This window comes from Miscanthus floridulus, chromosome 13 (genome assembly GCF_019320115.1).
Source record: "Miscanthus floridulus cultivar M001 chromosome 13, ASM1932011v1, whole genome shotgun sequence".
In the NCBI taxonomy this organism is placed as follows: Eukaryota; Viridiplantae; Streptophyta; class Magnoliopsida; order Poales; family Poaceae; genus Miscanthus; species Miscanthus floridulus.
The window spans coordinates 58,789,387-58,861,475 of NC_089592.1; the positions used below are offsets into that span (position 1 = coordinate 58,789,387).

General features: G+C 47.1%; 1 pseudogene; it reads left to right on the top strand.

Moving 5' to 3' along the window:
* The first annotated feature begins 17,683 nt into the window (after positions 1-17,683).
* LOC136501199 (dicarboxylate transporter 1, chloroplastic-like) lies at positions 17,684-44,238 on the top strand (annotated as a pseudogene).
* Positions 44,239-72,089: the final 27,851 nt, after the last annotated feature.

The window sequence follows — 72,089 nt, forward strand, 5'->3', positions numbered from 1 at the left end:
ACCGTCAATCTTTGCCGAGGGCATCACCGTTAGGCCCTCGGCAAAGACTTTTTAACCGTTTTTGCAAATTTTTTTTTAAAAATCCTTTGTCGAGCGCCCTGTGACCTGGCGCTCGGCAAAGACAGTCTTTGCCGAGTGTCAAGGTTGGCACTCGGCAAATTAAAAAAAAATGTTTTTTCTCTCCCCATTTTTTCCTGGGCCTTGCTACAGTAATTGAAACTCCATTTCAAAATTTAGGATGATTTTGAGTTTTTTTTACTATATTCCCTTAATTATTTTTGTTTCGTTGAATTTTTTTTTGACTATTTCAAATTTGAACTGCATGTACATGAAATAATGGAATTTGGTCATTCAAAAAATGGTATTCATGATGTTTGGCGTATGTTGAGGCCGTATCCAGGAACTCGCATGAAATTACGAGCATCTTGTTGTCGTAACATGGCGATGTACTTGCGGTAAAAGTGTATTTAAATTATATAAAATCCAAACGAAGTCCGAAAATCACGAAACTTGTCGAGGTATCTTGTTATCGCATGTGGAGGCCGTGGTAAAAAATTGAGAAAGTTTGAAGCAAGTTGTGACGTCGGATGCCTAAAAGCCAAACATCTCCACATGTGATCTCCACATGTAAAAAACTTTCTCAATTTTTTACCACGGCCTCCACATGCGATAACAAGACACATCGACAAGTTTCGTGATTTTTGGACTTCGTTTGGATTTTAAATAATTTAAATACACTTTTACCGCAAGTACATCGCCATGTTACGACAACAAGATGCTCGTAATTTCATGCGAGTTCCTGGATACGGCCTCAACATATGCCAAACATCATGAATACCATTTTTTGAATGACCAAATTCCATTATTTCATGTATATGCAGTTCAAATTTGAAATAGTCGAAAAAATTCAACGAAACAAAAATAATTAAGGAAATATAGTAAAAAACTCAAAATTGTCCCAAATTTTGAAATGGAGTTTCAATTACTGTAGCAAGGCCCAGGAAAAAATGGGGAGAAAAAAAACAATTTTTTTTTTAATTTGCCGAGTGCCAACCTTGACACTCGGCAAAGACTGTCTTTACCGAGCGCCAGGTCACAAGGCGCTCGGCAAAGGATTTTTAAAAAAAATTGTAAAAAACTTTGCCGAGTGCCGCTAGGCCCGGCACTCACCAAAGCTTCTAACCTAAAGGCCCACAACGGGCCGGCCCAACCGACCCCCTCCTCTCTCCCACTGCGCCCCCGCGTCCCTATCGTGCCGCCGCCACCCCCGGCCGCCCGCGCCTCCCCCACCGTCGTCCCCCTCTGGCCGGCGAGCTCCTGTCGGGCCCGCCCCGGTGCCCCCGTCCCCGCCCCGGCGCCCCCGTCCAGCCCCGGCGGCCCTGCGCCCCGAGCTCGCCGGCGCCCGGCCGGCGCTCTCGCCCGGCCCCGGCGGCCCAACGGCCCCACGCCCGCGCCCTAGCGTTCCCGCGCCCCGCGCCCCTTGCCCGCGCCCCTGCGGCCGGCCAGCAGAGGGAGAAGGAGAGGAGCAAGAGGAAGAAAGAGAAGGGGAGGAGGGAAGAAAGAGAAGGGGGAGGAGGAAGAGGAAGAAAGAGAAAGGGGAGCAGGAAGAAGAGGAAGGTGCCAACCCGACCGCTCGTCGATCCTCGCTTCGTTCCGGCCGCCTGTTGATCCTCGCGCTTGCTGTGGTCATCCTCGCCGTTGTCGTCGGCCCTCGCTCTTGTCGTTCTTGCCGCCAAGGTAAGCCCTACCCTTGTAGGGTTAGTAGTAGTAGTAGTTAGTAGTTAGTAGTAGTTAGTTTGTAGTGTTAGTAGTAGTAGTTAGTAGTGTTAGTTGTAGGGTTAGTAGTAGTAGTAGTTAGTAAATAGTAGTAGTTAGTAAGTAGTAGTGGTTAGTAGTATTAGTTAGTAGTGTTAGTTGTTAGGGTTAGTAGTAGTAGTAGTTAGTAAATAGTAGTAGTTAGTAAGTAGTAGTGGTTAGTAGTATTAGTTAGTAGTGTTAGTTGTAGGGTTAGTAGTAGTAGTAGTTAGTAAATAGTAGTAGTTAGTAAGTAGTAGTGGTTAGTAGTAGTAGTTGTTAATAGTTAAGTAGTTCTTAGTATTAGTACTGTTAGTAGTTAAGTAGTTGTTAGTAGTAGTTGTAGGGTTAGTAGTAATTGTTGTTGTACTACTTCAATACTTTCATCTGAATGGAAAGAGAGCTAAAATACATGGCTCCTCTTGATATATTGGTGGTTGTTGGCCTTCGTGCCCATGTTTGGTATATATGTGGTTGTTGGCCTTTGTGCCATGTTTTTTGCAGGTTTTGGGAACCTCCCCGTGCAGGGGAGGTGCTACCGAAATTTTGAGTCGACACTAACCATTTTGCCCTTTTTTGCAGGAGGACCTGTGGGAGGGACTCGGTGACCCCGATCGTCTTCGTCGGTGCTACGGGTCTTCTTGCACCGCGTCGACTCGCCACTGCACCGACTCTCCACCACCCCGCTACCCTGACCTCACTGGCACCCTAGGTATAACCCCTCTATCCGTATGTGGTCTTTGGTCACGTAACCTAGTTAGGTGTCTCCCGTCCGAAAGAGATACGGTTGGAGGTATACAGATCTTTGTATATCTACGACCATATCTATTTCAGATTGTCCACGTTTTTTGGACAGCCCGCGGATGTGTAGATAAGTTAGTTTCCATGGTCCGCTCTGGTCCGAGATGGTGTTTCGACATCACCCCTGTTGTTCTCCGGATACACACTCTCCCTTGCAGGACGTGCATCGGGAGAACAACGGGGAGGTGCTGCCGAAATTCTATCTCGGATAGGGAGCGGAGCATGGAAACTAACCTCATCTACGCATCCGCGGGTGGGATTAGGACCTATCCTCACCTATTAGAGAGTAGGAGCACTGCGTAGATGCAATTGATGGTTACATTACTATGTTCTATATATGTGGAAGGATGGAAGGCCGTTAGTGGATGTACACGGGCCTGGAGAAGCAGGAGTGACTTTGACATTGAGTGGGTGAATGGGACAGATGCTTTCTTGGAACATGCATGGAGCTCGGGTGTAGCTAAAGGACATTCTAAACTTTGGTGTCCCTGTAGCAAATGTGACAACAACAGAAGGGTAGACAAGGTGACCATGGGTAAACATCTTGTGTACAATGGTTATACGGCTGGCTACCACCGGTGGATCCACCATGGTGAAGCAGATCGTATAAGAGCGGAGGTGGTGAGACCACGCCTCGAGGCTTTTGATGATGATGCCGGAGTAGCAGACATGCTAGATGACACTCACCAAGCTCACTTCACAGAAGGACGTGAGAAGGAGGAGATGGAGGAAGCCGCTAAGGCCTTCTATGAAATGTTGGACTCGGCACAGAAACCCCTTCATGAGAGTACAACGGTTTCTTAGCTGGATGCCATTGGACGTGTTATGGGGTTGAAGGCCGAGTTAAATCTGAATTCGCGAAGGCTTTGATAAGATGTTGGCCGTGTTTGGCAGCATGCTACCGGAGAAGCACATTCTACCAAAGAACTTGCACGAGTCACAGAAACTACTTCGTATGCTTAAGATGCCATATGACAAGATACATGTTTCGTCCGAAGGGGTGCGTCTTATTTAGGAAAGATCACAAGGATGCAAAGTACTGTCTGAAGTGTAAATCCTCAAGGTACCTGGAGGTAGACTCTAGAGATGGCCAGAAGAGGCAGCTTATGATCCCCGCGAAAGTCCTACGGCACCTTCCGTTTGTGCCGAGGATCCAACAACTTTTCATGACCGAGGAATCTGCGAAACAGATGACATGGCATAAAGAAGGTGTATGGTACAAGCCATGGACGATGGTGCATCCGTCCGATGCCGAAGCATGGACGTACTTTAATGAGAAACATCCTGACAAAGCTGCTGAGGCTCATAATGTACGTGTCGCGCTGGCAACAGATGGGTTCAATCCTTATGGACAGTTGTCTGCCCCATACACATGTTGGCCCGTGTTTGTTATCCCCCTGAATCTCCCCCCCCCTCGGCATCTCCTTTCAACGGCATAACGTCTTCTTGTCATTGATAATTCCTAGACACCCAGGGAGTAATATGGGTGTGTACATGGAGCCTATGATTGATGAATTGATCGATGCTTGGGAGAAGGGGGTATGGACATACGACCGAGCTACAAAATCATCCTTCAAGATGCATGTTTGGTACCACTACTCCCTGCATGACTTCCTGGCGTATGAGATATTCACCACCTGGTGTGTCCACGGGAAATTCCCGTGCCTAATATGCAAGGAAGCTGTGAGGTTCATTTGATTGAAGAAGGGTGGCAAGTATTCGTCGTTCGACAGGCATCGTCGATTCCTCCCTTCTAACCATCCATTCAGACAAGACATCAAGAACTTTACGAAAGGTGGTGTAGTGATAGACCCTAAACCGCGCATGAAGAGTGGTGCTGAGGTGCGTGCTTAGATAGATGCTCTCGTGCCTAATGAAGGAGGTGGTTTTGTGGGATATGGTGAGGAACATATGTGGACTCATAAGTCCGGCTTGATGAGGCTCCTCTATTTCGATGACCTTCTTCTGCCACATAATATTGGTGTAATGCACACCGAAAAGAATATCGCTAAGGCACTTTGGGGAACTCTCATGAACACTGACAAGTCTAAGGAAAACGTTAAGGCTAGAGTGGACCTAGCGACGTTGTGTGATAGACTGAAGCAAGAGATGCGGCCTCCTAGTGGCCGAAACAAACAATGGAAAAGACCTAAGGTTGATTTCGTCTTGGAACCCGATCAAAGGAGGGAAGTACTAAAATGGATCAAGACGTTAATGTTCCTAGATGGATATACAACGAATCTGAGTAGGGGAGTGAACTTAGGCACTTTACGAGTGAACGGGATAAAGAGTCATGACTACCACATATGGATTGAGCAGCTTCTTCCGGCGATGGTCCGAGGCTATGTCCTTGACCATGTCTAGCAAGTGCTGACAGAGTTGAGCTTTTTCTTCCATCAGCTTTGTGCCAAGGAGATATCTCGGACCGTCGCTCAGGACTTAGAAAAAGTGGCACCTATGTTGCTCTATAAGCTAGAGAAGATCTTTCCACCCGGCTTCTTCTTGCCCATGCAGCATCTGATTGTGCACCTCCTGTCCGAGGCACGTTTGGGGGGCCCGTGCAAGCCTGGTGGTGCTATCCAATCGAGAGATGTCTAAAGACTCTTCGCAAGAAATGTACAAATAAAGCCAGAATTGAGGCTTCCATTGTAGAGGCAAGTCTAAGGGAGGAGGTGGCAAACTTCACAACACTATACTACAAGCCGAAACTTCCTAGCAATCATAATCCACTCCCTCGTTACAATGTTGGCAAAAATGAATGGACCCACAGCCTATTCTAAGGCCAACTCGGCAGCGCAAGTGGATCGACCAATAAGATATTGGGAAATGAAGAGTGGCGAAGTGTCATGCTATATGTGTTGACCAACCTTCCTGAGGTGCAGCCGTTCGTCGAGTAAGTTCTCAACGAACTTGTTTCAATACGCCCTGAATATTCTTCATGCAACCCCACTGATTCTCGTTCGGACAGGGAATTTGTTCATGAGTCCTGGCATCAATCAAGGGATCCTACCTCGCAGGAACATGACACCCTTCTTTCTCGGGGTGCGGGTGCGGGGAGGCCTAATTTCATTTCATTGGTTCAAACAAAAGGTAATGTCCAATTTAGCTCCCACGTTCCATATTCCAAGTTTCTCGTTCGTTCGATTAATATAACGACCTATCATGCTTGAGCTTGCAGGCCCAGACTGACTCGTCCATGAGTGAGGAGTTGAGACAGGTTGCAGGCGGCTATGACGTTAGGGTGCAGTCATTTACTGGTTATGACGTGAACGGATATCGCTTCCACACAACAAGATATGAGCAGACTCAGCCCAAACGGAAAACCACAAATAGCGGAGTTTGCACGCCCGGCACTGATGGCCTCGACTATCATGGTAGAGTTGAGGAAATATATGAACTCTCATTTTATGGTCACAAACATAAACCTGTCGTGTTCAAATGCCACTTGGTTTAATCCTCGAGAAATGAGACGGACCCCTCATCTTGGGCTAGTCGAGATTCGAGAAGATTCCGTCTATCTAGGAAAAGATGTCTACATTATGGCTCAACAGGCCGTGCAGGTGTATTATACGCGATATGCCAACCAAGACAAAGCGGATCTTAAGGGTTGGGCTATTGTGCACCAGGTGTCTCCACACGGTAAACTACCTGCCCCAAACGATGACGATTACAACTTCAACGCAAACACATATGATGGACAGTTCTTTCAAGAAGATGGGCTACCAGGCACGTTTGAGATAGTCTTACCTGAAGCGATCGAAATGGAAGTAGACAACGAAACGGAGGATGACGAGGTTGATGGAGATGTGGTGCAAAATGCCAAGGACATAGAAATGCTTGACCGATTAAGGCTAGGCAATGACAACGAAGACAACATAGAACCTTCAGATAGTGTTGCCCATTTGGACAATTTTGATAGTGATGACAACACCTATGATCCTAATCATGAAGATTATTCCTAATACATGTAATACTACGTTTGTTTTAGTTTGTGTTTTCTTTATTTATTTTGAATCTATTTCTAATATATATACTAATAAGTCTTGTTCATTCTTTGTGATTGCAGGTGATGGCGAGCAGCCGTCCATGACGTGAGACGGCCTCCCTTTACGGGAGACCACGCCCTCCCGTTTCAGACGAGGGGTCGAGGTTAGGGGTAGCGTCCACAGGAGGTCAGAGGAGGAGGACCAGGGTCAGCAGGAGGCAGCGGACTCCTTCCCCGCCACCTTCAGACGAGGTGATGGAGGAGGAGCACGTGACGGCCACGCCCGAGGATGAGGTCGAGGACGAGGACGTCCGACAGACCCAGGACAAGGCAGCCGAGGACGAGGCCGCCGAGGGCGATAGTTCCACTACCCTGACTGTCTACCAGCGAGGTCCCACGAGCCTCCCTCAGCCTCCGCTTCCTCACAACTGGGCACTGATTCGCCCTATGGCGAAGAGGTAAGTAACTATAGATGTTATCACAACTACTTCATATGGTAATGTTGGAAATCAAAAGAGGAACTGATAAATTTTCTTAATCACTTGTGCAGGGCCTGGTTGGTTTTGTCGGGTACTTCTGCACGCTCCCCCGCAAGCATCCTTGGTGTTTTGTGCAGGAAATGGTACCCCGGCCTTGTGAACGTGTCTGAGGATGTGCGGGAGCCGACCTACACGTGGGACAGGTACCAGTTGGCCCCTGATGACATGTATCGCAACAAGCAGGAGCGGGTAATGGCGGAGTTTTGGGTAAGTCTCTCTCGCACAACATTTTCATTGGGCAAGTCTTTTATTGAAATAATGAATGGATATATCGGTTTTGTATGCAGATGTATTTCAAGCTGGAAGAAGGACTTGAGGCCCGGGCGGATCAGGTGGTCGCCGCCGCCTGTAGGAAGTACGTCACCGACATGCACCACAAGGCGCGCGTGCAGGCCCACAGAGACTACTACGCCGTGGTGTTGAAGCAGTCCATCAGCAAGCCTGATGCAAGACAGGTGGAGCTGTCCCGGGCCCAGTACCTTGAGGTAGACGAAAAACATTAATAATGATTCGTTTTGAGATTAAGTCGGTTTAATTTTATCTTTTTCTATGTCAAATAATCGATGACTTGTAGGTGGTTCCCTGGTGGTGCCGATCCCACTCCTTGTGCTGGGAGATGATCGTGGACAGGTGGTTGTCCAACGACTTTGCTGAGAACCACGCGAGGCAGCGGGACCAGCGTCTGCTGAGGCGAGGTGCTACTCACCATCAAGGCAGCCGCAGCCTCCCGGCCTACAAACAAGCATATGTAAGTGATTTCTTTTATCTTATTTGACGCTGAGTTCTGCCTTATTTCTCACCATCTTGCCGTCTTACTCGCAGGAGGCTGCACACCCGGGCATGGAGGTCTCGGAGTTCTCTGCGTGGGCTATGTCCCACATGGGTAGGGCGTCTTCCTCTGTCTCCTTCGACCCGTCTACCCCGCGCGAGGTGTACTCTGACCCGACCGTGCACACTAAGGTCCAAGAGTACACCTCAAAGGTGAGGGAGGTCCATGGGGAAGATTACGATGTGCGCACTGAGCCCATTGATGCAGAGACCATCATGAGGCTAGGAGGAGGCAAGAAGCATGGGCGGCTGTGGATTGCAGACGGCGCCATCGACTCCACCACTGTTCCCTCTCTCGACGTGCTCCGAGCACGGAGCACGAGCTCCAGCCAGCCCATACGCCCACGGCCTAGTCCGTCACTGCAGCGGGTCGACGCTCTCGAGGTACGTCCTGTTTTACTCGTCGTACGTTCATCTTTGCACACCTAAGTTACATTTGCATTACTGAAACATTGAAGTTTGTATTGCAGGCCGAGCTGCAGGCCCAGAAGCTCGTGGTCGAGGCTCAGAGCGCGCAACTGCATGCCCAGAGGGAAGCGTTCGCGGCCCAGGAGAGGAGGATGCAAGAAATGGAGGCCTTCATGCGGAGTGTCCAGCAAGGGAGTGTACCTTTGCCGTTGGCAGCACCTCCACCACCTACTCCTACGGCCACTCCTGTAAGTATGAAAATTCACTCTTACTAGATGCTTCCTTGACATACAACCATGGTTGACATACAAACTTACTAGATGCTTGACATAGAAACTTACTAGATGCTTGACATAGAAACTTACTACATACTTGCACTAGCTATGACATACACCAATGCTTCACATAGAAACTTACTAGATGAATCTCACATATGCAACCTCTTATCCTTTTTGCAGCTTTCGTCGGTGGGTTCGAATAACCCCGCTAATGCGTCACCGAATGAACCATCGTGTCATAGGCCGCTTTTTTGAGGAGTTGTGCTTCGTCATGTGCTTGGACTTGAGCTTCACTTGTGGTTGTGACTTGTGCTTTGACTTGATGGACTGTGTTTGTGAATTTATGACTTGTGGTTGTGATATTTGACTTGTGGTTGCGATATGTTGTTATTTGAGTTGTGGTTGTGATATAATGTGTGAAAATGGTTTCGTTGTGATATATATGTGATTATTGTGATGTTTGTGATATATATGTGACATGTGATATATATTTGAACTGTTTGTGTCAGTGGAATGCAAAAAACAAAAAAAAATTGCAGTTTCGGTTGATTTGCCGAGTGCTATGGTCATGATACTCGGCAAAGCTGGGAAACTTTGCCGAGTGCCAGGAGATTGCACTCGGCAAAGATTTTTTTTTAAAAAAAGCAAAAAATCTTTGCCGAGTGCCAAGCTGGGGAGGCACTCGGCAAAGAGTTTTTTTAAAAAAAATAAAAAATGTCTTTGCCGAGTGCCTTGCCGCCGGGGCACTCGGCAAAGAGTTTTTGAAAAAAAATAAAAATGTCTTTGCCGAGTGCCCAAACTGTCGGCACTCGGCAAAGACGCCGTCAACGGAGCAGCGCCGTTGACGGCTGCTTTTCTTTGCCGAGCGCCGCCGTTGGCCCTCGGAAAATGATTTGCCGAGTGTCCGACAACTGGCCCTCGGCAAAGAGCCTCTTTGCCGTTAAATTTTTTTCCGAGGGCTCTTTGCCGAGGGCGGCGCTCGGCAAAGCCTTTGCCGAGTTGCCCTAGGCCCCTCGGCAAAGATGCTCTGTCCCGTAGTGTTATGAGCCGGTCATCATGTTCTGGAGCTTCAAACGGCTGGCTGACACTGTCAAGGCATGTCGTCCCTGGCCGTCGGCCACATCACTCACACTCACACTCACAGCTGAGCCCTGACCTGCATTCTCTCATGTCCATGAGCAAGTGAAGCCAGAGCAAGCAACTGGAACACTACTACTGCTGCATCGTTACTTCGTTAGTCAGCTGATTGACGAGCCGAGATAAACGACATTGATGGTATCTGAATGCACGGCCAAGTGAGAAATAGAGCATCTGAAATCTGAATACAATCGCACGCACGTCCATCGCCCAGCAAACTGTCCCCATTGCTCCACGTTTCAGATGCCACATGCATGCGTCCTCCTTTCACCTGAGAAAAGCCAACGCTACCCTACCTGGCTACCTACTACACATCTTTGCAAGATTTTGTGAGATACTCCTGCAGCGGTAAACAGCCCGCCAACAGTGCGATGGAAAAGGTACTCTCTGCTCCACCCAGCATATTCTTAAATCTTAATCCGATCAACTCAAAGTGGCCTGGGTGCTACAAGATCCGGTGTGATCTTATTCGTTTCAGATCGCAGCTCAGAGTTCAGAGTCTGATGCCATATGATCTCTAGCATGCATGATTACACCACAAATCTACCCATCAACGATGATTCAGTCCATCCTGCATGACACCGAATTATATATATGTTTAAATCATCCCACACCACTCGATAAGTGGTCCTTGATTTGTGTTGGATATATCATGGGCTTGACCCGTATAATATTTAATAAATTAAATAAAACTCTAAGGTACGCAACATTAAACGTTGTATGGTTTAATGCCGTATGAGATTTTGACTGAACGTTTACTCAGCTTATTTGGTTGGAAATTATCCATCTTAATTGAGAAGCTGAAAAAAGGACAAAGGAGTGCCACACGCGCGCGCGCCGCCGCTGCCGCCGGCCGGGCCGTGGGCGTGGGCGTGGCAGGCGGCGAGCGAGCGGACGGACGGGCGTGGCCAGGTTTTGTCACTTAATCCACATAATTATGGGAGTTTCTCTCCTTGATGGTGGAGGCGAGTTGATTGCGCCAGTTACCGTCTCTCCGTATCTCCGACTCCTGAATTCCTCCGCTGGCTCTCTCCCTCCCGGCCGCAGGCATAAAACAGAAAGTCCTCCGTCAGCCTTCTTTACCTTCCTTTGCTTCCGAGAGACCACATCTCAGCCGCCCTTTGACTTTCCCCATCCCGTACCTCTACGCGCACGGAATAGTGGGAGAGCAGGTGCCTCCGGAACCCTCGTCCGCCTGCGAACCTTGCATGGGGTGTGCGGCAATTAGGTTTTTGGGGAGCGATTCCATGACTGCTCGTCCGACGTTTTCTTCCTGGTGACTGTTCATGGGATTGCACTGCGAACATCTTCCTGCATCGACTGTGGTCCACGACTTTGAGCAACACACTATGTCTGGTGCGAATGGAGGCTCCAATGCTCTCGGCATGGGACCCTCCGCTAGGTACACTCTTATCTCTGTGGTTACAGTACTTTGCGTACTTACTGTATCGATCAGTATATCATATTTGCATGTTGTAGCGTTTGTTAGAGATATACACATGCACATATATGTCATCACGAACCTGCTGATGTTTTATTTCTGAATTAAATTGACCATGAAAATGCCTAATTATCTAACAATCCAAAAACCTAATATTAGGCAATTTTCTGTCAGTGGTTTTGCTGCTGCTTTGAAGCCGAATAATTTTGATTGGAAGAATTTCATGATATGGCATGCCAAGATGGTATTGTGGTTGACTGCTATGAACTACTATCACGCCGCACAGGGGAAGCCTGAACAATTTACTCCTGAGAAGGAGCAAAAGTTCTTGGCTGCCAATAACCTATTTCGAGGCGCCGTGATTAGTGCACTTCATAGTAAGTATGAGAAAAACTACATATCTTGCACATCAGGCAAAGAGTTATGGGATGCTCTTGAGGCAAAGTTTGGAGTTTCTGATGCTGGTAGTGAACTGTACCTTATGGAGCAGCTGTATCACTATAAAATGGTTGAAAACCATTCTGTAGTCTGTAGTGGAACAAGCTAATGAGATACAGGCACTAGCAAAGGAACTAGAATATTTTCTATGTCTGTTACCCGACAAGTTTGTGGCCGGTGGTATAATCGCTAAGCTGCCACCTTCTTGGAGGGATTTTGCTACTTCTCTAAAACACAAGAGATAAGAGTTTAGCGTGGCTGAGCTTATTGGATCTCTTGATGTTGAGAAGAGGGCGAGAGCAAAAGACAACCGTGGAAAAGGAGATGAGTCTTCCGCTGCCAATATGGTGCAGAAGAAAACTCATTTGCATCCCGTAATAAAAAGAAAAAGAACATGCAAGAGAACAACAATACAAAGCCTAAGCAAACTGCACAGTTTAAGAAGAAAAACAACAAGAAAGGTGGATGTTGCTTTGTTTGCGGGAGTGATGAGCATTGGGCAAGTGCGTGCCTAGACCGCAAATATAAGTAAGAAAAAAAATCAACAAACGTGGTGATTAGCGAGACTGGAGGAGGAACATCTGGGTATTGTAATTCTTTACCTTTTGTTCTTTCATTTTGTCTTTCACCTGAGTGGTGGATGGACAGCGGTGCTAATATTCATGTGTATGCTGATGTTTATTTGTTTACTTCCTATCAGGCTGGTAGGACTGGAGCCTTGCTGATGGGAAACGGTTCGCATGCGCGTGTTCTTGGTGCTGGTACGGTCGTTCTGAAGTTTACTTCAGGAAAGACAATGCTATTAAAGAACGTGCAGCATGTCCCCTCCATCAAGAAGAATCTTGTTAGCGTTTCTCAAATATGTCGTGATAGCTTTAAAATTGTGCTTGATCCAATAAGTATGTTGTGTCGAGACATGGAACATTTGTGTCGAGTTTTGCTTTCTCTGGCAGCCTCCTATGGTCTTATCGTTCATCAAATGGACGTTAAGACAACTTTCCTAAACAGAGAGTTAGAGGAGGAGATCTATATGGATCAGCCGGATGGGTTTGTAGCAAATGGTCAAGAAGGCAAGGTGTGTAAATTATTAAAGTCATTATATGGCCTAAAACAAGCTCCTAAGCAGTGGCATGAGAAGTTCGACAGAACTCTAACATCTGCTGGCTTTGTTGTGAATGAAGCTGACAAATATGTATACTATCGGTATGGTGGGGGTGAAGGAGTTATTTTGTGCTTATATGATGATGACATACTGATCTTTGGATCCAGCCTCAAAGTGATTGAGGAGGTGAAGGAATTTTTATCTAATAATTTTGAAATGAAAGATTTGGGAGAGGCTGATGTTATTCTTAATATCAAGCTTCTGAGAGAAGGTGATAGTGGGGTAACTCTGTTACAATCCCACTATGTGGAAAAGGTGCTGAGTCGCTTTGTGTTTAGTGACTGTGAACCTGCTCCTACACCTTATGACCCGAGTGTGCTATTGAGGAAAAATCGGAGAATAACAAGGGATTAATTGAGATATTCCCAGATCATTGGTTCGCTCATGTATCTTGCTAGTGCAACAAGGCCTAACATCTCATTTGCTGTGTGCAAGCTGAGACGGTTTGTGTCAAACCCGGAAGATGATAACTGACCGTGCTCTTGAGAGAGTGATGCACTATCTAAATGGCACTATGAGCTATGGTATTCGTTATACCGGACATCCGAAGGTGCTGAAATGCTATTGTGATGCCAACTAGATCTCTAACGTTGATGAGCTTTGTGCCACAAGTGGATATGTGTTTTCGCTTGGAGGTTGTGCTGTTTCTTGAAAGTCTTGCAAGCAGACTATCTTAACGAAGTCTACAATGGAAGCAGAACTCACAACATTAGACACCGCTGGCTCTTAGGCCGAGTGGCTTCGTGATCTCCTTATGGAATTATCTATTGTTGAAAAACCCATACCGGCTATTTTTATAAACTGTGATAACCAGATTGTGATTACTAAGGTTAACAGTTCTAAGGATAACATTAAGTCTACAAGGCATGTTAAGAGAAGACTAAATTCTGTCAGAAAATTGAGAAACTCCGGAGTAATAGCGTTGGGCTATGTTCACACGTCTAACAATCTGGCAGATCAGTTCACTAAGGGTCTGTCATGTAGTGTGATAGAAAGTGCATCGAGAGAAATGGGTTTGAGACCCACATGAAATTTACTATAGTGGTAACATGTTCTATCTGATCGAAGATCTCGTGAAGTAGGATGGTGAAACAAGCTAGTAGTAAATTGTAATGAAAGATCCTTGGTAAGACTCATTTCTGATGCATATCTTTTCTTTCTATAAGGAAGATTATTTTTTACCTTAATGTGTTCCAAGTGCCTTGCTAAAGCAAAGATATTGTCCTACAGAACATCTTTTGAGGAATACACCTATATGAGTCAGACTGCTGATCACACTCTATGAGATTTGGGTAATCTCTAAATACTCCTGAAAGGCACTGGAGTATAACTTATATGCTTCAAATAAAGGGGATGCCTTTTGCAGCCTAGTATTAGCTAAGGACTTTAGTGACATTCACCTCACATAAAACTGTCAATTCAAGGCTTAGTCCATTGTTCAGTTGTGACTGAGTGAAACTATTGCTCTAGACGGATGTTCAACTTAACAGTCTCTATCGAAACACTGGTATATAAAAGAAATGTGGTTCTTAGACTACTTTGTTACAAACCCTAGAGTTCGGTGGGGATTGTTGATATATTATGGGCTTGGCCCGTATAATATTTAATAAATCAAATAAAACTCTATGGTACGTAACATTAAGCGTTGTATGATTTAATACTGTATGAGATTTTGACTGAACATTTACTCAGCTTATTTGGTTAAAAATTATCCATCTTAATTGAGAAGCTGAGAAAGGACAAAGGAGTGCCACACGCCCACGCGCCGCCGTTGCCAGCGGCGGCGGGGCCGGGCCATGGCCGTGGCCGTGGCCGTGGCCATGGGCGTGGGCGCGGGCTGGGCCGAGGCCATGAGCCGTGGGCGTGGCGAGGCAGGAGGACGGGCGGGTGTGGCCAGGTTTTGTCACTTAATCCACATAATTATGGGAGTTTCTCTCCTTGATGGTGGAGGCGAGTTGATTGCGCTAATTACCGTCTCTCCGTGTCTTTGACTCCTGAATTCCTCGCCTGGCTCTCTCCCTCCCGGCCGCAGGCATAAAACAGAAAGTCCTCTGTCAGTCTTCTTTCCCTTCCTTCGCTACCGAGAGATCACATCTCAGCCGCCCTTTGGCTTTCCCCGTCCTGTACCTCTACGCGCACGGAGCAGCGGGAGAGCAGGTGCCTCCGAAACCCCCGTCCGTCTATGAACCTTGCACGGGGTGTGTGGCGATTAGGTTTTTGTGGAGCGATTCCACGACTGCTCGTCCGACGTCTTCTTCCTGGTGATCGCTCGCGGAACCCGTCTTATTCCTGGTGACTGCTCGTGGGATTGCACTGGGAACATCTTCCTGCATCGACTGTGGTCCACGACTTCGAGCAACGCACTATGTCTGGTGCGAATGGAGCCTCCGATGCCCTTGGCATGTGACCCTCCGCTGGGTACACTCTTATCTATGTGATTACAGTACTTTGCGTACTTACTGTATCGATCAGTATATCATATTTGCATGATGTAGCGTTTGTTAGAGATATACACATGCACATATATGTCGTCACGAACCTACTGATGTTTTATTTCTGGATTAAATTGACCATGAAAATACCTAATTATCTAACAATTTGAACATGGCAGCATCGATCATATCGGGCGTGATCCCATCCTATCCTAGAAGAAAAAGGAGCTGAAAAAGTGATCAGACAAAAGCAGCAAGCTTTCCCAGATACTCCAGCCTAGACAGCAGGATCCATCCATGCCCAACAATGTGCTTGGATGGAAAGTTTCAGAGCATGGTGCGCGCAAGGTCAATAAGAAACTAGGAAACAGGCCCACCTTCAGATCAACTCTCTGCAACAGACCAGATCACCTCCAACTCCAAGGAAGAAGGAGCCTGCGCCAGCAAAAAAAAGGCACACAGTCCATCTGTCTGAGGAGCACAAATTGCACATGGCCGGGCTGCCATTGCAAATCAGCCAGGCCACTCAGGCAACCACAAGGTGGTCTCCACTTCTCAAAGCAGCTGAAACATGCAAAAGCATAACCCAAAAAAAAAGCACAAATTAAAGGCGCGCACTGAAAGTAGTATGTCCTGGCTGTGCCCTAAGTTCTGATAGTGGAATGAGCTGAAGCCTTATCAAGTTACAGCATTATCCCATACACAACCTTACCGGTACCCAAGCTGTTAGAAATTTTAGGCATCACTCGCTATATTTGATTAAAAAATAGTAATATATTTGTGACAATCATGTGCAAGTGTCATCTTTTTTTTTGCGAAACAAACTTTATTACCAATCAAATAGTATCATTACAGACTAGAGACAAAACAAAATCAGGAAAAGAAGAAAAAAAAAGACTTCACTACGACCCGACCTAATAGCAAAATGAGCAAGTTCATGCGCTACATTATTTTGGCTCCTACCGATCTTAGCAATCTCCAAACCGCACAAGTCCTCCGTAGCCATCCGTGCTTCTCGACTAAGAGACCAGCTACTTGTAGCCTTCGGCTCCCCACAAGAGCACATTGTTTTCTTTTCTAATCAGACTGCAAACTGGCGTGGCAGTAGTGCACAAGAGAGTCCATGTATTGTATCAGACAGATAACGGAACCCTCCACGGAGACCTTCTGCCCGGCACGCAAAACACTATTATGCACACTCCAAACCTGTCAAAAGAGCATAAGCAAATTTGCATTCACCTCTGCCGAAAACCGACTCAAGAGAACTAGCAACCATTCAGGCCAAGTAAATTTCATATCCTCCTCAGCCGGTAGAACCCACTACTACTGGAACGTCAAGTAAATTTCATATCCTCCTCAGCCGGTAGAACCCACTACTACTGGAACGTTTTTTAGGTATAGGGAGGGTTCTGCCGGCCACCCATACCAAGGGATGGCTATACAAATCAGGTGTTTAAGGACAGGTGACGATTCAATTTCCTAGAATTCACGAAATCGGGAAAAAAAAACAGCAATTTTTTTTTAACCCGGCAAGACCCTCACTGGTCAGCCACCCGCTTCATTTTTCACGCAAAAATAGCAAGTCGCGACATTTTTCGTCGCCGACGAGATTCGAACCCGCGACCTCCCCTCTCGTGAACCCTCCTCTACCACTGCAGCTCACACTCACTTGTGTTCATATTGTATTTTGGTTCTCCACATCTCCTACAACTAAGGCTCCGTTTGACAGGGCTTCACTTCACTAGTGAAGCCATTTTGTTGGCTTCAGCTCCACGAATAGTTCCACCGGTGGAGCTGAAGCGGTTTTGGTAAACCGTTTGGCAAAATGGCTTCCCTGTGAGAGCATGTTTTTAGGGGCCTGGAGGAGGAGCCGGGAGAAGCCTTTTTTTTGGCTCCATCCCACCCCAAATCACTCTAAGAGCATGTTTTTAGGGGCTTCACAAGTGAAACTATTTTACTTTACTCCGTTTGGTAGAAAACGGCTCCAAACGGCTCCTGAAGCCGGTGAAGAAGCCCTACCAAACAGGACCTAAAAAGAACAAAGCGTAGACACTTTTTAGTGCGACATTTCACCGTGGGTCTATCGTCTTGCCTCTGGGATCCCAAGCCCCACACTCTGCCAAGCCTGCGGTGCCACGTCCGTGCCCTGCACCACGCTCTCGGGCAGCCGGGGGTGGATCCCCATGCCCCGCGCCCTATTTTCTTTTCTTGCGAAAAAAATACGTCGCTCTACATGCCGACCGCATCTCCGCCCGTGGGGGAGGACACGGCCGCTGCCGCCCGCCCTGCCCGGCCTCACGCTGGAGGAGCTCGCAACGGCGTTGTGGCCATGGAGGACGAGGAGCCCGTAGACTCGCCGGCCTCCGCCATCATGGACTGAACGTTCCACCTGCAGCCTGCCCGACCTCCGCCATCATGGACTGAACGTTCCACCTGCAGCCTGCCCTGCCTTCCTCCTTCGGATCTGCATCGGAGGGGAAGTTGCAGTCCCACTCCCATCTCTATGCACGGGACTCGACGTAGGGGTTAGCGCAGCCGCTGCGGCCTCAGCGCGCGGGCGGCCCAGGGGCGTGCCGTTCATCAAGACCGGCCTCGGCTCCCGCGTCGCCTTCGCCTTCGTCGCCGCCTTCGGCTCCTCCTCCCTCGGCCTCGGCTACTCGCTCGTCTTCGCCGAGGCGCTCCTCGCCCCCGCCGCCATGGCGTCCTCCACCGCGGCCTCGCCGCTCACCTGCCACCACCTCGGCAGCGTTGGCGCCCGCCCCAGCCTCCCGTCCCTCTCCTTCTCCCTCCGCCGCCGCTCCTCCTCCTCCTCCTCCTCTAAGCCCATCTCCCTCTCCCACTCCCACTCCCTCCCCTCCAAGCCCTCGCTGGCCCCACCCCCCGCCGCATCTGGAGCCTCCCACCGCGGCCTCACCCTCGTCTCCGCCTCCGCCTCCGCCGCGGCGGCCCCAGCCCCGGACCCGGTCCCAGCACCGGCCCCGGCGCCGGCCGCCCCACCGAAGAAGCATGCGCTGCAGGGCGCGTCCATCAAGCCGCTCCTCGCCTCCCTCGCGATCGGCGTCCTCATCTGGTTCGTCCCGGCCCCCGTCGGCGTGCCCTGCAACGCGTGGCAGTTGCTCGCCATCTTCCTCTCCACCATCGTCGGCATCATCACCCAGCCGCTGCCCCTCGGCGCGGTGGCCCTGCTCGGCCTCGGCGCCGCCGTGCTCACCAAGACGCTCACCTTTGCCGCGGCCTTCTCGGCCTTCGGCGACCCGATCCCCTGGCTCATCGCGCGCGGGTTCATCAAGACCGGCCTCGACTCCCGCGTCGCCTACGCCTTCGTCACCGCCTTCGGCTCCTCCTCGCTCGGCCTCGGCTACTCGCTCGTCTTCGTCGAGGCGCTCCTCGCCCCCGCCATCCCCTCCGTCTCGACGCGTGTGGGCGGCATCTTCCTGTAGCTCGTCAAGTCGCTCTACGAGGCATGCGGCTCGCGCGCCGACGACGGCACGGAGCGGAAGCTCGGGGCCTGGCTCATGCTCACCTGCTTCCAGACCTCCGTCGTCTCATCGGCCATGTTCCTCACCGCCATGGCGGCCAACCCGCTCTCGGCCAACCTCACGGCTGCCACCATCGGCCAGGGGATCGGATGGACGCTCTGGGCCAAGGCCGCCATCGTGCCGGGGCTGCTGTCGCTCGTGCTCGTGCCGCTCATTCTCTATGTGATCTACCCGCCGGAGGTGAAGGCCAGCCCCGATGCGCCACGCCTGGCCAAGGAGCGTCTCGCCAAGATGGGACCCATGAGCACGGAGGAGAAGATCATGGCCGGCACGCTGCTGCTTACGGTATATAATTAATGATATATATACATATACTTGCCATTTTCTCGCAACATTTAACTCTTTGGCATTACTATAGCTTTTACTAGCATTCTTTGAACTTTTCTTGTGCTATTAGTGTTCTTTATTTATGCCTTGAATCCTGATGGTTAAAATTATTATCAGCTATCTTTCATAAGTAGTTTATAGTGTTCTATTATGAGTGGATGCACCATTTGATGTCTTTGGAGTCTTAGGATTCTTGTTATCAATGGTTTAGTAATCGACTGAACTCTGACCTGTGACTTTGTAATGTTCATATCCTTGACAGTCATTGCCACTGAATGCAGTTTTTTTCATTGCCCTGTCACATCTAACTTGAATAGGAATTGGATCCACTTTTCTTCACTGAAAATTATGCCCTTGCTCTGCATGCCAGGTTGGTCTTTGGATCTTTGGAGGAATGCTGAGTGTGGATGCAGTGTCTGCAGCAATTCTTGGCCTAGGGGTCCTCCTAATCACAGGGGTTGTCACATGGAAAGAGTGTTTGGCAGAGTCTGTGGCGTGGGATACGCTTACATGGTTTGCAGCACTTACAGCAATGGCTGGCTACCTCAACAAATATGGGTTCATCTCTTGGTTCAGTGAGACTGTTGTGAAGGTACACTCTCTTTTCTTCACACAACTCTCATCTCTCATGAGCGTTGGCTCTTGGCATTTATAAGGTTAAGGTTTTTCCTTTATTCATGAGAAAATTCCTTATTTGACAATGGAAGTTAACATGCTTTATTCTTTTTCCCACAACGAGAAACCTGAATTTTATTACTTGAAGCAATGAAATTACAAACACAACAAGTTCAAAGACATAACGTCACAGATTGACAGATCCCACCCAACTAAAATCCATACTTCTGATCACAGAGGGACCAGAACATATGGAACCACCTCAGGCCCCTGACATGCTTCCTTTATGGCCCTAAAAATCTTTTTCTCCCTTATATGACACTGGGTCTATCTTTTATGCCTTAATTTGACACTTCCATCAGTTTTGGCTGTTAACCCATTAAAAGATTAGATGAAAAGACCTTTTGACCCTAAGCCCTCTTTGCGCCAGTATTGGAGTCCCAGCACCAGGATTTGTGCATAACATATGTGAGGCAACAAGCAATTTCAAAAAACCATGCGTAGTTTTAGTTACTGATCAAATCAAAGCTTATCATGAAAGTATGAAGCATCTCTTTCTCAGTATCCATCAACATATTAACTTCATAGATGAATTATTCATCCTATTTCTTTCCCAATATCATTCAGCATGTTAATTTCATACATGAATTTTTTTATACTATTAATTGGTGAAGAAAAAATGTGCTTAATGTAATCATCTCGTGAGAAAATAGTATGCTTCTTTTTTCTTAAAGAATGAAACAGTAAGTTTTGTGAGGAAGCCGGCCTTCTTTTACTTTTTACTTTTTGGATGTCCTCTTTTTGTGAGGCTAGACTTCAAGCTCTCAGAATGTGTGAAGATAAACGAGTTGCTTTTCTTCTTTGTATAGATTCTCTTGCTTAGCTCTTTGGTTCTCTAGCCGTCCTCAGGCTTGAGGCTCCCTCTGGGAGCTTTGTTCATAGTTGTAGCCCCTTTTATTGTACAGTTTCTTCTTTTTATTAATACAAAAAGCTCTAACAGTGGGGGCCTGCGCTGCTGTATTTTCTGTTAAAAAAACAGTAAGTTTTTCATTGTATCGTTCAACCACATTTTCAGTAGCTGGTGTGCAGCTTCTTATTTACATTCACTTTAATTAGCAGTTCACTTCTTTTAAATAGCGCAAGTTTTAATTATATTTCATAATAAGTATGTTTATACTGTATTTCAGCATTTCGCAGAGTCATCCTTTCATCCCACCTTTCAGTTCTAGACTCTTGACATGTCACATAAACCATCATAAACAAAAAAAATCCAAAAACGACCTTCTGTCTGAACAAGAAAACAGAGCCCATCCCCTTAAAAAAAAAGAAAACAGAGCCCATCACATGACCTTCCAAAGCTGCAGAGCACAGAAACAGGGGAGCAGGATTAAGGCCCTGTTTGTTTTGTCTTATCCTATCTGTGGCGGAAAAAAGCTCAGAATCACACCAGACGTCTTGTGTTTGATGCACTTCTGCTGGCCGCCCTTCAGCATCACGTAGGGTTTTCAACAGGAAACATGAGACGCTGTGACGCGAGGGAATCAGTGCTTCCCCACAACATAGCTGGTGCAGTATATGCGCTACTCCCGTCCATGGAAACAAACAGGCCCTAAGAAAACCAAGTTATTTGTGCTTGTTTCACTGAGAGGATTGGGGCAGATGAACTCCAAGCCTTAGGCACAGTAAATCAGGAGCCCAGGCTGCTTGGCCGTTGCGCTCTGGCTGCAGGATCTCTGGTCAGTCGGGCTGCCACCCCCAATGACGCTTGGGGCACAGCTGCTCGGGGCGGTGCCGCCCTGGCCGTTTGGGCCGGTGCCACCCATGCCACTCGGGCCGCCACTGTCAACGTGATCCATTGTGCATGTTTCCCTGCCGACCTCAACTGGATATGAACCCACCTGCTGACTAGGGTTTTGAGACGGAGGAGGGGCACGGGAGAGAGAACAACAGAGAGGATAGAAGGCGTTTGAGCTTGTGATGGGAGAAGGCTGAGGGCCGTGTGGCTTTGAGGAAAGGGGCATTGTCGGTGCAGAAAGTGACCAACTAGTGAATATTTGTAGTTTTGCCGTACGTTGTGATCGGAGGTGGCATAGCAGTCAATGACACAGGGTTTATACTGGTTCAGGCAACGTGCCCTACGTCCAGTTTGGGTCGGTTGATGACTTTATTCCTGAGCCCAGGTGCTCGAAGTTTGCAGTGGGGTTACAAACGAGAAGGAGAAAGAAGGGGTGTACAAGAGGTCCGGTCGGCTCCGGTCGGAAGGGCCGAGAGCGACAGGAGCTACGCTATGAGTTAAGTGTTCAAACGTGTGCTTGAGGTCCGAATCCGGTGGTTCTATGGTTGTGAGCTAGTGAACTTGATCGGTGCTTGTTAACTTAAAGAAGGGCTCTCCTTTCTTGGAGGGAGCGCATCCCCTTTTATAGATAAAGGGGATGACTTTATAAGTGAGAGGGTGAGGGTACGTATGCTATTGAGCCTTGTTGCCCACGCCGATGCGTATAAGATAATGGTAGGCGCCCACAACACTGTTGATGTTACTGTAGAATGTCAGATGCATGTGGGAGGTCGTGTTGCTTTCTTCAGGAATGGTAGACATCGGTACCTACAAATACTGTTCGATGCCTAGAGACATGTGAGGAGTTTCACCACGTTCACCTGGTACGGTAAATCCCGGCGCCCACAACACTATCGATGCCCAGAGGCATGGGGGCCCTTACCATATGGGAGTTTAGCAACGCCCACAATACTGTAGAGGGAGATGTCGGCGCCTACAGTACTGTTTGTGTCAGGGCGGTTACGGAGCACTATTCTGTGCAGGGTATGGTCCCTGGTACAGTGGTTTTGACTTGTGAGCCTTGCCTTGCCTTTCTCCACACGTCTTCTGGTCCCTACCGAGCGGGCGTCCCCGGTCGGATGGCTCCAGTCGGCTCTGAGTGCGCCGGTCGGAGAAGAGCGGTGAGCAGGGTTTCTGCGAACCCCTGGTCGGAGACGTGGGGTCGAAGTCGGAGGTAGCGTTTGGGCTAGGCCTCCCGATCAGAGAGGCCGTCCAAAGGTGGCTGGAGTCTGAAGTGAGCACTCCGGTCGGAGAGGTGGGCCGAAGTAGTTGACGAGCAGGCGTTGTTCCTCTTTGGCCAGACTTCCCGGTTGGTGACTGGACCGCCCTTTTGGCCTGTTGTTTTAGATTCTTGGGCCGGCCCATGAGTTGCATGTTGTCTGCTTGGGCCGAGCCTTGGCGTGGAAGCCGGTCCCCGAGAGACCCCGGGTTCATGATCCCGACAGGCATTTTAGACCATCTCCAACTAATCTGACACGAACTTGAAGGTTATCATTGTGAGAATGGACGGAAATATCAAAGTAGACTTGGTGCATTATAAGGGAGAAATTTAGGGCCTTAGAAGGAACCATGGGCGGCCCAAGGGCGTGCCATTGCCTGGAGACACGGTGGCCAAGGGGGCGGGTGCCGACATGGCCTCAACACGTGACAGACGATGGCTGGCACCGTCGCTGCCTGGAGTCCGAGATTTGGAACGGCTTACATTGATCCAGTGGTTGTGACTCTCGACTCTAGGTATGATTTGATTTGACTGTCTCTTCCCCATTCTCATTGGTTTTTGGTTTTGATGCGTGTTGATTGCGGTTTTGATGGTGATTTGTTTGTGTTGTTCCGAGAACCATTTGTTGCCGAGCTTCATGGACATGTTGGCTAGAAGTGGCAGCGACAGTGATCGGAATGGCAAAAAAGTGGACAAGAGCATTCAACGCTGGCCAAGAAAGGCATGTTTAGGTACGTGGACCGCCTCCTCCTCGAATCCACCCGAGCCTTGCGTTACTTTGGCAAATCTAACAACACCACATGCCTAGGTCAGTGCTTGCATCTTCCGATCCATCTATAGTAGCCAACTAGTATGGGAGTTAACTTGCCCTTCCAAATCAAGAAGGCCTTTTCATATGTCACGTCTTTTGGGATGAATTGCTTGATATGCTTTGCCCTGCTATAGGTTGCCAGGTTTTCCTTGCAATAGATAAAAGAGCTATTCTCTGCACATAATTAGTGGATGAATCCTACCTATATATATTAAATGGGAACTTTGCAGATGCGAAGGACGGGCCTGGTGGAAGCGGTAGAGTCTTACCGCCTGTGACCGAAAGGTCCCAGGTTCGAGTCACGGTCTCCTCGTATTGCACAGGCGAGGGTAAGGCTTGCCACTAACACCCTTCCCCAGACCCCACACAGAGCAGGAGCTCTCTGCACTGGTGTCGGGTACTATAAAAAGGGGTCCCCTAAGCAAAAACCAAAAAAAACCGCTTAGACCCCGTCAAAATCAAAGCCAAGAGACAACTATTGGCTAAACCCCGGCCTTGTCCGAGGCCACCTACTCTCCGCCTCGCTAGAGGCCTCGCACGAGAGGCCTCGGATGGCCTACCGATTCTCCGCCTCGCTCAAGGCCTCGCACGTAAGGCCTCGGACGGGGAATCGATTCTCCGTCTCGCTCGAGGCCGGCTCGTAAGGCCTCGGACGGGGAACCGATTCTCCGACTCGCCCGAGGCCCCGCCCGAAAGGCCTCGAACGAGTTACCAATTCTCCGCCTCGCTCAAGGCCGGCTCGGCAAACAACCCCGTCGCCTCCGCCTCGACCAACTTCTCGGACAAGATGTCACGTCCGCCCAACGTGTTCAACCGCTCCCGCGATATCAGCCGAACGACGGCTCGACATAGTGGAGTGGCCGACGAGACATAAGTCACATCGAAGCCATGTCGTCTGAGACAGGATAGAGCAGGGGTTACCGGCCGCTGTGCTTAGCACTGTGCCCACGACTAACACCCATACCGTACTATGCTGCCTAACTCCAACTGCTCCGAGGACAACGCGATGTGGGGAGTTAAGTTCGGGTCCCTGTAGCCTCGGAATCAGTGTACAGGACCAACTACTCCCTCCAAGCCTCGGCAATCCACTTCAAGGTCTTGGTAGCCTCAGGATTTGCGCCCGCCGAGCCCCCACGATGGCTCGGCCTCGGCACCAACTGAGCCTCGGCTCTTTACGCGGTCAACACAGGAACCGGCACATCGCCCGCCATGCCCTGTGTCAAGCTATCACTGGAGCTCCCACGTCGCACAGGATCGGGTGTGACCAGCGCATCGCTCCAGTACATAAGGACAAAGGCCGCTCCATCGACCATGTCGCCACAGTCCTCTGCTTACAGGATGCCGCGTAGCGAACACATGTATCACCCCTGTCCCCCTTCAACTATGAAAGGGAGAGACTGGGGCCGTTTCTAGGGGATGAGTTCAGGTCTACGAACACGCTCACATGGGGGCTGATGAGATAGACGAACACACGCTCGACACTCTATAACGCGCACGCCTCCTCGCTGCTTGAGATAAACATCTCAAGCAATCCACACCGCTTCACGTAGAGACCTGGGACTAGCTCCCTCTCTCGCCCTGCTTGTAACCCCCTACTACAAGCATTCCGATGTAAGGAATACAAGATCGATTTCTCAGACTGGACGTAGGGCACCTATTGCCTGAACCAATATAAACCTTGTCTCTTTGCATCACCATATAGAATTAGGAGCACGCAGTACATTTTCACTAGTTGGTTGAGGGCCCGCCAGTCTAAAACACCGACAGTTGGCGCGTGAGGTAGGGGCCTCTGCGTGTTAGCTTCATCATCCCAACAAGTTCCGGATGGCAGACCTCGTACAACCACTGCGTCTCGGCACGGTGATCTAGTTCGGGAGCCTAGAGTTCATGTCTCTAGGATGTGAGTACGATATGGTGCTCCTCACACCCCGAGCCCCACCGACCAACCACAACATCACACACCAGCAGCCTAGGCATAGACGGCGCCCGGACGGCCGCTCTCGTCACGCTCTCCAAGCACGACGCGAGCGGGGCCACCCCGACACCGCACGAGTTCAGGGCGACGCACCGCATTCCGCCGGTCTCCCATGCCCAGCTATTGGCACAAGGTCCCTGGTTGGGGACCCGTCTAGCCTGAGCCTGGACATGGGAAAGGCGTCGGTGGCACACAGCGGCGCCCCGTCATCAAGCTCTGCCCCGCCACCTCCTGAGGAGTCGACTCTAGCGGAGCAAAGCCCGGTGATGGCACCATCCCTGTACCCCTTCGGGCTGAGGAATGCCGCTGCCGCCTATGCTTCCACCTACATTTCCGCACACACGGAGCCCTCAGGACGCCACCAACGCTTCACCCTCGACCTCGACTCTACAACCTCGACTCACACCCGCACCGACTCCTCGGACGAGGACGAGGCATGGGCCGGAGCAGACTTTTTTGGGCTTCGTGACCCTGAAGCCATGCGTCGCTTCTTGGCCACAAGTGACTACTACTTCGGCTACTCTGACTCCGACGATGAAGGCACTTACGACCCCACTCGCGAGTGTTTCCACATCAGGCTTGGGATGCTGAGAGCGAGTGATGAGGACGAGGGGACAGACAACCGTTCCCCGCTTCACTAGGGAGCAGGCAACGCCACACCTTCACGCGTTGTCCCACCGGTAGCGCAAAATGAGAACCTTGCCCCCAGACAACTTCAACGCCCGGACCTGGAGCAGCTCCGTGAGCTTCAGGCCAAGGTCAAACAAGACCGACTCCTTCTACAGCAGCTTCGAGACACTCTCGAGCAGGAGCAGCGAGGTCGCGGTGATGGCGGAGGAGCCCGGCGGAGGGCCTGCGACGTCCACCACTGCATCAACGACGACGAAGGGGGTGAGCAACCCCCAATCTTTAATTGTGCTAGCCAGAACATTGCGGCAGCGGCGATGCTAGTTCGAGCGATGCCTGAGCCCTCTAACACAGAGGGGCGACGGGTCCGCGGCGAGCTCCGGGATCTCCTCGAGACCGCCACGGTACAGCAGGTCGAAAGCTCCGCCTCTAGACGGTGCGGGGGTGCTTCAGAACTTCCCACGGCACCGCCCCGGTAGGATAGGGGGGGGGCCTCAGTTCATCCTAAGCCCGCTCAGGCATCGATAGCCAATAGGGTCCCCTCGGTGCGCGACCGCCTTGGCAACTGACGCGAGGCGCTAGGCGACCACGATGTGGTCGGTGGGCGACGGCACCACGACAACGAGGGGCATGCCTGAGGCTACCATCCACACCGGGGTGGACGCTACGATAGTGGGGAGGACCACAGTCCTTCTCCTGAGCCGCCTGGCCCTCGAGTTTTTAGCAGAGCTATCCGCGTTGCTTATTTCCTGGCTTGATTTCGGTAACTGGCCAATCTCACGAAGTACAGCGGCGAGACCAATCCTGAACTTTGGTTGGCCGATTACCGCCTGGCTTGTCAGCTTGGCAGCGCAGACGATGACCTGCTCATCATCCGCAACCTCCCGTTGTTCTTGTTAGACTCGGCGCGAGCCTAGCTCGAACACCTCCCTCCCTCGTAGATCCACGACTGGCGCGACTTGGTAAGGGTCTTTGTCGAGAACTTTCAGGGCACATACGTGCGCCCTGGGAACTTCCTGGGACCTCAAGAGTTGTCGCTAGGGGCCGGACGAGTCTCTCCGAGACTTCATTCGGCGCTTCTCCAAGAAATGCACCGAGTTGCCAAGCGTCGGCGACTCGGAAATTGTCCAAGCTTTCCTCTCCGAGCACCACCTGCCGAGACCTGGTCCGAGAGTTGGGCAGAACGTGCCAACCTCAGCGGCCATGCTCCTCGACATTGCCACCAACTTCGCCTCAGGTGAAGAGGCCGTTGGGGCCATCTTCCCCGACAACGACGCCAAAGGGAAGTGGAGGGACAAGGCCCCCGAGGCCTCGGCTCCCCACCTCCCTAAGAAAAAGAAGAAGGGTCAGCTAGGGGAAGCAAGAAGTCCTCGAGGCCGGCCTAGTCGCGGCCGTAGAGCGCAAGAATCCCTCGAGGCCCAGAGGCCCTGGGCTCTTCGATGATATGCTTAAGAAACCCTTGCCCTTACCACCAGGGCCTCGGTGAAGCATGCCCTCGAGGAGTGCACCATGCTCCGGCATTACTACGCCAAGCTCGGGCTCCCCGACGACAATGCCAAGAGGAGGGGCACCAGTGACAGGGATGACGACAAGGACGATGGGTTCCCTGAGGTGCACAACGCCTTCATGATCTTCGGCGGGCCTTTAGCGTGCCTCACGGCATGACAGCGAAAGAGGGAGCGCCAGGAGGTCTTCTCGGTGAAGGTGGCCGCTCCCCGGTACCTCAACTGGTCTCGAGAGGCGATCACCTTTGATTAGGATGACCACCCCGATTATGTCTCAAACCCCGGGCAGTACCCAGCTTGTCGTCGACCCCATCATCAGCAACACCCGGCTCACTAAGGTGTTGATGGACGGAGGCAGCGGCCTCAACATCCTCTACGCCAACACACTGGAGCTCCTTAAGCTCGACTAGGTCATAGCTCCGAGGCGACTGCCGCACCTTTCCATGGCATTGTGCCAGGGAAAAGCATGCGGCCCCTCGGGCGCATCGACCTGCCCGTCTGCTTTGGTACTCCCTCCAACTACCGCAAGGAGGTCCTCACCTTCGAGGTAGTTGGGTTCAAGGGAACCTACCACGCCATCCTGGGGCAGCCATGCTACGCCAAGTTCATGGTGATTTCCCAACTACACCTACCTCAAGCTGAAGATGCCGGGTCCCAACAACGCCATCACCATCGAGTCCACGTACAAGCATGCATACGACTGCGACGTCGAATGCATCGAGTACGCCGAGGCTATCGTAGAGGTTGAGACCCTCATCGTCAACCTCGATCGGCTTGGTAGCGAGGCGCCTGACTCCAAGTGTTGAGCCAGGACTTTCGAGCCCACGGAGGCCATCAAGCTAGTCCCGGTCGACCCCGCCTGCCCCGACGACCAGGTGCCTGAGGATCAGCGCCACCCTTGACATCAAATAGGAAGCCGTGCTTGTTGACTTTCTTCGCGTGAATGCCGATGTATTCATGTGGAGTCCCTCGGACATGCCAGGCATACCAAGGGAGGTCGCCGAGCATGCCTTGGACATTCGGGCTAGCTCTAGACCGGTGAAGCAGTGCCTGCGCCGATTTGACGAGGAAAAGCGTAGGACCATCGGCGAGGAGGTGCAGAAGCTTTTGGCGGCCGGATTCATCAAGTATCCCATCTAGAGTGGTTGGCTAATCTAGTATTAGTCAAGAAGAAAAATAGGAAGTGGAGGATGTGTGTAGACTACACCGGTTTGAATAAAGCCTGTCCAAAAGTCCCTTTCCCATTACCTCGAATCAACCAAATCGCTGACTCCACTGTGGGGTGCAAAACCCTGTCTTTCCTTGATGCTTATTCCAGTTACCATCAGATCAAGATGAAAGAGTCCGACCAGCTCGCGACTTCTTTCATCACACCATTCGGCATGTACTGCTATGTGACTATGCCATTCGGCCTCAGAAACGTAGGGGCCACATACCAGTGGTGCATGACCCACGTCTTTGGCGAGCACTTCGGGCGAACCGTCGAGGCCTACGTGGACGACATCGTGGTCAAGTCCAGGAAGGCCAGTGATCTCGTCAGCGACTTGGAAATAGCCTTCAGATGCCTCAGAGAGAAGGGCATCAAGCTCAACCCCGAGAAGTGTGTCTTCGGGGTCCCCCGAGGCATGCTCTTAGGATTCATAGTCTCGGAACGTGGCATCGAGGCCAACCCAGAGAAGGTCTCAGCCATAACCAACATGGGACCAATCCAAGATCTCAAAGGAGTGCAGAAGGTTATGGGATGCCTTGCGGCCCTGAGCCACTTCATCTCGTGCCTTGGCGAAAAAGGCCTGCCTCTGTACCGCCTCTTGAGAAAATCCGAATGCTTTTCTTGGACCCCCGAAGCCGAAGAAGCCCTCACCAAGCTCAAGGCACTGCTCACCAATCCTCCTGTCCTGGTGCCACCAACCAAGGGCGAGGCCCTCTTACTCTACGTCGCCGCAATGACCCAGGTGGTCAGCACAGCCGTGGTGGTTGAGAGGCAGGAAGAAGGGCATGCCCTACCCATCCAACAACATGTTTACTTCATCAGCGAAGTGCTCTCCGAGACTAAGACACGCTACCCCCACATCCAGAAACTGATCTACGCCATAGTCTTGGCTCGACACAAGCTGCGTCACTACTTCGAGTCCCACCTGGTGACCGTGGTGTCGTCTTTCCCCTAGGAGAGATAATCCATAACTGGGAGGCCTCGGGTAGGATAGCCAAGTGGGCCGTCGAACTCATGGGGGAAGCCTTGTCTTTTGTGCCTTGGAAAGCAATCAAATCTCAGGTCTTGGTTGATTTTGTGGCTTAGTGGACTGACACCCAACTACCACCTACTCAAGTCCAGGCGGAGTGCTGGACCATGTACTTCGATAGGTCCTTGATGAAGACCGGGACAGGCATAGGTCTGCTCTTCATCTCACCCCTCGGAGTACACATGCGCTATATGATTCAGCTCCACTTCGCCGCCTCCAACATCGCAGCCGAGTACGAAGCCCTCGTCAACGGCTTGCAGATCGCCATCGAACTTAGAGTACGGCGTCTCGACGTGCGGGGCGATTCGCAACTCATTGTCGATCAAGTGATGAAGGAGTCAAACTGCCATGACCCCAAAATGGAGGCGTACTGCAAGTTGGTACGTCGCCTAGAAGACAAGTTCGACGGTCTTGAACTCAACCACATCGCGCGTAAATTCAATGAGGCCATGGATGAACTGGCAAAGATGGTGTCGGCTCGGGCCTCGGTCTCCCCGAACGTCTTCGCTAGAGACCTCCACAAGCCTTCCATTGACTATGCCTCGGTGGCGGAAGAGGGTCCACTGGTCGAGCCCCCTGCAGGGCTCGAGGCCCCCTCTGTCGCCAAAACCCCTTCGGCCGAGCCCAAGGTCATGGAAGTCAACGCGGAACCTCCTGAGGCCAACCAGGGCACGGACAGGCGAGTCCTGTTCCTTGACTGCCTCGTCCAAGGAGAGCTTCCCGTAGACAGGACCGAAGCCCGATGGATTGCTCAGTGAGCCAAGACTTACGTTCTCAGCAACGGCGAATTATACAGGCGAAGCCCATCCGGTGTCCTCCAACGATGCATCACCAGCGAGGCAGGTCAAGCCCTACTTTGGGACTTGCACGCGGGAGCCTATGGGCACCATGTGGTGCCTCGGACGCTCGTCAGAAATGCTTTCCGCCAAGGGTTCTACTGGCCAACGGCTGTTGCTGACGCCACCAAGCTCGTATGCTCCTGTGAGGGATGCCAGTACTACGCACGACAGACGCATCTCCTGGCCCAAGCCCTCCAAACCATCCCCATTACATGGCCGTTCGCCGTGTGGGGGCTCGACATGGTTGGGCCTCTTCAGAAAGCCCCTGGGGGCTATACCCATTTGTTAGTAGCGATCGATAAGTTCTCCAAGTGGATCGAGGCTCATCCGATCAATCGAATCAAATCTGAGCAAGTGGTGCTGTTCTTCACTGACATCATCCACAGGTTCAGGGTTCGAACACCATCATCACCGACAATGGGACACAATTCACCTGGCCAAAAATTCCTGACGTTCTGAGATGACCACCACATCCGTGTGGCCTGGTCGGCCAGTAGGACACCCTAGGACAAACGGCCAAGTAGAACGTGCCAATGGCATGATCCTACAAGGCCTCAAGCCAAGAATTTACGACCGGTTGAAGAAGTTTGGCAAGAAATGGCTTGCTGAACTCCCGTCGGTCATCTGGAGCCTGAGGAACACCTCGAGCCGAGCCACGGGGTTCACACCGTTCTTCCTAGTCTATGGAGCCGAGGTCGTCCTCCCCACTGACTTGGAATACGGTTCCCCGAGGCTACAGGCCTACAACGAGCAAAGCAACCGCACCACCCGCGAAGACGCCCTCGACCAACTAGAGGAAGCCTGAGACATTGTGCTGCTACATTCGGCCTAAGTACCAGCAAGCCCTACGACTGCTATCAAGCCCGGCGCATTCGAAGCCAAGACCTGAAGGTGGGTGACCTGGTGCTGAGGCTGAGGCAGAGCAACAAGGGCCGCCACAAGCTGACCCCACCATGGGAAGGACCATACAGTCGTCGCCCAAGTGCTGAAGCCCAGGAACCTACAAGCTAGCCAACGAGAGGGGCAAAATCCTCACCAACGCTTGGAACATAGAACAACTACGTCGCTTTTACCCATTAAATTTTCAAGCATTGTATACATTGTTTCTCGAAATACAATTAAGAAGCATTCTTTAGTTGTTCTAATTTTTTGAGAAACCCCCCGGGCCCATCATGGGCCTCAGCGTTACGATAACACCATAAGGGAGACTCAGCTCTGCTTCTGCAGAGGCGCCCACTGCGGGGCTCGAATAAGACACGACTCTGCCTGTGCAGAACCGAGCCTCCCTCGGGGGCTAGAAGGGGGACTCCCCCCCTAAGTCCCATGTACCATTTTTAGTCGTTTTTCAAAAAAAATTCTACGCCTAACTCTCTAGCGCGCTCTAACAAATCGATTGTAAAAAACCTAAGGACCGAAAAGTCTGTCTCAAGGCCAAAAGGCCGGTCGAGTCGTGAGACGGCCTACGCCTCCAGGCTACGGCACTCCCTCACCACCTTTCGCCCAAGGGATAGCTTAGGCTCCGAGGAAGTTTTTTGCAAGAGATATGATCAGAGACGAGACAGAGGGCAGAGGCTCAGAAATACAGTAAAAAATGATTAAGAAGCGCAGACGCATAAGTACTTTAAAAAGGCCTCGACAGGCCACAAGCGTTACGGTACAAAAATAACCCTAATCTGTTTACATGGCCACTTGGGCCCAGGTCAAGGCTCAGGGTCTCCAGCGTCGGTGGACGGCGTGGGAGGGATCACCTCCTCTTCGAACAGCTTGGCCAGCGCCGTGTCGGGGCCCTCAGCTGCCTCCGTCAGCTTCGCGACTTCCTCATCAGCCTCCTCATCCTTGGCCAAGACATAGCCATCACTAACAGCCTCAAGGTCGACGCTAGCGTAGTGTGAGGCAACGACGGCAAGGGCGCGCTTGACGCCCATGTGCAGCGCTCCCCGGAGTCGCTCGCGCACTTGGCCGCTCAACGCGGTCAAGCGGCTCTTAAGGGAGCTGCCCGACTGGACCCCCTCAACCTCCAGGGCCTCGCAGATAGTACGGGCGGCGCTCTGCAGCGCATCATGCTCCCCGATCTCGGCCTTGAGCACCGCCTGCACTAAGACAGAGGCCTCAGCCGCCCAGGAGATCTCCTTCTCCAACCCTGCGCCAAAACAAGCTGGATGGGATTAAGCGTGAAAGAAAATAAGCCAAACAAGGGTGAAGGCCTTTGGGACTCACCCTCGGCTTTCTCTTTCCAATGCTGGACCTCGACCAGGGAGGCCTCGGTTTTCTCTTTCCAGCGCTGGACCTCGACCAGGGAGGCGTCGGCTTTCTCCTTCTAGCCCTAGACCTTGACCCGAGAAGCCTCGGCCGCCCTAGAAGCCTCTGTCTCCAGCTCTACATCACACCAGGGAGTTAGGGGTCAAGCACAAGAAAAACAAATAAAACAAGGGGAACATGACTCACCCTTGGTCTTTCCCTTCTAGACCAGAGCCTCAGTCCGGGATGCCTCAGCCACCTCAAGGGCCTCTACCAGGGCGCCTTTCATTAGCAGGTGCGCACCCTACTCCGCCCCCCAGCTGCCCAGCGAGGGCCTTGGCAGAGGCCGTTGCTTCTTCAGCCCGGGACCTGAAGGTGTCCCTATCGCCGGCCGCCGGGTCAGCTCCTCGGCTCCTTGACCCACGCCGCCAACGGGGCGACCTGCTCCTGAGCCATGGCCGCCTCGGCCTTCGTATCGGCACAGCGAAGGCGAAGGTCCTCCACCTCCGTGCTCTGCGCCGATACAAGTCATTGGCATCGGCGAGCAAGCCCTTCTGTCGCTGGAGCTGGTCCCAGACGTCCCTCTCCCGTCGGAGGAACAACGATTCCCGAGGGACCAGGCCTCGAGCTCCTGATAGGAAGAATGAACGTCAAGCGCTGCGAGAAAACCCAGGAAAAAGACGGCACCACATGAGAAAAGAAGGCGCGAACCTGGGCGACCCTGGGCAGATCGTCAGCCACGACGGACAGCGCTGTCCGTAGCGACCGCTCCGCCAGCTAGGCGGTATTGCTCGAAGGTGTCCCAGCGCCCCCCCTCGGCTGTGTCCTCGAGGGCGAACAGAGGCTCCCCCTCAGGGTCATCTCGGCTCTGCCACAAGACACGCGGGTGATCCCACCCGCGGGGCTCAGGTCATACCCGCATGAGGGCCGAGCTTCCCTCGCCAGATGTCGGAGCTGGTCGCTCCATGGTGCCGGTTGCCTTGGCATCAACCACCTCCTTCGCCCGGGAAGTATCGTCGGAGGAGATTGAATGGACCTCCATGTCCCGGGTGCTCTCCTGCAACGGCGGCGGGCCTTGGACCGGTGGCGGTATCGAGGCTTGCCCCACCTCCGCCTCCACTTCCTGGGCCACCGGCTTCACCGTGCTCACATCGGCTCCCGCCACCCCAGCCTCGGTGGTCTCGGGGCCTCCGGTCCCTGCCACTTCGGCCCCGGTGGTCCTGGGTGCCCTGGCCTCCATCGCCTTGGCCTCGGAAGTCCAAGGGGCCTATGTCTCACCCTCGGTGGCCTCGGCAATTGAGGGCGCCTCGGCCCCATCTAACTCACGGGCCTCGGCCTCATAGGGCGTAGGCGTTTCCTCCCCCGCTCGCTCCGTGGTCGCCCCAGTAGCCTCCCCCTAGGCGACCAGCTCCTTCAGGTTGGCCCTCATTGATGCCACACCGCGCTGTACGGCGGCCTACGCCTCCGCCACCCGTTGAGAGATGGAGCCCGTGCTCACCTTGAGCGACTTGCGTGGCGCCAGGGCAGGCACCTCCGCCTGACGCTTCCGGCTGAAGGCAGAACACCCACTTGGTCAGCATATGACCATAAAGCGAGCGGGAGACGATACGAACTCCGTTGAAGAAACACTCACCTCGAGCGGGGGTGCAACCGCTTCGGCACTGCGACCCTCCTCTACAACGGCGGTGGCGGTGGCGATGGCACGGCCTCCGTATCCGCTGGTGCCGACCGGCCCTCGCCGGACTCCGGCACCCCCTCAGTCCTCTACGAGGGCAATTGCGTCGCCCCCGCTGCCACCTGCTCCACCTCTGCCGTCGAGCCCATCAGGCTGACGGCGCGCTTTCCTAACGCCTGTGCCTCGGGCGTGTCGGCCTCGGCCTCGGGGCGGGCGGCTGCTGGCCCCGAGGCGTCCTCTCCTCCTCCTCCTAGAAGCGTCGGGCTGCTCGCCGATGCCCCAAGCGCTGTCCCCCAATGTCGGGGAGATAGTCCAGGGGTCCCCGCCCCACCTCGCTCTCGTCCTCTTCGCCCAAAGTGTCCGTCGATAGCGACGGCGATGGAGACGCCTCCACCGGGAGACCATCCTGCCTCTACTGTCGGCGGCGCTTCTCTAGTCCCTCGCTCTCAAGGATCTTCCTTATGCACTTTGCCTCCTCGGCATCCTTCCGCTTCTTCTGTGCCTCAGCGTGTGCCTAGTTCACCGCCCGTCGCTCCGCATCCTCAGGAACGGGCAGCGGGGAGGCTCGCACGTCTCTCATCCCCTATAGGAATGGCGAACACAAATAAGGGACCAGAAAACGACGAGGAACAAGGGGGCCTCGGGGGCTACAGCGGCGTGTGACTTACTAGGGAGAGGTACCCCCGCGATGGGCGCATCACGATAGGGGTCAGACCACTGCTCTTCAGCTTCTCCTCCACCGTCTCCCTCACCCGATGTAGAATCTCCTCATCAGAGAGGGCGGCGATAGACATCCGGATGCCCTCGATCGGCTCATCCGGTCTCATGTCGAACAGGCACCGCCGCTGAGCCATCAGCGGTAGCACCCTCTAGCGGTGGAAGGCCGCCACGACCACAGCTACCGTAAGGCAGCGGCTCTGCAGCCTCTCCAGCCCCTCTAGGAGCGGCTGTAGCTTGGGCTGATCCTCCTTCGGGACGTCATACCTCCACTTCTTCGGCTAGCTCTCCACGACCCACCCGGTATAGGGGGGAAGTCCGCCGTTGTTGTTGCGGAGGTAGAACCAGCTAGTGTACCAGTGGCGATTGGTCGATGCGAGCTGGGCCGGGATGTAAAGGTGTTGTCGGTCTTGGCGCACTTGGAGAGTGCAGCCTTCGACCCTCACCGCCTTCCTCGTGCCCGCCATGCCCATCGGCTTGGTGGTGTGCCTTGCTCGGAAGAGGTGGAGCCACAGCTCCTAATAGGGGGCAATCCCCAGGTACCCCTCGCAGATGGTGATGAAGATGGCCGCATGCGCGATGGAATTGGGGTTGAAGTTGTGGAGCTCCACGCCGTAGTAGTGCGGGAGAGCCCGCATGAACTGGTCCACCGGCAGGCCGAGACCGCGCTCATGGAAGGACACGAAGCTCACAACGTAGGCATTACGTGGCCGCGGCTCCGGCTCGCCCCCGGAGCAATCCACTCCGGTCTACTGGGGTCGGTAACCGGGCGGAGGAGGCCATCGTCGACGAGCGACTGCAGTGGCTCCACGGATACGTCAGACCGACCCCAAGGATCTACCTCGATGACAACAACGTCGGCCATGAGTGTGGTGGAGAATGCCACTATGGCGGTAAGCCTCACTCTCTCTCGTCCTTCTCCCTTCTTCTCCCCAGCGCTCTTTGTTCCTAGCAACGGCTCGAGGGTGGCAAAGGCAAGTGCAGGCAGGGTAAGGAGGGGAGGGGTGAGGCTTGTTATGTATTTATGCAGGAAGGGGGGCGAAACGGATGGGCGACTAAATCGGAGAAGTTTCCCTCAAATCTGATACAGTTAATCCAGATCCGATTCTACCGCCCACGCACCCAACTTTCCCTTATTAATCGCATGAATAGTTATGTCCCATCCACTGAAACAGCGTCGCATCCAACCACACCAGTGGCAGGCGCCGTTCTGCCTCATCGAGAAAACCACCTCAAAAGGCGCGCCTGCCGTTGTCAGCCGAGGGGAGGGGAATATCCCCCATCTGATTCCTTTCAGATGAAGGAACTAGGCACCGAGCCCATTACGGTCCAGGGGTTCGAAGGCTGGGCCCCCGAGGGTTTCGATAGTCGCCCCAGGGCAACAGAGTCAGGGACGACTATGGGCGAGCTCGTACGGGGCCGAGGCCCAAGCAAGCAAAATGCTTGGGACACCCTAAGTCGTGTCCGAGACTGGCAGGGAGGTCTCTGAATGGGATCCCACCGTAGGGAGGCATCGATCCCTCAGGGCCAATCGAACGGCCCTAGGACCCACTAGAGAGGCCCTCTAGTACTTTTGGAGCATGTCTCTAGACCGCTAGCCGACCCCTATCGAATAGGGCACGGGCCTCCACTTGGACTTACCCGATAATAGCTCACCGGAAGTGTCATCGCTCGCGCCCACCGAGGGTAGCCTGGCATATTCCACCCCTCCTTCCAAACGAAAAGGATGCGCGAGGGTCGCACAAAAAGCTAGGGGAACTCCTGATCGCCCTCTCGCTCTGTGCAAGAGGCTCGGGGGCTCTTCCTGCAACCTTGCCGAGACCCAGTGACCTAGGCTCACACTCGAGGGGGCTTGGCAAACAAACCCCTCCTTCCGAACGAAAAGGATGCGCGAGGGTCACACAAAAAGCTAGGGGAACTCCTGATCACCCTCTCGCTCCATGCAAGTGGCTCGGGGGCTCTTCCTGCAACCTTGCTGAGACCCAACGACCTAGACTCGCACTCGAGGGGGCTCGGCAAACAAACCCCTCCTTCCAAACAAAAAGGATGTGCGTGGGTCGCACAAAAAGCCAGGGGAACTCCTAATCGCCCTCTCGCTCCGTGCAAGAGGCTCGGGGGCTCTTTCTGCAAACTTGCCGAGACCCAGCGACCCAGGCTCACACTCGAGGGGGCTCGGCAAACAAACCCCTCCTTCTGAACAAAAAGGATGCGTGAGGGTCGCACAAAAAGCTAGGGGAACTCCTGATCGCCCTCTCGCTCTATGCAAGAGGCTCGGGGGCTCCTCCTGCAACCTTGCCGAGACCCAGTGACCCAGGTTCGCACTCGAGGGCTCGGCAAACAACCCCTCCTTCCGAACGAAAAGGAAGCACGAGGGTCGCACAAAAGGCCAAGAGGACTCCTGATCGCCCTCTCGCTCTGTGCAGAGGCTCGGGGGCTCCTCCTGCAACCAAGTCGAAGATGAGCAACCCGAACTCACAAGCAAAAACGCGATAAAAGGCATCAAGCCTGTTACGGTCTAGGGGTTCGAAGGCTGGGCCCCCGAGGGTTTTGATAGCCGCCCCAGGGCAACAGAGTCAGGGACAACTATGGGCGAGCTCGCACATGGCGGAAGGCCTGAGCGAGCGATTGCTTGGGACGCCCTAAGTCGTGTCTGAGACCAGCAGGGCGGTCTCCGAATGGGATCCCACCGTAGGGAGGCATCGAGCCCCCAAGGCCAATCGAACGGCCCTGGGACCCACTAGAGAAGCCCTCTGGTACTTTTGGAGCATGTCTCTGGACCGCTAGCCGACCCCTATCGAATGGGGCATGGGCCTCCACTCGGACTTACCCGATAACAGCTCACCGGAGGTGTCACTGCTCGCGCCCACCGAGGGTAGCATGACATCCTCCACCCCTCCTTCTGAACGAAAAGGATGCGCAAGGGCCGCACAAAAAAGACAGGGGGACCCCTGATCGCCCTCTTGCTCCAAGCAGAGGCTCGGGGGCTCTTCCTGCAACCAAACCAAGGCTCAGCGACCCGAACTCACACTCATGGGCTCAACAAACGCAATAAAACCCCTCGCACGATGTAAGAAAAGCCCCTGGAGGAATAAATCCACTCCTCCAGGGCCTCAGGGGCTACACTCGACGGGTGCGCTCGCGCGCACCCACTGAGGCCTCAAGTACGAAACACCATCCCACTAGGAGCTGCCGCGAGCCGAGTCTCGTCAAAACCTCAAGGAGAGCACTCACACTCTCCCTGAGGCTCGGGGGCTACTATCGGGGACCATAAAAAGGGGTCCCCTAAGCAAAAACCAAAAAAACCGCTTAGACCCCGTCAAAATCAAAGCCAAGAGACAACTATTGGCTAAACCCCGGTCTTGTCCGAGGCCACCTACTCTTTGCCTCGCTAGAGGCCTCGCAGAGAGGGCTCGGACGGCCTACCGATTCTCCGCCTCACTCAAGGCCTCGCAGTAAGGCCTCGGACGGGGAACCGATTCTCCGTCTCGCTCGAGGCTGGCTCGTAAGGCCTCGGATGGGGAACCGATTCTCCGACTCGCCCGAGGCCCCGCCCGGAAGGCCTTGGACGAGTTACCAATTCTCTGCCTCGCTCAAGGCCGGCTCGGCAAACAACCCCGTCGCCTCCGCCTCGACCAACTTCTCGGACAAGATGTCACGTCCGACCAACGCGTTCAACCGCTCCCGCGATATTAGCCGAACGACAGCTCGACACAGCGGAGTGGCCGACGAGACGTAAGTCACATCGAAGCCATGTCGTCTGAGATAGGATAGAGCAGGGGTTATCGGCCACTGTGCTTAGCACTGTGCCCACGACTGACACCCATACCGCACTATGCTGCCTAACTCCAACTGCTCCAAGGACAACACGGCGTGGGGAGTTAAGTTTAGGTCCCTGTAGCCTCAAAATCAGTGTATAGGACCAACTGCTCCCTCCAAGCCTCGGCAATCCACTTCAAGGTCTCAGTAGCCTCAGGATTTGCGCCCGTCGAGCCCCCACGATGGCTCGGCCTCAGCACCAACTGAGCCTCGGCTCTTTATGCGGTCAACACAGCAACCGGCACGTCGCCCGCCATGCCCTGCGTCAAGCTGTCACTGGAGCTCCCACGTCGCATAGGATCAGGTGTGACCAGCGCGTCGCTCCAGTACATAAGGACAAAGGCCGCTCCATCGACCATGTCGCCATAGTCCTCTGCTTACAGGACACCGCGTAGCGAACACATGTATCACCCCTGTCCCCCTTCAACTATGAAAGGGAGAGACCGGGCCGTTTCTAGGGGACGAGTTCAGGTCTATGAACACGCTCACACGGGGGCTGAAGAGATAGACGAACACATGCTCGACACTCTATAACACGCACGCCTCCCTGCTGCTTGAGATCAACATATCAAGCAATCCACACCGCTTCACGTAAAGACCTGGGACTAGCTCCCTCTCTCGCCCTGCTTGTAACCCCCTACTATGAGCATTCCGGTGCAAGGTATATAAGATCGATCTCTCAGACTAGGCGTAGGGCACCTATTGCCCGAACCAGTATAAACCTTATGTCTCTTTACATCACCATCCGAAATTAGGAGCACGTAGTACATTTTCACTAGTTGGTTGAGGGCCCGCCGGTCCAAAACACCGACAACTGGGTACGCCCTTTTTAACTTTGCAGATGCATGGTGAATTATCTCTATTTTCAGTAGTGGTCATGTGTTTTTGAAAAGGCATTAGAAAAGCAAGATGCATATGAACAATTTACAGTGGTGGTCATTGAGAAGTAAGATATCACAATGCTTTCATGCTTTCCTCTCATGCTCATGCCAATATGTCATGCCTTAGTAGAGCTTCTAAAGTGTGTCAAATTGTATGCTCTTATCTACTTGTTAAAGTTATGTAGATAAAAAATTTTCTTAGAAAATGGTGTCCTCAAATTGTAGTTGTTTTAGCAAGGTTGGTTTCTCTTACTATATGGTCAAAAAATAATGAAAAAAGTTGTGTTAATTGTGATGTGTATTTTTTGGTGGGCCCACAATATAGTGTGAATCAATTTTCTACTCTACATGAGGTAAAACATTGCATGGTATGGGATCCTCGTTGTCTTCCTAATGCTTTGTAAAGGTAGACTTCCTAATGCTTTGTTATCTTTTTTAAATAACAGATTGTTGAAAAGCCTGTAAGCTATTACCACAGAGAGTGTTTTCATGTGCTATGTGACTCCAAGTATTATTAATATGTAGTTGTCTCTTTTTTCAGATAAGCAGTGAACAATAGACAATTGAGACTGTGTTTCATTTATAATCGGTTTTTGGATGCCATATGGGTGGTTGGGGTGGTATCCAAAATATTTTTTAACTGCTCCATGGAAATTAAACAAAATCGATGATTTCACTTCTTCATTTTACTACGGAATAAAATTATCTTTCCGAAACCGTGGTTTTGTTCAGTATAAAGAGAGAAATTAGTGCTAACTGATATGCTGATTTTTTGGCTTATCTAAAAAGAGTCAGAGTATTCAACTCAAAATAAGATAGATCTTAAACAACATAGAACCATGTGATCCTCTAATATATAAATAGAGATGTGTGCCAGTTGTATCATTTGTACTATTGCAGGTATCTTAGGACCACTCAGTGGTGTTCTTCGATCCATGCTTATGATTTTTTTGGTTAAAAATATGACTTTTTGTGCTTGTAGCAATGCACAGGTCAATACATATATTATAGTAACTCTATTTCATAGATTGGAGGAGAAGAAAAGTGAAGGGGAGCAATTTGATCAAAAAACAAAAGTGAAAAGTTGTAGATTGAAGGAGAACAATAACTGGTTGATCATTTTCTAACATAGATCGTCATACAATGCTTCAGTCCCCGGATAGAAAAGGCATATAGGTAACTCTGTTTCATCTGACAATTGATGCAAAAGTTAAAGCTCAATTGCTAGTGACCTGTGAATCTTGTGATGCTAAGCATGACCCGTATACTGGATTATATGCTTTTAGAACATAAATGTTGTATTTGTGTATGCTCACTACCCCAACGCTCCAAATTATAATAACCGAATGTGCAAAGAGCCACCCAACTTTATCTGTCCTATATGTTGCATGTAGAATAAGGCAATTAATATGATACTGATGTGTGTTATAATCAAACTAGCCATTTGTAGTTTGTTTTTCCATTAAATTAAATATAAAGGGTTTTAGGTTTTCATAATAAATGTTTTTTTTCCTACAGATAATGATAAATAATTTATTTGAATTTTTGGTTAAGTTGTTAGAGAGCCTGTTCAATATTTTTTAACGAATTTTCTTTGTTGAGAGAGTTTGATGCATAGATAACAGTTTATCTGAATATGACATTTTTTTCTTTTTATCCTAGAACTACAAGACCATTTTGAAAGGTTGAACATGATCTAGAAGTTTTGAAGCTATATTGTCACATCGAAGTTCTGAACGGACGATTGAAACCAATTTAGTCAAATTGCATACTAGGGAGTTTTTGTTGCCACAACAGTGTACCAGATTGTTATTAATATACAATTAAAAGTAAAAAGGCTAGATCTGAACCTATGAGTAAAGTACTTTGACAATTTGAAGAAAGACAACCATTTGTCTTAGTAGTAGTAGGGATTTATTTCCAAAGATGTGTTGTTGTCTTTCTGTTCATATTTGATATATATGTGAACTGGCATGACATATTTTTACAACTTTTGCTCATTCAACATTGTCGTGTCTTCTTTGCAGGCTCTTAGATTATTCTTTGCCGTGTCGTCTTGGAAAATTGCAGGTATGTCACCTTGAGTTGGTAATTTCAGTTAATGTTATCTGAGAGCTTGCAGGTTTGGTGTTAGAGATGATTTCTCTGTTGGCATCACTATATGGTGTTTCTTTTCTCGATAGTTTCGATGCAAAGTTCTATGCTTAATAATGAAAACATAATATTCTTGTTATTACTAAACTGTAAGGCTTGCAAGTTGAAAATTTTAGTACGTGACTATGTGGATATGACTCTTCGTGCATACGACTAATAATTTTAGTATGCAACTCTACAGGAAAACTAATTAACCCATTTAACCTGCAAATATGGATGAATTTCAGCATGTTTATCAAACAAAAAGAATTACTTTCACTTTGAAGAATGATTTGCAGGTTTTGATTCCACATGAGGACCTGGCCTGGAATAGGCAGGACGAGGAAACTATGAGGACCACCTCTCAGGTTGGTTTCCTCCCACCCACCTGAGATTGATCCCTCTCTCTCATCTTCTTGGATTGCTCGTGAATGTGCTCAGGTCTTTTGTCCATTGGTTTTGTGTCTCTGAAACTGAATGTTGCAGATTGACCATGTGAGTTGAAGTGGATTGTGTTAGTATTGTGATGACAGGATAAATTAGTATAAGCAGGGATGATTCACCCTGATTTTATCTATATCATTTTATTAATCAGGTGGAGTCAATGATATATGATTTTGAACTTGTGTTGTTTTGTGCAGGTTCAAATATGTGATTATGAACTTATCTTCTTTGAGCCTGCAATGCTGAATTTTTTTTCTAAACTTTTCATGGTAGAAAACATTGTGCATTCCTTTTGCTTTTGGATTATTATATGTTTTTGAAATTGAGATCTTGAAACAGTCATATCTTTGATTTATTGGGGTTGCATAAACACTTTTAATATGAGTTGATCCTATTATAATTAAAGTGGTATAAAAGATAGTCTGAATTCCTACTCAACCATGTCCCCTGCGCCTGCTAGGAGTTGATCTTGTGCCCGTACAGCGTCGTCTGAATAATGTATTGTTTTAGGTAAATGCATGGGTCTCTTGTCCCCAAGATGTCTTCCAATGAGGTCTTGTTAATTCATTTGGTTTATGAAAGCTTTGATATTAGCATTGTGGTCTAAATAGTGTCTTGTTTGATCAAGTTTGGTAGTAAACTTAATCTGTTTTTTCATTCATGAATTTCTAATTCCCTACATCATCTGCTCTTTTTTCAGATTAGTATGCTCCTGTATGCTAACTTTGATTTTCTTTGTTACTTGTAATATTTGAATGGTTAGAAATCTTGGTTCATTAACCTTGTACCTATCAAAAGATTTCACAAACGAAATAGTATCCTAGTTAGTGAACTGCAAGTTTAGTAACCTTGAGCAGTACTTGAACTATTTGCAAGCTTAATTAATTGAAATAGTGGCTTGTTAGAAAGGAATATTACTTGTGATAAATTGAATGGTCAAACACTCAAACCACAATGTTGTCTAACTAAAAAAAGATCGATATCTGCAAGAGTCTGAATATGCAGCGCATCAGGTTAAGATTTTCTTATAAGTTGCACTAGCTGACTGAAGAGTGTTATTGGTTTTCCTTTGGTTGGACATAAGGGTGCTATGAAACAATTGATTGTAGCATGTCTGATTACATTTGAATTGGTTGCAGGACAACGATGGAATCAACGGGTTTGCAACGCTGGCCTCCTCGACCTCCCATCCTACCCTCCTTACCAGCTCTGCCTTGGACGCGCTCAAGATGTTGGCAACCTTGAGGAGATTGACTAGGAAACCACATAGGAGATGATGTCCCTCTTCGCCGGCAGCATTCACAGGCTCATGATCTTCTCGATAAGGTGGCAGTGCTTAGTGATCTGCTTCACGTTCCCATTCCCGGTTAATTAGTGCTGACACAGATACTTCAAAAAATGGAGAGTCTGGTTTAAAGACTTTGCAGTGGACAATATCTATTTTGAGTGTCTTAATAGTTTTTGATAGTTTTTCTTAGGAACCTTACTAACTTTATACAAAGGTTCTGATTGTATCTATGTCATCCAGGTTTTCTATTGCAATAAGTTTTTGTCGTACTTTCTCTGGTTTGCAAATATTTGATGTTTGGAAATATTAGACAAGGTTTGAAATATCATTGGAGCCACAAGTTCGCGCTGCAATATTAGAGAGGGGAGATGGGTTAGTAGGCATGTAACTTGCCATGTGCCCCTTGTGTACGTAACTCGCCATGTGTCCCTCGTGTATGTAACTTGCAATGTGCTTGTGTGGCTGCTAGCTGGTCTCGTCTTACCGAGAACAAGTCAAACTCTTGTGTATATATTGTTTCGTTGCAACGGGCATAGACCTAGGTTTTTTCGTCTTACCAGTGTTTTTACATAGCCAATTGTACGTAGCGCTATCTATATCCATAGCCAGATCTAATATTAGGATCTTGATAGTGTTAATTGTTCAGAAGAACATGAAAAGGGGAAGAAACTGTTAAATGATAATATTCCCAATGAATATCATCTATAAAGAGGTTCTAGCTCTATAGACAAGATAATATTGCCTGTTAATATTTTTTTCATGATAATCAAAAGTACCTTTATTAAATAGTACTATTATTTATCATGCGATCTGTGTGTTTTTAGTATAAAAGTTTTGTTGTTCCGTACCAACGCACGGGCACGCTACCTAGTATTATACTAAACCAAAAAAATGATTGTTTGAGGCCCTAAACGAATTTGAATAAAAAAATTGTCAACTACAAAGTTTTATAACTTTTTGAGATCTACAATTTTTATTTTGGTAGTTTCTCCATCCGAGGTTGTTTACAAAATTTGAATTTCAAATTTAAGAAATTCAAACGTAGTTTTCCATGACAAGATAAATTCAAATTAAAAAGTTGTTAACTATAAAGTTTCATAACTTTTTGAGATCTACAACTTTCGTTTTTCCTGTTTGTCCATCCAACGCCGTTTAAAAATTCAAATTTTAAATTTTTAAAAATTCAAACGTAATTTTCGTGATAAGATTATTTCAAATCAAAAAGTTGTCAGCTACAAAATTTCTAACTTTTCGAGATGTACAATTTTATTTTGGCTATTTCTCCATCCAAGGTCATTTCAAATCAAAAGGTTGTCAACTACACAGTTCTATAATTTTCTAAGATGTACAACTTTTATTTTGGCCATTTGTTCATCCGACACAGTGGTAGTAGCACTATTCACAAATTTTACATATTCCTCTTATAGTTTCGTTTAAGAAACTATAAGAGAGATATGTAAATTTTGTGAACAATATTAGAACCACTTTATCACATGAAGAAATAACCAAAATAAAAGTCATAGATTTTGATGAGTTCTACAACTTTTATGTTTATAACTTTTTTAGCTAAAATCATTTAATATTTCAAAATGACGTTTGAAGTTGTTGTTTTTTGACATTCAAAATTCAAATAGATAATACACAGTCATATGAAAAGATGAATAAAATAATAGATATAAGAACATAATAATTTGATAGAGCATGATTTTAGAAAATTTTAGGAAAAAATCATCAAATTTGAAGTTAGTATGAGTGAGGAAGAAAGACTAGTTACAAGTTTTAGCCAGAGATTAAAAAGAGAAATAAGAGTTCTTCAATAATTTTAAAATTGAACTTCAAACAATATTTTGAAATAGTAAATGATTTCAAATCAAAAAGTTATAAACAACAAAGTTTCATAATATTTTGAGATCTACAACTTTTATTTTGATCATTTCTCTATCCGAGGTTATTTGAAAAATTCAAATTTCAGTGCTTAATTTTTAATATTCGGCGTCCGCCCCTACAAATCTGATTTATAGTGGCGGCTGAATATAGAGCCACCCCTATAAATTGGGCCATTTATAGGGGTGACTAATAACATTAGCAGCCCCTACAAATGGATTTGTAGGGCAGCTCATTTGGGAGGCATTTGTTAGAGCCGCTCCTAAAAAAATGAGCGTTGCTACAAATCATTTTTGTAGTAATGACCCAATGTTCTCTCATGGCTAGGTGCAAGGCAACAGCATGGGGGCACTGAACGCAAGCATGGAAACAATCCTCCCTCTAGTGGCCACACATCTCACAAGTAGCCTAGGGAGCAATATGTCGATAACACTTGTGTAAGGAAAATGGACCCTAGGCCTATTTATTTTGGATTTTTGTGTTTGATGACTAACACAACTAAATTGGACTAATAAATTTGTAAGTGATTGTTTTGTTGTTCAATAGGGTACAAGATGTGACTTGGACGAATGCGATATGATGATACGATGATCAACACCATAAGCAAGATCTTAGTAGCATAAGAGAAGACCCAAGATATCAAGCAAAGTCCAAGCACGAAGATAGGAACCAAGCCGGATGCAATATCATAAAGAAACGAGCTCATAGAGGTGACCAGATGCTGGCGGAAAGTGACCGAACACTCTGATCAGTGACTCTGCTACAGTAGACATCAACAGTTGCGACCGGCCGCACTGATGGCACTATTCATCATCCCGGCAACATGTTCAGTATTGACCATACGCTGGCAACAAATCGACCGGACACAGGACAACACCGTCCGATCGAGTACAGAGAGGTTCCAGAGCGGCAAAATCACGACCGGACGCCTAAAAGGGGGGAGTAAATTAGGCAACTTAAATTTCTACTTCTAAACTATGGCCACTTTTTCTAACCTTAGCAAAACATATGCAAAAGATAAACTATCTAAATGTGCAACTGTGGTTTTGCTATTGTGTTGCTATCTCTACCGTAAAAAGAGTAATACAAATAATGTAAATGCGGAAGCTAAAGAGCAAGGTAGAGATATGCAAACTCCCGTCGACGACTCCGGTATTTTTACTGAGGTATCGAGAAGCGCGCAAGCTTCCCCCTAGTCCTCGTTGGAGCCCCTCGCAAGGAATCCCTCGCAAGGGCCAAGCTCCCAGTCGGGTAACTCCATGGATAGTCTCGGGCCTTCCCCACACGCAAGTGGGTCTCTGACGTGCCTTTCGGCAAGCCTCTCCCGGATGCTCTCCACCGTCTTCACTATCAAGCTTCCGGCTGAAATGTCACGGGCCTTGTTCCCTTCGGTACACGGTGGTGGCTATACCACAAACGCGGTTGGTGTGATCTCATAAGACTATAAGCCCCTTCGATGTATAACAATGGTGCACATAAGCACCGAGTGGTAAGAGATATGCAAACCTCACTAAACACTAGGCCTAAACCTAGAGCAAGCGCCTAAGCGGTGGTCTAATCAACCTAAGCACTTTGCAAAGCACCTACATCAATCACCTAATGAAACACTAAGTACTATACAAGTGGAGATCACTAAAATGGTGTATCAACACCCTTGGTATGTTTCCTCAGCTCCACTAACCTCAAATGGTCAGTTGGGGGTCTATTTATAAGCTCCATTGAGAAGTAGCCGTTGGGGATGAAATCCTACTTTTCTACTACTGACCGGATGCTTAGGTCATCCTGATCGAATGTGTCCGGTTGTCCCGACCATTAGAGCCACGATCAACTGATCGAATGCTGCCAGCGTCCGATCACATGCCACCGGATGCGTCCGGTCACAATTTCGCCGCTCTGGAACCTGTCTGTACTCGATCGAACGCTGTTGTCCTGTGTCCAGTTGATTCGCCACCAGCATCTAGTCAATACTGAATATGTTGCCAGGATGATGAACAGTGCCATCGGTGCGTCCGGTCACTTTACTATTTAGCGTCCGGTCGCTGCTATTGATGCTTGTTGTAGCCGAGTCATTGATCGGAGCGTCTGGTCACTTTCCGCCAGCGTCCGGTCCTACGTTGGGTCACCTCTGTGAGCTCATTTCTTCATGATCTTGCATCCGGCTTGGTTCCTATCTTCATGCTTGGACTTTGCTTGATATCTTGGGTCTTCTCTTGTGCTTCTAAGATCTTGCTTATGGTGTTGATCATCGATCATCACATCGCCTTCGTCCAAATCACGTGTTGCACCCTATTGAACTACAAAACAATCACTTGCAAATTCATTAGTCCAATTTGGTTGTGTTGGTCATCAAACACCAAAATCCAAAGTAAATGGGCCTAGGGTCCATTTTCCTTACAATGTCCCCCTTTTTGGTGATTGATGACAACACAAACAAAGCAAGAAAATAATAAAAATTTGGAATTTTAAAAACTATCTACTTGCTAGAATGCAATGCAAGGGTGTTGATGCAAAAGTCGATCTGCAAACACAAAGGGCTAATACCCGAATCGATATCCAAAGTGTGCCAGTCGATTTGACCTGTTAATCGACAAGGATGAAGATACGAGCACTTTGGTCCTGACAACAGCGATACGCCTGGAAGTCACAGCCAAGAGGTACTCACACGGAACTCGAGAATCACTGAAGGTCGCACTGAAGCTATGCAACTCGCCGAATCAATGAGAACTCGTAAAAAGGAAAATATGCAAATTGACGAAGTCGCCGAAAAGTAAGTAGATGCAAATAGGAGTAAAAATTGGTTTTGATATTGATTCATTCTTTATTACATTGCCCCTCAATCTATATTTATACCCTGATCTAAAGAGACATAACCAAATACAACTAGGACACCAAGTCCATATCTAAGGAAACACGTGACTCTTACATGAATCATACTCTAACAAATATAGAAAAGGAAATCAACTCCTATCTATTTCCCTGTCCACCTCAATTACGATGGAAATCTCACCGACCTCCTTTCCATTGGCATACTTCCTGTTTCATCGGCAGTAGTCTTCAAGCCTTCCTTCATCGGCATCGACAATAACATCTCCAACCTTATCGGCAACGCCCGAGTCTAAATCAACCTTTCCATCGATCACCACCATTCATCGGCAACCATCTTTACAAGCTGATTTTCATCGGCTGTCAGCGTATACAGTAACTTTCCTCCTGCCAATTAGCCTACTCTGATCATTTTGACATGTGCAAAAAATGGTGTCAACACATGCCCCCCAATTTCGGAGTATAAAACCATTAATGCTCCGAAATTTACTCCAGATAACGTTTGCCTTCGCCCAATTACCGTAACTCATCCTTCAAGCCAAAACTTGATCTGTTATCAAATCTAATCAAATCTAATCCTGATTCACGCACCTCAGTAAATATCGCACAATTGCCAACCACTCTTGCCCTGATTATGGTTAAGATACCGAAACAATAATCCATCGGCAAGATCCTATCATAATAATGCCGCCATTTTCAGAATTAAAATATCCTGTACCGAGATCTCTTCCAAGTCATGATTACTTGCCATCAAATCATCTGTACAATCCCTTGATTATTGTGCGAAAGGTTACCATATCCATCTGAACCACCTCGACCTACATGCGCGCGCCATAGAGATAAGTCCAGAATACCCCTACTCCAAGCGGCTTATAAATAGATTTCTTCGGAACGCTCGTCTTCTACCCTCAGACTCCAATCTTTGACATTCTCTCTTTCCGGCGGCGACTCCAACGAACAACTGCGCGACCTCAACCAACAAGAACTTTTCTCCAGTGTCAACCTCGAGTCTCCGGCTCGTGCCCCCATCTACCTCAAGATAATGGCAATCAACTTCGACGTCCCTGCGGTTCATTCCACTTCCGTTACCTTTTACCTCGATTCCTCTGGTCTTTGCGAGTTCATACAGTTGGTAATCTTTTCTCTTTTCTTTTGTTCTTCGGATCCTCTAAACTTAGGAACTGCGCAACAAATTAGTTATTCCAACCGATCAGCCGCATGTCCAATGCCTAGGACCAATGGGCAACCTAGATCCAACTGATCTGATTAATGTAGAGGTTAACAGAATCCCTTTTAGAGCCCAAAATTTCTCTCTGAATTTATGGAAAGATACATTCCGATCTTGGCCCAAAACCACCAAAGGGTGGAAAGATTGGTACTTGAGGGTCAATAGGTCGATGCAAGTACACTGGGCAGAACGGAAGCTAGACCAATGCATTAGGCTATCCATTGCCGATATGCAAAAGAACGAGTCAATGATGATTGCAGCTGCTTACTTCTGGTTAGACACAACAAACACTTTTATGTTTGGACATGGCCCAGCTACTCCCACACTTACCGATGTCTACATGCTCACTGGATTGGACATTTCAACTGCCGATGAAGGCTCCATCTATGGTAGAAAATCTAAATATAGGGTAAATACCTGCAACATCGGCGGTTGGACGGGATACATTCAAGAATGCCACAGAACCGGGACAGTTAACCAGAGGGAACATGCCACATTCTTGAATATGTGGCTAGAAAAATTTATCTTCTGTGGTCGATTAGTAGGACCAAACAACGCCTTCCTCCCCGCGGCTGAACTCTTGGCTAATGGTGTAAGGTTCCCTCTTGGCCGATACCTTCTGAGCTCCACTTATCATCTTCTTCATCAAGTGTCTCAGAAACTTTTGCTTGGCGAACCCATCGGCAACTTAGGAGGCCCGTGGTGGTTTATCAACATGTGGCTGAATGCCCATATGCACAAACGTTTGCAATGGGACTTCTTTGCCCAACAATTCCCACGAGAAATTACTGAAGACCACGTGCTTGGGGACGAGGAATCGGCAACGCGCTCACCCCTCAATTTTGGTGAAGCCATAATTGTCCTCCCTGGAACAGAGGCCAATGAAGACCAGATCGGCAGATTTTTCCAAAGCTTCTACAATGGTCTTTCTCGTGATCATAGGGCCTAGGTACCTTATATTGACAAAGAAAACAGATTCCCCCTTCTTTTCAACTTTGCCGATGACACTCTGAATCAGGATAATGAACTCATGATGGCCATCATTACTCCCAGGGCAATCCCAGTAAACACATTCGGTAGCGGGAAAACACCAATATCACGTATGAATTTTACAACCCATCGGCAGTATCCCATCAATTGGCTTTTGGGCAACTGCCAATCAAACTTTATTTTGCCGATGTGATCAAACCTAGAGAAACAATCACCTGCGGAACAGATTGGAGCAGGGTAGTGCGACTCTCCCCCGATGCCGATACTACATATGTCGATATATCCGTCTGGACGCCAGTATCTTTCATCATCGAATCATATAAGCAATGGTGGCGAGAGTGGAGGGAACAACTATTTGCAACATCTGCTCACACATATCGGCACATGATCGACCCTGAATACGCCATTCCCGATGACGTAGTAAGTTTCTTTTAACTCCCTTCTGCTTTTTCCTTTCATATATCGGTAACTAACTTTCTCGTGACAGGTTAACAACCTAGCACCATCTATGAGCAAAAGTGGAAAACCCTTCGATCTTCGGCCTGTTTCCCCGATATCACCGATCGGCTACAACGCCCCCACCTTAGCTGCTTTGACTCACCAGAAGACCCATGCCAAGACCATCACCTCCAAGTCCAAATTGACTATAGCTAGGGCCACTCCATTGGCTGCTGCTACAACCCTGATCAAGGCATTCAAGGTAACAACCCTGTTTATTTCTACTCATGCTGATCACAAACTGTATTAACATTAATCATCAGGGTGTAAGAGCCGCTGCTGGATCGTCATCGGCAATTCCTCCGACGTCAAGCACCACTACTTCTGACAAACCTTCAGAGGTATTCCTTTGATTTTACATTTTATCTGTTAAATATCATACCTTACACTTGTTTTGTAGCAACAAATGGGTACATCGGCAAGCGTACCAGATGTCCAAGCTCCACAACCAACAAGTGCCAATGCCCCCTAGCCAACCATTGCTGAGGCCCAAGCAAAGCGCAAAGCCTTAACAGATGCCGAGGCACAGCCAAAACGATAGAAGTCCATGCTGATCCCCACATCTGCCCCAATGTCTGCAATCCGGCCTGAATTAGTCGATGCAACTGAGCAAGCAGTTAATCCTCTTGTACAGGACATACCATCGGTCATCATACCCCAAGAGCCAACCACCGATGAGGCCATAGAGGATATCCCATCGGCAAGCTCAGCCGATCCTCCACACAGCATACTCTAGGCTGCTTCCTCTAGCCAAGTACAGGAAATTGCCTTGAAACAGGTAAGCCGATTGACCTAGTCGATTTATAATATTCATACTTATCCTTAACTGACCTCTTTTTCTTTTTCTCAGGAACAAGACTCCCCAAACAGCCTATTTTCCTTTGCCATTGATGTTTCTGACGATGATGGAGAGGAAACAAGTTCTTCCCTTGCACTAGGAACAATATCGGTAGAAATTAAGTCCAAGTTGGAAGCTCTCCTGAACTTGTTACAGCAGGATACTGCCCAACTGGTAGATGACTCGGACCCCGCAAAGGCAATTTTCAAAACAATCCGTGGCCAGGTCCCTGCCGATGTTGAAGAAGTACTCTTCCCAGCAACCCATTTAGAAAGCCGCCAACTACAATATCAATGGGTTGCTCAACGCATTGCCGATAGAGCAGCTCAGGCTCAACTCAAAGAAGAGATGCTACAATTGAAATAGATTGCCGATGAGAAGCACAAGGGCATCGGCAACTTGCAAACTTCGGGCGCTGAACTTAAGCAGAAAATCTTAGATTTATCGGCAAAGAGAATGGCTCTATTGGCTGAATTGAAAGAAGTCGAGGCAGCCTTAACTCATGCCCAACAAGAAGAAAGCCAGCTACCCAATGCCATCAAGGCCCTTCAGCAAGAAAGAGACATCCAAGCTCGCAAAGCCTTGGCCATGAAGAAAAAACTCAAGCCTGTGGAGGGTGCTGCCGATGAAGACATCAAAGAAATGAGGGAAGCCGACCAGATTCGCCTGCGTGCGATATTGGCTATCCAATCCTTGTTAAACTTGTAAATCTTGTCTATTGCATCGGCACTTTATGAGACATTGACATCCTTGTATAATTCTAGCCGATAGGACTGTTATCGGCACTTATACTTTTATGCATCCATCCAGATACTAGGGTAATATTTTTTTAAATATTTTCCATTTAATGCTCTGGGAAACACAACCCCTTCGAGGGTTTCTAGAATATATGCGTTACCAGGAATAGACTGATTTATCCGATATGGACCTTCCCAATTAGGAGACCACTTTCCAAACTTTGAACTTTTAGTTCCAATAGGTAAAATCAATTTCTAGACTAGATCTCCATCGGCAAACTCCTTTACCTTCACCTTCTTGTCATACCATCTGGCTACTCTTTTCTTATTTTCTTCGATGCTAACTAAAGCCCTTAACCGATGACCCGCCACATCTTCCAACTCATCCTTCATAAGAGTATCATAATCATCGGCTGTCAGCTGATTTTGAGAACATATTCGCCTAGAGCCAATTTTAATTTCCCAAGGTAATACTGCGTCGTGTCCATATACTAACTGATAAGGCATTACTTTGGTTGCACCATGACATGACATCTGATATGACCACAAGGCTTCATTTAATACTGTATGCCACCTCTTAGGATTTTCTTTAATTTTGCGCTTAATGAGTTTGATGATCCCTTTGTTAGAAGCCTCAGCCTGACCATTAGCTTGAGCATAATATGGAGAAGAATTTAAAACTTTAATTCCCATACCTACAGCAAACTCATCAAATTCTCCCGATGTAAACATAGTACCCTGATCGGTAGTGATAGTTTGAGGAATACCAAATCGGTAAACAATATGCTCTTTCACAAAATCAATCATATTAGCCGATGTCACCTTTTTTAAAGGAATTGCCTCAACCCATTTTGTGAAATAATCAGTAGCAACTAGAATAAATTTATGTCCTTTGCTCGATGGCGGATAAATCTAACCGATGAGATCGATAGCCCATCCCCGGAACGGCCAAGGTTTAATTATAGGGTTCATAGCCAATGCAGGCACTCTTTGAACATTACCAAACTTTTGACACCCCTGACATCCTTTAAAATACTTAAAACAATCTTCAAGAATAATCGGCCAATAGTATCCATTCCTTCTGATCATCCACTTCATCTTGAAAGCCGATTGATGCGCTCCACACACTCCTTCATGAATTTCACCCATCAAGCTTTTCAATTCATCACTGCTAACACATCTGAGTAAAACTCCATCTATAGTTCGATAATATAATTCATCATCGAGGAGCACATACTTGGTAGCTTGGAACCTTATACGTCTTTCAACCTTTTTATATGGATCCTTTAAATAATCGACAATCTCCTTTCTCCAGTCATCGGTATCGACCACCGATGTTAGCACTTCCTGAATAGGCTGATACCCTGAAGTATGTAGAGCTAGTCGATTAGCCTCTTCATTATGCAGTCGAGAAATATGTTCAAGACGAAAATCTCTAAACCCTTTCAACAATTGCAAACATCTTTCATAATACGAAATTAAAACTTCACTTCGGCATTCATAAATCCCAGCTAATTGATTTATAACTAGCATAGAATCACCAAAGATTTCAACAACATCGGCACGTATCTCCTTCAGCAATTCTAACCCTTTTATCAAGGCTTGGTATTCAGCCTGATTGTTTGTTGATGTAGCAACAATCGGCAATGAAAACTCATACTTCCTTCCTTGAGGTGAAATCAACACAATGCCGATACCTGCTCCTTCACCACATGTGGACCCATCAAAGAAAAGTATCCAAGGAGCAACCTCCAGAGAGTCCACTGTATTACAATGCTGAGTGACAAAATCAGCCATAACCTGCCCCTTAACTACCTTAGTTGATTCGTAACGTAGTTCAAATTCTGATAATGCTAAAATCCACTTGCCGATTCTACCACTTAATATCGGCATCGATAGCATATACTTGACTATGTCATCTTTGCATATGACCGTACATTCGGCAGATAACAAATAATGTCTTAATTTGACACAAGAAAAGTATAAACACAGACATAATTTTTCGATGGCCGAATACCTTGTCTCAGCATCCACTAATCTTCTGCTCAAATAATAAATAACACGTTCTTTCCCTTCAAATTCTTGAATAAGAGCTGAACCGATAACGGTATCATCAGTTGACAAATACAACCTGAAAGGTTTCCCGTGTTGAGGTGGAACTAGCACTGGATGATTTGTTAAATATTTCTTAATTTCATCTAGGGCTAACTATTGCTCAGCTCCCCATACAAATTCCTGATCGGCTTTCAACTTAAGTAATGGACTGAAAACCTTGATCTTACCCGACAAATTAGATATGAATCTTCTAATGAAATTAATCTTACCGATCAAAGATTGCAATTCAGTTTTATTGGCAGGAGCAACCACCTTGTTAATTACATCAATAGACTTCCTACTGATTTCGATGCCCCGCTGATGCACCATAAAACCCAAGAATTGACCTACTGATACACCAAATGCATATTTATTAGGATTCATCTTCAATCCATGCTTCCTTGTGCACTCCAGTATCTTTCGTAGATCGGCTAGATGTTTTGTGATATCTCTAGACTTAATCACTACATCATCAATGTAGATCTCCACTAATGTGCCGATGTATTCATGAAAAATAAAGTTCATAGCTCTTTGATAAGTAGCGCCGGCATTTTTCAAACCAAACATCATGACTATCCACTCAAACAACCCTACATGACCTGGACATCTGAAAGCAGTCTTGGGAATATCTTCTTCAGCCATGAATATTTGATTGTAACCTGCATTACCATCCATGAAGCTAATAATTTGATGTCCGGCTGTAGCATCAATCAACAAATCAGCAATCGGCATTGGATAGCCATCCATCGGTGTGGCTTTGTTAAGATTCCTGAAATCAATACAAACATGAAGTTTTCCATTTTTCTTATAAATAGGAACCACATTAGAGATCCACTCTGCATATCGACACTACCGAATAAACTTTGCCTCAATTAATTTAGTTATTTCGGCCTTAATGTCAGGAAGTATATTAGGGTTGCATCGGCGCGCTGGCTGCTGATGTGGCCGAAATCCAGATTTGATAGGTAACCGATGTTCAACTATCGATCGGTCTAATCCAGGCATCTCAATATAATCCCAAGCAAAACAATCTTTATACTCTTTTAACAAATCAGTTATTTGCTGCTTACACTTGGAATCTAACTTAGCACTAATAAAAGTAGGTCTTGGCCTATCGCCATCACCAATATCTACTTCTACTAAATCATCTGTTGATGTGAACCCTTGACCTAATTTTCCATCATCGACAAACCTATCCATTAAAACTCTTCTTCGGAACCGACTGCTTGGATCGGTGGAATTTCATAATCAGCCACTCTAAGGAATTCTTTTTCCCAAACTTCTCCTGATATGCATTTAGTTCGCTCATAAGTATCTGATTTTGCCGATGCGATGATATAAGAAGAATCACCAGAGACAAACTCAATCTTATCCTCAATCCACTGTACGAGGCATTGATGCATTGTAGAAGGAACACAACAATTAGCATGAATCCAATCCCTCCCTAGAAGCAGATTATATGCACCCTTGCCATTAATAACAAAGAACGTCGTCGGCAAGGTTTTGCTGCTGATAGTCAATTCAACGCATACTGCCCCTTTAGCCGGTGACACATTGCCTTCAAAATCCTTCAGCATCATATCGGTTTTGGCCAAGTCTTGATCTCCCTTACCAAGTTTCTGATACATCACATAAGGCATAATATTAATCACAGCCCCTCCGTCGATAAGTATCTTAGATACAGGCTGCCCATCAACTCTGCCTTTACAAACAAAGCCTTAAGATGCTGTCTCTCGTCATCAGTAGGTTTCTCAAAAACAGCCATCATTGGATCTAGTGTCAACTGAGCTACTTGATCAGAGAGAACAACTTCTTCCTCATTATCAGATAGTGCCAAAAACTCCATCGGCAACATGAATACCATATTAACATCTGCCGATGGACTCTTATTTTTGTGTTTTACCTGCCACTGCTGATGACCGGACCTCTCGTTGGAGGAATTTTCCTCTTGGTATAAATCCTCCTGATGCTCACGTTGCATCCTTCTTTTCTGTGTCTTTGTCAGACCCTCCGGGCACCATCGAGGAAATTTGGTCTTCCAAACCGGCTGATAACAGGTCCCAGTTGATTCTACATGGCGTATATTAGGGTCCCTGTAGAATATTTCTTCATCGGGAACTCTTGCGTTTGCCATCTCCTCAAGCTCCTCTTGATTCCTTGGAAAATATCCAGCACGTTTACCAAGCCTTTCATGTACACTAAGTCTGTCCCCCAGCCGATCATGCACTGATGCTCTGCCTCTGATCGGCTCATTGATAAATAAACCCTGATTGCCAGGTTGCAACCTCCTTTCTGACTGATTGACCCCATAATAACCATTGCACTCAGGGCAATTTTCAATAGTTGGCAATTTAATACCTTCTTCCCAGCAATGGATGAAAAACAGGCACCTCCAATGATTTTTATGCCGATACCATTCTTCCCGACGTCTCTCTTCTTGCTGTTGTCGATATTGGTCCTTACGCTGACGCCAACCCTCCTGCTGCCTTCGGTGGGTAATCACAATGCCAGGTCGAGGAGGGTTTTTGGAACTACTGCTTTCTCCCAGCAAACCCTTACTTTTTGCATCATCGGTAGTTATTCGATGTTGGGGATCCACTAATGTGTTTTTCTCAGCAGCCTCTGACGTCAATACCTTGGTCTTCCCTTTGGCCTCCAACATATTTGCTGGAAAAGGGTGTTGATCAATTTTCATTGGCTTCTGGGCCTTGGAAGAAGCAAACTTAATTCTCCCAGATTCAATAGCCGATTGTAACTGTTGCCTGAACACCTTGCACTCATTTGTACTGTGTGAAGTTGCATTGTGCCATTTGCAGTACAAGATCTTCTTCAACTCTTCTGCCGATGGGATCACACTGATTAGGTGACAGCTTAATTTGGCCCTCTTGAAGTAGAAGATTGAATATCTTATCGGCCTTGGTGATATCAAAGGTAAACTTTTCTGGTTCTTTCTGACCAAAGGGACAAGATATCGGCTTTTTATTCTTAACCCACTCAGCTAAGTCGATAACTGGTTCTTCATCAGAATCAGAATCTCCTACTTCTTCAACAAATGATACTTTTTTACTACAATTCTTTTTAGGTTCAAAAACCCTAGTATCTTGATCAGAGATCCTTTGCACAAGATGACTGAGGCTTTCAAACTCCTGAGAAGCATATCTGTCTTTAAGATGTGGCAATAACCCTTGGAAAGCCAGATCGGCAAGCTGCCGATCATCCAGCACCAGACTGTAGCACTTATTTTTTACATCTCGTAGCCTTTGCACAAAGCTTTCTACCGATTCATCATTACGCTGTCTCAATTTTACTAAATCGGTAAGCTTCTTTTCATGGATTCCAGCAAAGAAATACTTATGAAATTGTTTTTCTAGATCAACCCAAGTAATAATAGAATTTGGTGGTAATGAAATGAACCATGTAAATGCCGATCTAGACAAAGATGATGAAAATAATCGAACTCTTAATTCATCTCTGCTAGCTGCCTCTCCACATTGAATAATGAAGCGATTGATGTGTTCCATTATTGATGTATCATCTTGCCCAGAGAATTTAGTGAAATCTAGTACCTTGTACCAATTTGGGAGAGGAATTAAATCATATGCAGGAGGGTATGGAGTCCGATAAGAATAAGTATTGACCTTGGGCTTTATCCCAAACTGATCCTTCATAATTTCTTCTATCTTATCGGCCCAAAAAGCATCAGCCTCCTGCTGATGAACTGGCTGAATTTCTATGGGAGGTGCCTGCTGATATCCCTCCACATATCTTTGTGGCCCACGATCTCCAGCAATCGGCATATTTGCCATTACTTGTGGTCCATTAACCTGTTGGAAAGGATTCATTGGCTGAGCTGCCGATGCTTGATTCTAGAAACCAGCTTGCATATGACCTTGTTGAATCCCTGCAACCTGCTGATTTTGCTGAACTATTTGTTGAACAGGTAACTGTCCTGACCAACCATTATTAGAACTCATCGGTATAAAACTTACCGATGGCTGGTAATTTGCTGACATTGTTGGATAATTATAACTAGCTTGAGGCATGAACTGAACCCCAGTTTGACTCATAGCAGGGGCTTTTCTGCTGCATCGGCAGTAAGCTTGCCGATGGACTTGAATTGGGTGTTTGAACCAAAGGCATCTGGAAACCTCCTGGAGTTGGTTGCACAGTAGTTGCTGTGGTATATTGAGGCACTTGAGCCATCGGTGAAACAGCCGATGGTATAGGAGCTTTTCCTACTGCATCAAACACTTGAGGTAACCCAGGATTGAAAGCAGATGACTCCGGAGGCATACCATATCCCCACCAATTAGCAGGAATCTGGCTATTCTGAGACACAGGGCCTAACATAGCTGATGCCGATAGATCTGTATTAAGCTGAACTCGTCCTCCTGATAGTACCGGATCTGATCATATCGGTGTAGATTGAATATTAGGTAAGCCTACCGATACCTGGAGGAGAAGTAACTTCTATACCCACAACGGCCGAGGGAGCCGAGGGAGTTTTGATAGATGCCGGCTCTGGTTGGTGATAGGCAGGCCCAACGTAATGCGGTGACGCTTGTCCTTCTTTGAGAGTTCAAACCACAGCATTATGAACAATATTGGATAGCACATTGGAATGATTAATCAAAGCATGATTTACTACAGAATTAACCATCTCTTGAAGTTTACCAGGATTGGAGTCAAAGATAACCTGCCGAGGCAATGGCAAATCTTGCTTCTGGATGACTTGTCCACTCTTGTTCAGGCTAAACGATTTCAGATAAAGCTGCCTGTATTCTTCTACAGCCTTTTCCATAGCCTGCCTCTGCTCTTCCTTAAGATCTTCTTCTGATACCGCGATAATGTTCCCTGAATCAATCTCAGAATTAAACATATTGATCGGATTGATTGGTCCCACCGGGCGTGCCAAAAGATGTGTTGATGCAAAAGTGGATCTGCAAACACAAAGGGCTAATACCCGAATCGATATCCAAAGCGTGCCAGTCGATTTGACCTGTTAATCGACAAAGGATGAAGATACGAGCACTTTGGTCCTGACAACAACGATACGCTCGGAAGTCACGGCCAAGAGGTACTCACACGGAACTCGAGAATCGCCGAAGGTCGCACTGAAGCTATGCAACTCGCTGAATCAATGAGAACTCATAAAAAGGAAAAATATGCAAATTGACGAAGTCGCCGAAAAGTAAGTAGATGCAAATAGGAGTAAAAATTGGTTTTGATATTGATTCATTCTTTATTACATTGCCCCTCAATCTATATTTATACCCTGATCTAAAGAGACATAACCAAATACAACTAGGACACCAAGTCCATATCTAAGGAAACACGTGACTCTTACATGAATCATACTCTAACAAATATAGAAAAGGAAATCAACTCCTATCTATTTCCCTGTCCGCCTCAATTACGATGGAAATCTCACCGACCTCCTTTCCATCGGCATACTTCCTGTTTCATCGGCAGCAGTCTTTAAGCCTTCCTTCATCAGCATCGACAATAACATCTCCAACCTTATCGGCAACGCCCGAGTCTAAATCAACCTTTCCATCGATCACCACCATTCATCGGCAACCATCTTTACAAGCTGATTTTCATCGGCTGTCAGCGTATACAGTAACTTTCCTCCTATCGATTAGCCCACTCTGATCATTTTGACACGTGCAAAAAATGGTGTCAACAAAGGGGCAAGGTTATATGATGCTAAAAGATACTACTTGTAAGACTAGAAGATACCACTTGAAAACTTACCTTGCCCTTACAAATGTCCCCATGTAGTATTATGGATTTAAGCCTTGCTTCCTACAAATTCTCCCCATTACATAGACTAATCCATAATCCACTATCCTCCCTTTCTCGAACCATTACCACTTGTAGACCATTACCACTTGTAAATTATTATGATATAGCTTTTGGTCCTATAAATTAATGTTTGCTTTTGGTCCTCTAAATTCTCCCCCTTTGGAATCAAACGCCGAAAAGGAAGACATTAGTAGCACAAGGGAGGGTCAAACTTTGTGATCCTTTGTATGTGGAGTGAGATAGGTCACAAAATTTGACTCTCACATTATATAGACTAAGCTCCCCCTAAATATATGCATACATATGGTAGAAGGCAAAGCATATGCATAATTGGCAAATTATTGCTCAAGGGAATTTGATCTATATAATGCATGGAGAAAGCATATAAATATCAAAATGAAATCAACATGATGATATCGGTTTAGAAATACCACATGTGGAAACCAATTTGATTTCTACCACTTGCAGTAGGTGGTGGATATTTGAAGTATGATGCTTAACTCTAGGGACTCCATTTTACTTGCAATGAGACTACTACACACATGATAAGCTTGAAAAGATGTTAGTCTTAAAGCATCCAACTTGTAGAGTAACCTCCCCCTAAATTTGTGCACACAAGTTTGGAATACTTGTAGGAAACATGCACATCGATTTTAGAATAAAAAATACCACTTAAAAGATGGCATCACATGAATGTGAGTCATTTTCGAAGGCGATATTCGAGAGAAATTCTCTACAATTTAGACTTTGGCACATATTAGATGAACAATCGAAAGACAAGCTATGTGCCATGCTCCTAAACAATCTTAAACCATGTAGGTTTGCTCCAAGGGTTAAGAATGAAACCGAGCAAGCCTACCATAAGATATACCTAGTGTATGCATGACAAAAGATATAAGCATACAAATGCAAACCTAGGCATGAAAAGTAACTAGATGCTTAAAGATACCACTTGTAGGAAAATTGAATCTAGTTACCTAACATGGGAAGGGGAATTTGGGTCCATAGTATTCACTAACCCACTTGGCAATGACTTTGTCCATAATGATGCACCCCATGAAATGCACCCTATACTTTGCCAAGTCTCCAAATTCACCGAGGTCCAACAGACTTCTCACTTCCCTTTCAGGATCCAAACCTTCTTGGTGCTCTTCATATTGGAAATGATCTCCTTTGTCACCCAAAAGCATTTGACCCCATTATTGGCTTGTTTGTTCACCTTGATGGCCACCACCATATCATTTTTCTTCTTCTTCAAGAGATAAGGTGTGGAGGCCTTCTTGTCCACCTTGTTGGTGTAGGTGTTGGAGAGCTTGCTTGTTTGCTTTTTCTCTTTCTTCTTCGCTCCTCCCCCATTTTTCACCTTGCACTCATAGAACTTGTGACCTTCCTTGTGGCACACGTAGCAAACCATGGTTTGTACTTCATCAAGCTTCTTCACTCCCTTGACGGTGTTATCTTGATGAAGTTGGGCTTGCTTTGCCTTGCCTTTCACTTGAGTCAAGTCCTTGGTGAGGCGAGCTACTTCTTGCTTGAGTTGCTCATTCTCCTTTGCAACCTCTTGTGTGCATGTATCTACAACAACTTTCTCAACACAAACTTTGTTGCACAAGGGTGAGTCTAAACATAAATCATTACAAGAAGTAGAGACAGCCTTTTTAGACATGTTAAAGATATAACTTTTCTTTTTAGATGCCTTGGTGGGGGTTGTACCAACGGCTTCAAGATTAGCAACTTTATTAGTTAGCTCATCATAATGTTTGCACATGGTTTCCATTTTAGTAAGCAAACTTTTATAAGCATCTTGTCAGCTAGCTAACTTTTCTTTTAATTTTTTATTTTTCTTTACAAGTTGCTCATCATTGATTGTGCATGCATTTGTTGTTGTACTAGCCTCAAGTTACTCAATTTTAGTAGATAGTTCAATATTGAGATTAGCAAATGTCTCATATTGTTCAAGCAAAGTTTTATATGCTTCTTGTGAGCTATCTAGCTTTTCTTTTAATTTTTTGAGCTTCTTTTTTGACTAGTACAAACTTTAGCATAATTAAGATTTTGTTGCACAATTTCATCATAAGAAGGCATTTTATCATCACTATCACTCTCACTAGAGGATGAGCTTTTGTTACCTCGTGCCATAAGGCACACACGAGAAGAGCTTGATGATGAGTGCTTACGGCCTCACCTCTTGTGATGGTGTTCTTCTTCACTTGAGGAATCATCCCATGACCTTATTGATGTGAGGGCTTTATTCTTGCATACCTTCTTCTTTGTCTTGGGTTTGGGCTTGTTTGGACAAACTTCCACAAAGTGTCCCAACTCACCGTATCCATAGCATCATCTCTTTCTTTGCTCATTTCTTTGATTGGTGAAGATGATATCTTGAATTTGGATGGGCACACCCTTGACATTGAGCCTTTGGATCATCTTCTCCACCTTGTTGATAAGTTTGGTTGATTCTTCATCAAGGTCCAAGGTGGAGGAGGAAGATTGATCATCATCACTTGAATCTTCATCACCATCATCATCTTCTTCTTCTTCATCTTCACTTGAGGAGCTTGAGCTTGAGCTTGAGCTTGTCTCAACTTGCTTTCCCTTCGTCTTCTTTTTCTCGCTACATGCGAGAGCTTTGCCTTTGCTTGATGAAGAGGCTTCTTCTTGACCCATCTTGCGTGATATTTCAAATGCCACTATCTTGCCAATGACTATGGCCGGGGTCATGGTGCTCAAGTTCTCTATGTTGTGAAGGATGGTGATGATGCTTGCATATTTCTTTTGTGGTAGCATGGAGATGATCTTCCTCACGATGTTTGCATCATCTAGCTTTGTTAATCCTATTGAATGGAGCTCATTGATAATTAAATTTAAACGAGAATACATATCACGAATAAGCTCATCATCATTCATTGTAAAGGAATCATAATTTTGTTTAGCTAGATAATGTTTTTGCTCACGGACATTAGTTGTGCTGTCATGGAGCTCTTGGAGTTTTAACCAAATTTCATGTGTCGTATTCAAAGTGATGTTTACTCCAAAATTTGGGAAGAGGAACGTGGGAACTAGAAGCTTCTAAGATTGTGTCAATCAAGGGATCGATTGCATAAGGATCGATATCAGCTGATTCAGATGTGACATTGGAATCGGCTCTCTTCGAATGACGTCAGCAGATAATGACAATGAGCTATGGTTGGCGTCGGGAAATACATATTGGACTCTACAAAAAGGGAAGGATTAGGGTCTAAGTTATCTTAAGTTAGGAATGTTTTTTTATATCAAAGAATGTGATGAGTCGTACTTGAGTAGGATTCATGCTTAGGCTCTAGGTATAAATATTGGACCCCGGCTATTGTAAAAAGGACATCCAATCAATCAAATACAATTTACTTTTTTTGGCTCTGTACCAACCCTTAGGAGTAGGAGTAGTGTAGATCTCGGTGACTTCTTCAACAAGCAGGGTTGCATCGGTTCGGCCGACCTCCGGCTTGTCTATAAGTACCGTCATGGCTTATACCTCTATTTGTACGACTACATCGATTAAGTTCGACCTCTACTGCGAACTCTAGTATAAGCTAGTTATCGACTCTTGTCTAGTTCAAGTATGGCTGCATCGATCCGGTCGACCTCCACTGCATCGAATTAGATTAAGGTCAAGTTATCGGCTCTACCTAAGGGTGACTGTCCTTCGAGTAGATTCATTAAGTTACCGATCTTGCTGATGTTCTTATTGTTATTAGTTTGCAGCAACATCAATCTGCTCGGTCAAGATCGATTTAGATCGGCCTCATATCCTTTTAGTCCGTCGTTTGCTTTTGTAACAACATGATGTTTCTTACTTTGAGCGACGGGTTATGTTTCATCAGCTATTTTTACTTCGATCTTGATCGTGCATAGTATGCGGTTAAGGCATGTATGATCTTGAAGAGGTTTGCTGGTTAGTTAAATCTGGTCTATAGTTCGCTATTATGGCTTGTAACGATCTGGTCGATCCCCACTGATGTCACTGTAGATTGGAGGATGCTAGTTAGTAGATTTATTCTTGATTAGGCATGGCCTTAACTGTTTGCTATGCCTGCATCGGCTAAATAGCCAATCTCCTATGCGTTAACGCCTACAGTGTGTCTCCATGATTCTATTAAATGTGAATAGATCTGTTTACTTTAAAGGTTTGATTTGTTGTCTTCATCATGGCTGCATCGATCCAGTCGAACCTCACTGTTAGAGATAGCAGGTTAGGTCTGATGAGTTCATAGTTTGTCCACATAAAATAGTCTATTGTTCACACGCTGTAGTCCCTTTTCACCCGAATTGGCTATTTGAGCCAATCCGCTTTAAGCTTTCACACATATAGCATGTCTTTCAGAAAGTCGGTCGATGTATAGATGGTTTTATGGATTCTAAGGTTTTAGTTTGTTATTATCATCATAGCTACCATCGATTTGGTCGAACCTTACTGTTGATGGTAATAGATTATATTCAGAGCGTTTATAGATCCATTTATACTAGACAGTCAAATTGTTTGCATGTCGTATCCTTTCTCGATTAGATTCATCAGCTCAATGATTCACACTGGTAATATCCACCTAGCTAATGATTTCACTTACATCTATGGGCATTGTACTTATCAACATAAAATCAATCGTGATTCATAACCTCTACTGTCCGTAACAGTCGATTTCTATGCGTATCGGCTATTTAGTCGATTTTCTCGTCTAGCTGCTCCCGAAGCGGCACACTTGGAACTGTCTGGGCAAAGACCGTCTTGTTCTACCTTAAATTACTGATAAACTTTCTCTCCTTATCAATTGTAGGTCAAATTGACTGGCACTCCTCGAGAGGAATTCACAGGATTGGTTAACCCTACGTTGAAGCCAAGCAGATCTCTAAGCTCATCCTAAGCAGATCCTTCTAGCTTGCTGTGTGTTGACATTTTAGTGCCGACACACGTTTTGGCATGCCCGGTGGGACCCCACAATCGTCATGGCGGTTTACAACAACAATGATATCCTTATAGTGCCTTATGAAGACCTACTTGATGGAGATAAAGATATCATCGGTAAAGCTAGAGAAGAATTTTAGAACAAATGTTTATTGTCCTACACCAAGACATGTGACAATAAAATTGTTCAGAAATATCCACTACCGAGAGTTTTGTTGCCTAGGCAGACAGATGCAGATGAAGCTGGAGACAGGCGTTTCTTCATAGAGGCCGTAAACAAGTCTATTCATGATACCATAATAAAATTTTCTTGAACATATTCCATAACACCATGAAAGAGGTGTTTCATGGATATCCAATTGATTAGGTTGGGCCGGCTTATTACAATATTCCACATTCGTTGACTTAGGGGACTAATCAAGCCGGTACTAGCCATTAAGAACAAGCACCAGCTGGCAATGATGATGTCTAGGCAGTTTAGAACTCATCTGAGCAAGTTCAGGGTGCCACTACTAATCAAATACAACATAATCCTGGATCGTCAGAACAGCATGTGCAACAGCCGATGGAGCAAATTCAGAATCAAATGGTCAATTTTGGCACATTAGGCCAGATACCGTCATTGGCTCAAAAAATAGCACTATCAGTTCAAAGGATTCATAGAGATATAGATCCTAATATCTATAACTAGAGACTTCAAGCAGCAAACCAGCAAATGACTCAGCAGATAAAGATTCCACAGGGGTACCATTATGGCACAGATTATAACACTCTTCACATGATTCCAAATCCAGGGTATCAAGGTATCCAAAATTTTAATCCATAGATGGGTCAGCAATTGCAAAGAAATCCAAATTCAAATGTTGATGAGTTGTTGGTTAGAGTGACCGAGATGATGAAGAATCAGTTCGGTTTGAAGCCAAAAGGGCAGACCTTTTCGTACAAATGCCCATATCTAGAGTGGTATGATTTGGTCGCTCTTCCTGCAAATTACAGACTCCTAGAGTTCACTAAGTTCACTGGCCAAGATAGCACAAGCACAATAGAATATGTTAGTCGGTATCTTATACAGTTGGGCAAAGCATCCATTAAAGAGGCCCATTGAGTTCATTTCTTCTCCTTGTCTCTGTCAGGACCAGCCTTCACTTGGTTTCCATCACTGCCAGTTAACTCCATTACCAATTAGGCTGACCTAGAGAAGAAGTTTCATACATATTTTTACACTAGGACAAGAGAAAAGAAGATTACCGATCTGATGACCATAAGACAGAAAACTAATGAATCGGGCACTGAGTTTCTTCAGAGGTTTCGAGAGACCAGAAATTTGTGCTTCTCATTGAACTTGACTGATGATCAGCTAGCTACATTAGCCGTTCAAGGAATGCTACCAACATGGAGAGAGAAGCTGCTGGGGCAAGAGTTTGACAATTTAGGTCAGTTGGCTCAACGAGTGGCAGCGCTTAATAGCCAATTTCAGAACAAGCGCAGAGATACCCGATTCTAGAAGAATGCCGCAATTGCCGAAACCTATAACCCATATTCGATTGATAATGGCTATGAAGACAATGAAGAAGAAGAGGTTGCTGTGGCCGAATGGAATTGGGGTAAGAAGACAATAATCATGCCAAATTCTTGGGGAAGAGGAGTCAAAGAGAGCTATGATTTCGACATCACAAAATCAGGCAAACTCTTCGATTTCTTGCTCGAGAAGGGATAGATCAAGTTGCCCGATAATCATGTTATATTGCCCCCTGATCAGTTGAAGAACAAGAAATTCTATAAGTTTCACAACGCTACTTCTCATTCTACTAATGAGTGCAGAGTTTTCTGGTAACATATACAGAGGGCTATTCAGTAAGGAAGGCTCAAATTTGATACGCCTCGAAAGATGAAAGTTGATGATAATCCTTTCCCAAGAGATCAGAACATGGTTGATGCTAGGCTGCTCAAAGGGAAGACTAAAGTCCTAACATCAGTTAGATCAAAACAAACTGGAACAGTCGATCCCAAGATACAAATATCAGCTGATGAATATAGAGAGGTTAGAAGGCATCGTGACCAACAAAAGAGCCAATATGAGCAGGGAGAAACGTCGAAGGATGGGGCGACAAAGCCACATGTTACATCTTGAATTTTGTTGAATAATTGGCAGCGATAGAAGAAAAAGGATTATTAGCGTTGGTTAGAAGAGCAAGAATACCAGCGTCAACAGGAAAAAGAGAGGTATAAAAGAAAGCAAGCTGAATCACATTGGAATTGTCCTTTCTTTAGACATTGCTGGAATGAATGTTTGAAATTGCCTACTAGAAATAACTATCTAGAGTGCAGCGAGCAATATTGGGAGTTTCAGCAATCTCAAGCCAGCCGCCGGTCTATCCATACTCAAGATGAGTATCATCGTAATAACATGGATTGATGCTTACAAAAATAGCAGTGTTCATGATCAACTTGGAAAGTGAGTTGTTGATCAAAACTGGGCTAATTATGAAGAAGAAAGTAATAAGGAAGAATATGTTTGGCAGGAAGGCCAATGGTGTCCAAGAGGTCTGACAAGAAGCCAGAAAAGAAGAGTGCAATGCCTAAGGAACAGAGAACTAGAAAAAACTCAGGCGTCTGATAAACCTCAGATATGGCGTGCTAAACAAACAGCCGATAGGGGGCAACCATCGGCTAATATTCAAATGACTTTTTTATTACCATCGGAATTTAGAGCTCCAGCAGACCAAGAAGTCTATTTGGATTTTAATGAATCGGAATATGAAGAGATAGATGCCAAGTTAATGGTTATACAGCAGGCTATATTTGATAAGGCAGTCAAACATCAGCACTTAAAGGCTTTATATATAAAAGGTTTTGTTGATGGAAAGCCAATGAGCAAGATGTTGGTGGATGTAGGTGCTTCTATCAATCTTATGCCTTACACCATTTTTTGTATGCTTGGCAAGGGGCCAAGAGATTTGATTGAAACTGATATGATGCTTAAGGATTTTGGGGGTAATGCGTCTAAGACCCGAGGGGCAATGAACATCGAATTGATAATCAGAAGTAAGACTATGCTCACCACATTCTACGTCATTGATGGAAAAGGTTCAAACAGTCTACTCCTTGGTCATGACTGGATTCATGCAAACTATTGTGTGCCATCAACTATGCATCAATGTTTGATTCAGTGGCATGGAGATGATGTTGAGCTGGTTCGCGCTGATGATTCTATAAATATCGTAACAGCCGATCCAGTGTTTTGGGAACTGGAAGACTTCGAGTGTTTTTCTGTCAAACCATGGGAAGGAGGCTTCATTAAGATCAGTAATGAAAGCTAACAGCCAATCCAAGCAATCGGCTCTAAGAGTTTGTTTTAAATGGATAATCATGGCTTCGCGTCGGCCGGTGGATTAAGGAAAATAGACATTGGTCATGGAGATAAGCCTCAATCGATGTGTATAAGCGCTAAGTCGAATCATGAATACAAGTCAGAGTTGATAAATTTATTAAAGGGAATTTAAAGATTGTTATGCTTAATGAGATGCTTGGCCTGGATCGATCGATTGTTTAATCTTTGGTTTGGAGAGTTCTGGTGCAACCTGTCAAGGAGTGATTAATGGAAAATGTTTAAAGAAATATTATCCTAGCGTTTGGATCAACACTTGACAACCAATTCGTTTAGTCATCGGCTCTAATAGCCGGTACCAGAAGAGTATCGCCTTTAGTTCAAAATTACCCCAAAAGGAAGAAAAGCCGATACAAAATGTATCGCCTATAGAACAAAAACAAATACAGGAAAAATCATGACACCGCAGAAAGTACATAGATACAATCATAGAAAAGGAGGAAGATTTTATTCATTGATCAGTTTGGCCCTAGATACAAACTAATCGAAGACATTATTTATCACATCCTGTGTGGATGTGATGTCAACGATGGCCTCCGCTGCATCGACAAACTCCATGATCAAGTCCTCGTGCTCCTCGGGGCCATTGCCCATCAGGAAGCCGGTCTCCATGGTGTGGAGCTCGTGCTCGGTCAGGACTTGCGCCGCGGCCAGTGCCACTGACGCACCATGACGGACGCCATGAAGGGCGATTTACTGGACGTGGGCTGGAACATCATGGAGGTGGGCATTGATGAGAGGTCCCCGAGCATTGACGGCGTCCATGGCCATGTTCACCACCAACTGCACCATCAGGGCTGGCGATCATAGAAATAGGAGCGCTATCGATATAAAGACAATGGAAATCAGAATAAAACTGTTCCTGGAATTCATCTTACATGCCACCATGGTGTTGGACTCAACCAGCCATGCCCGAGCGACGCTGGCCCCTTCTTCGGTGGCATGAAGGGCGGTTTGAGAGACCCCGGGGCAGATCTCAAGCTGGCCATTTTCCCAAGTTGCCTCAGAATGATGGTCCTGGGCTACCCTCCACTCTCAGAGGAAACACCGGGTGTCGACACTGTTGTAAGAGTTGAAGGAATCCAACGATGAGGCCAACATAGAAGATGCAACATCAGAGGGCTCACCAGCCCTAGGGAGAGGATGAAGACTATCATTCAAGACAAACCTATAAACAAGTTAGAAAAGTTCATCGCCATGAATAGAAGATATCGATCTCACCTCATGCGTCGAAGGCGCTGGTTCACCGGCATGTCCTCCTCAGGGATCTCCTCCGCCGCACGTTTGCCTTGGTTGTCCTCACCGACCATGAAGTTGATTAGATCTACAAGAAGGGGAAGAAGGCCACTATAGAGTTTGTGAGGGTGGAGAAATGCAAAGGAACAGGAGCGGTTGCAAATGTAGATGTGTTCGAGGCTGGAGCCCTCAGCTAGTATTTGAAGCCATGGAGCGAGGAGGTGGATGCCTCGGGACATGCAAAAGGCAACCATAATTAATAGAAGGCGAAGCGCCACCTCACTAATGCTGAAGAGAATACGACGTTTGGTGACTAAGGATAGAAGATCGAGGGGTTCTCTTAATAAAGGTCATGTTTTAAGACTTAATCAAAATAAGGTTAGGAGTCTGGAATCGGCTATTTTCAAATCAGTTCTTTAGCCGAAACAAGAAATACAATAAGGCGACAGAAAATATGGTTATCATTGATTCCACAAAAGTTACATATTGGTATACATATTACAAGTCTAGAGCATCCTAGATTATTTTCAATACTTCTAGCCGGATAGTATCGACTTCTGTGATTTGTTGTTTATCTTCTTCGGTTGATCTAAGAATGTCCTCAAGGCTGCTACAGATAACCCTACCTTCTCTGACCTTGGTCAGTAGTTTCTGTTTCTTCTGTTTAATGGAATTGGGTATCTGGGCCAGATTGGACTTGTGGCGATCAATGGCAGCCTTCACATTCTCTAGTTCCTTCTCAAGTTCTGCATGCCTGGCTTTCTAGTTGGGTCAGCTCTAGATCGATCCTGAGGGAGGAGTTCTTTAAATCATCAATCAACTGTGTTAGCTCTTTGGCCTATTCCTTGTTGGAGTTCTTCTTGGCAGTAAAGCTTCACGGTTAGACAGTCTCCTCTGAGCCTTTTTCACCTTTGGAGCTTGATCTTCAATGACAGACAAAGATAACAAGACCTTGGTAAGAACTAGGAATGAATTATCCTTAAAGGCCAAGGAGACTCTGTATTAAATCCCCATCTTGGAATAAATCGGCTATATTCTTCTCAAGCATTGGCAATATATCCCTTAGCCGATTTCTGGTCTCTTTTGGTAGAGCTTCTTTAGAAGAAATGGCTGATGAGCTAATTTCATCTTCATCCAAATACTCTTCAAGGTTGAAAGAATAGCTTGGAGCTTTAAGATTAAGTGCCTATATATATAAGAAAATCTTGATTAAGAAGATTGAATCAGTCTATGATAAAAAAAATGGTAAAGTGGATACATTACCTTTTTCTACAGTGGTCTCTATCTGGGAAAGAGGAGCAGCTAATGATGCACCAATGATATCTGGTTGAATCAGCTCTGAACCCTCAACATTGATATCTACAAACATCAGGGAAGATTTTTAGTCCATGTTTGTTGTAGAGAAATAAACTAAACATATAACTTTCTTACCATCAGTTGTGTGTTGGACTGGGGAATCGATAGTTTGAGTGTCAACAACAGTAGGATCATTTTCAATAAGGAGCCTGTCAAACTCCTACTCTTGCATAAGTGTTGCCTCAGGAAGTTTCTGGCATAACAAGAAGACAGATAAAGGATGAAAAATTGAATAAAATTAAAAGTTTTGAGAAAAATACTTCGGCAGCACCAGGGGTAAAATGGAAGAACTCACATCTTCTGTTGT